Genomic DNA, 72,089 nt, shown 5'->3' on the forward strand with positions numbered 1-72,089 from the left:
CCTGAGATTACAGCACAGGGTAAAAGTGTAGTGAAGCTAAATTTTAGTTTACAGTGGAAGGCAGATCAGTGCCTAGTATATTGCTTGGCATAATCATTGATGTTAGGTGTTGACATAGTTTGTTATATACTTTTCACTCAGCATGTTTTATCATCTGTACTTTTATCCCAGCAGTAATTGCAGCTTATAAATCCATGGCACTGTAATTGTGGTAAGTTAGACTGGAGGCCTCATAGTTCCATTTGTCTTGACATCTCATCCTAGGCATTATATTTGTGACTTTTTTAGCATGTTCCTGGGAATTACCCTCCCCTATTTATTGTGTAGTTTTCTACTTCTTCCTGGTTACCCTACTTAATTGGGTGATTTAATTGTTACAGTATTTCTGTCCAGCTAGCTTAGCAAGATTGTGGTGGGAGCAAAGACCCTTGCTTACGAGTTTGCAGTGCAAAGCCATTTAAAAGACAACAGTCATCAAAATCTTATTTAATTACCATTTGAAAAGGAAGACTCACCAGTCTGACATTCACATTATTTTTTCAGAAATGTCCATAGTAAGTGCGGACATTTCCAGACCAGTTGCATTGATGTATGCATTTTATGCTTGCAAAAATGCCACACAAGAACTTACAGACCAAGCAGCTATTTAACAAAAGTCGAACATACATCTTGCAAAGACTAAGAATGTCATGGCAAGCACCTTGCATTTGATCCTTCATGTAACTGAAAGCCAGTGCAGGCTACAGAACAAGGTAATAACCTGACATTTGGAGGTCTCTGAAATTAACCATACTGCCAGGTTCTGTACCAGATAATATTGTCTGAGGCCACTATCAGGCAGCCCAAGATAATGGGCATTGCAGTAGTTAGGATGGGTGAAAATTAAGCCATTCGCAACTGTAGACAAGTCCTCTGATAGTAAGAATTGCTTTTTGGAGTGATGTTCCATTATATGAAACAAGGATGGTTACACTGAAGTGTCATCTGATCATTGAGGACCACCCCTAAATTACTCTCCTAAAATGTTTATTCCACCCTATTATCTCCATACAGTAAGAAAGAGCTAAAGCTTGGACACATGGAAGGATGCATAAGGTACTGATAAGAACTGTACTAATACAACCTTAGCACAGAAATTCAGTTAAACATTCACAAATGGCCATTAAGTACATTACAAGGTTTAAAAAATCCACAGAAACCTTCAATCAGGTTGTAATCAACAGTATAGGCCTTACTGTGCCACGCAAGGTAAAAACGCAAACTCATACAATATTTCTAATTAGATAAAAACAGTCAGATCAGCAGTATACACCATACAATATATACACTGATAGAAAACAAAGATGAAAGGAATAAAAACTCAAAAGGGTTTCTTATATGAGCTCAGCAGCTGAGGAAATCTGGAGTAAGGCTCAGTCTGCCAGGAGATCCTTCTCTTAAAATTGTACCAGTAAACTGGAAATGCCCTGACATTCCCAGCACTTCCAAGTGATTCATTCAACATACCCACAGACAGGCAATGGGAGAGACACTGAGCTTTAGTAATCTGCCAGAGAATGGTGGCAAGGCACTGCAGTTAGTGTGGTTTTTGAACATCATGCACTAACATTTTATTTTTATTTATTTTATTTATTTTACATTTGTTAACCGGGCTAGTCCAACTGGATATATTTCCATTTTCAGCAGAGGCCCAGGGAGAAAAGCTCCACAGTAATATTTAAAAAAAAATTATAATGCACACTTGTAAGAGAAAAAAATAAAAATGTAAGAAATGTAAGACAAAAATTAAATGAGAGAACAGTAGTTACAAGGTCATACTATATACATAAACACCATATTCGAAAAAAAAGAAATATTTACAGAAATATAAAAAAAAAAAACTTTGAAAAGGAAATTAGGTACTCTTACAATTAAATATATGAGGTTGTTTACAGTATGTTAACAGTTATTTCATATCATATTTGCAACAATAATTTAAAACATGTAAAACAATAAATTCGCTGCAATCAATATGCTAAAGAACACCAGCAAAGCAGCCAGATTAAATGTAGAAAATAATGAAAAATGCTGCATTAAATGTTCTATTTTGCTTTGTGGAATTGGGAATTCATCGTAGTATTTTTTGGTCTGAATAGACCTGACTTTTTGTGGCTTGCTGTGTTTCATCATTTAGCTCTTGCCTTTGAGCTATAACCTGTTGTCTGGGTCTGAATAGACGTAGAGACTGATTCTGTTGTGCCATAGATGTTGTGCCTAGTGTCAAGAACTTTTTCAATGGTATAAACACCAGCAGCATTTTTCGTTATTTTCTACAATAATTTAAAACAGTTTCTGCTACCCAGGGGTAGGTAGTGTTAAAAAAAAGTGAGGGGAGGCAGGATAAACAAAATGACAGAAGAGAATGCAGACATTTAGTCAGGGTAACAGCAAGGGCATAACCAGTGTGTTTTAAGATGTTGCTTCAGCCTTTGCTTAAAGAGTGGGAAGGAGGGAAGTACCGTTAGATCTGATGGCAACATGTTCCAATATTTTCCAGCGGTATTAGAAAACAAGGAGTCGCCTGCTAAGTTATTAGACTTAGTAGTTCTAGCCAGTAGTTTAGTAGAAGAGCGTAAGGAATTGAGGTTAGCATAGGGGGTAATAAGGTTGGAGAGTACCGGTGTGTTGTTAGGTTGGTAGAACAATGGTAAGTTGGGAAAGTATCAGTAAGTTTTTTAGTTCAAGCCAGTCAAGCTGCTTTAGGTTCAGACAGTGGTGAGTTCTGAATGGGTTCCCAGTGGCAAACCTGGTGATATTATTATAGGAATTAGTTAGTTTAGTGAGATTCTTTTTTTTTAGGTTAGTATATATAGGGGAAGCATAGAGAAGAGTGGAGATTAGATGGCAGTGGGCAATTATAGTTCTGGCTGTTGGTGTTAAGAAGTGTTTTATTCTATATAGGGAGCCCAATTTTCTATTTATGGTTTTTATAATGTTATTTATATGATTGTCAAATGAAAGCTTATTCTCAATTAAGACTCCTAATAATTTGGTGGTAGAGTCTGGGGTTATGATGGTACCATTATTTGATTTGATTGAGAAATTAATTGGGGGGGACTTACTGTTAGGTGTGAAGAGTAAGAGCTTGTTTTTTTTGGCATTCAAAAGGAGGCAACATTTTAGGAACCAAGCCTCAACTGAGTTGAATACTGTCTGAGTTAGGGACTGAAGTTTAGATGTGGAGTTAGCAGAGCATATGAGTGTGGAATCATCTGCATATTGTATACAGGTAGCTTGCGGGATTGCTAAGAAAAGGTCGTTGATGAATATTAAGAGTAGAAGTGGACCGAGAATGGAGCCCTGAGGGACTCCAAGGGAGATTGGCAGGTGGGAAGATAGCTGATTCTCCCAAAGGACTGCTTGTGGACTATTGTTAAGGTAGCACTTAAACCAGTGAATGGCCTTAGTGTCAAGAGCAAGGGATTCAAGAGTTTTTAGGAGTAGGGGTGGTTAATCATGTCAAAGGCTTTTGACAGATGAATAAAGAGTGCAGATGAGAGGAAGTTGTTACGGTTTTTTATTGATAAAGTCAGTGAAAGATAGCAGGGCTGTGGAGGTACTATGAAATGACCTGAATCCATGCTGACACTTAGCTAGTATATTATGTTGGGTTAGATAGGTTCATAGGTTCATACTAGGCTATCTGCCCTAGGGCATTTATAAGCCTAGCCAGAGTGTGTTTGGCTTTCGCTACCCATTTTAAATTAATTTTGCTATGCCCTTTTTCGAGGTTAGTATACTGTGCCTCTGTCTAACAGTGACAAAGAAGTGATACCCGGGGTAAACCTACGATCTCCCATCCACTCATCAAGATTCCTCTTGAAGAGAGTCAATGAGGGACTCTGCCTAACCTGGACTGGGATTTTATTCCAGAATGAAGGGAGCCTCTGGGTTATGAATCTGTCCCTCCAGCATGTCCTATTTATTTCAGTGCTGAGGTTCAATTTGGATTTTCTGAGGTGCAGCATGTCCATTAATTCCGGGATGGACATGGCTTTATACGTCAGGCACAGATCGCCTCTAAGCAGGTGGTATGCCACTGAGTAGAGCTGGAGTTTCTTTAACCGGGCAGCATATGGCATCTGTTTGAACCCTATGATCCTCTTGGTGAGGTACTTTTGGGGTCTTTCCAGTTGCTGCAGGTGTCTGGTAAGGTACATCCTGAAAGAGGCATTGTACTCAATTATGGGACTGATGAGGGATGAGTAAAGAGGCACGATGACCTCCCCTGATCTAGATGTGAATCCCTTCATGATTAGGTGGGCTATATAAAATGTTTTTCTAACCACTTTGGGCACGTGGTTGTCAAATGAGAGATTGCTATCAACTTGGGTCCCCAGGTCCCTAATTACTTCTTCTGTACTTAATGGATTACCACCTATGTGGTAATTTGTGGGCACTTTGTTTTTGCCAAAGGGGATGACTATACACTTTTTGACATTTAGCTTGAGGCCATGGCTCTGGCACCAGCTGTCTGTTTCTATGAGGCCCTTTTGGGGGATGCTTGTGTCGGCCGGAGAGTCGATTATGGTGCCCAGTTTGCAGTCATCTGCGAACTTAGTCAGCCACAATCCTTCTGTGTTGGCCTGTACCTCCGAGAAATATATACAGAACATGAGAGGTCCCAGGACTGAGCCTTGTGGGACACCACTTGTAACTGGTTTGGAGTCTGACATGGCTCCAGCAATTCTAACCATGTGGGTTCTGTCCTTGAGCCAGTTTGCAACCCATCTAGTGACATAGGGGTTTATATTTAAGCTGGTGAGCTTATCTATAATGCCTTAGTGGGTTATTGTATAGAAGGCTTTTGCGAGGTCCAGGTAGGCTGTGTGGACCATCTTCCCCTCGGCAATGGCCTTGGTGACTGTTTCAAAGAAATCAACCAGGTATAAGAGGCAGGATCTGCCCTTAACAAAGCTGAACTGGGTAGGATCCAGTGTCTGTAGGTCCCCAATACCTTTATTTATGAGGTCCATGATGATCCTTTCCATAGCTTTGCAGACCAAGCTAGTCAGGCTTATGGGGCAATAGTTTCCAGGATCCGTTGAGGCACCACCTTTGTGGAGAGGGACCATTGTTGCTGTACGCCATTCTTTGGGTACATATCCTGTAGTAAGTTTGAGATTGAACAGTAGTTTTATGTTTGAGTTTAGCTCTTCTTGGAGTTCATGTAGGACGCAGCCCGGGACACCGTCTGGTCCCATTGATGCTGTGTTTCCTGCTTTGGAGAGGGCAGCTCTTACCTGAGCATCTGAGGTGTCAGGGGCAGCACTCTGCTGGGATAAATATTTGCCCTTTTGGGGGGGGGGGGGAGAAGTTTGTGCTGAACCTGTCAGCTAGGATGTTGGCAATGTCTGTGGGTTCGGTGTATTTTTTGTCAATTTGGTCTAATTCTGAGCATATCTGGGAATTCCCACCCAGGTTCCTAACATAACTAAAGAAAGCCTTGTGATTATCCTTAGTGTCCTGTGCAATTTTTCTCTCGAAGCTGGCCTTAGACGATTTTATGAGTGCCCGTAGTTTTTTGCTAATACTGATCAGAGATGCCTTCCTTTTTGGGATTTTGCTCTATCATGTAGTAGCTTCCTCCTTCTATTGTATAGTTTGTTTATGGCTGGGGTCCACCAGACAGGACGTATGCCTTTGGAGGATTGGGTCTTGGTTTTATTTAGGATTGCATGATCCATGCATTCCTGAAGGTGTTCATAGAATGCATTTATAAAGGATTCTGCGGTCTGGGCCATATTTTCCACAGGCCTGGGGGCTTTGAAGGATTCCACCTTGGTTTTGAGGAGTGTGAAATTTGCTTTAGAAAAGTTTTTCACTGTGGTTTTCAGGGCAGGGGGTGGAGTCGGGATGTGAATATCCAGTGAGATTAGTTTATGGTCTGATCTTACCAGTGAGGGATACACTTCTGGTCTGAAGCATAGAGTTTCCATGTTGGTGATGATCAGGTCCAGTATGTTTTCCCCTCTTGTGGGAGTGGTAACAAGTTGTTCAATAGCATTTGAGTTTATAAATTCTAGGAACCTTTGGGCTAGGGTGTTGGAGCTAGAGTAATGCTCCCAGTCTATGTTTGGGTAGTTGAAGTCGCCCAATATAATGGTGTTTGGAGAGACCTTCATATTTTCCAGTGTTCTCAGGAAGGCCGACTGGGGTTCCTGGGTTTGGGAGGCTATATACTGGAAGGCAGTTTTACCCACTGTTAGTTGCACATGGATAGTCACTGATGAGATTGTTAATTAGTTGATGGTGAATACATTTTTTCATAACTTTTGCTCAGGGTGATAAGAGAGCTATAGGCCTGTAGTTGAAATACTCATTGGAGTTTCCACCTTTATGTAGAGGGATAATGTGGGAGATTTTCCAGATGTCTGGGATGGTATCTTCATTTATGGTTTTGTTTATAAGGATGGATACAGGATAAGCAACTGCCTTGGCTGCTTTTTGTAGATATTCAGATGGTATTTGGTCTGCAGAGGGGGTACATGGTCAATGAGGGACTCTGCCTAACCTGGACTGGGATTTTATTCCAGAATGAAGGGAGCCTCTGGGTTATGAATCTGTCCCACCAGCATGTCCTATTTATTTCAGTGCTGAGGTTCAGTTTGGATTTTCTGAGGTGCAGCATTTCCATTAATTCCGGGTTGGACATGGCTTTATATGTCAGGCACAGATCGCCTCTAAGCAGGTGGTATGCCACTGAGTATAGCTGGAGTTTCTTTAACCGGGCAGCATATGGCATCTGTTTGAACCCTGTGATCCTCTTGGTGAGGTACTTTTTGGGTCTTTCCAGTTGCTGCAGGTGTCCGGTAAGGTACATCTCGAAAGAGGCATTGTACTCAGTTATGGGCCTGATGAGGGATGAGTAAAGAGGCACGATGACCTCCCCTTATCTAGATGTGAATCCCTTCATGATTAGGTGGGCTATATAAAATGTTTTTCTAACCACTTTGGCCACGTGGTTGTCAAATGAGAGATTGCTATCAACTTGGGTCCCCAGGTCCCTAATTACTTCTTCTGTACTTAATGGATTACCACCTATGTGGTAATTTGTGGGCACTTTGTTTTTGCCAAAGGGGATGACTCTACACTTTTTGGCTTTTAGCTTGAGGCCATGGCTCTGGCACCAGTTGTCTGTTTCTATGAGGCCCTTTTGGAGGATGCTTGTGCCGGCTGGAGAGTCGATTATGGCGCCCGGTTTGCAGTCATCTGCGAACTTAGTCAGCCACAGTCCTTCCGTGTTGGCCTGTACCTCCAAGAAATATATACCGAACAAGAGAGGTCCCAGGACCGAGCCTTGTGGGTCACCACTTGTAACTGGTTTGGAGTCTGACATGGCTCCAGCAATTCTAACCATGTGGGTTCTGTCCTTGAGCCAGTTTGCAACCCATCTAGTGACATAGGGGTTTATATTTAAGCTGGTGAGCTTATCTATAATGCCCAAGTGGGGTATTGTATCGAAGGCTTTTGTGAGGTCCAGGTAGGCTGTGTGGACCACCTTCCCCTCGTCAATGGCCTTGGTGACTGTTTCAAAGAAATCAACCAGGTTTAAGAGGCAGGATCTGCCCTTAACAAAGCTGAACTGGGTAGGATCCAGTGTCTGTAGGTCCCCAATATCTTTATTTATGAGGTCCATGATGATCCTTTCCATAGCTTTGCAGACCAAGCTAGTCAGGCTTATGGGGCGATAGTTTCCAGGATCCGTTGAGGCACCACCTTTGTGGAGAGGGACCACTGTTGCTGTACGCCACTCTTTGGGTACATATCCTGTAGTAAGGCTGAGACTGAACAGTAGTTTTATGTTTGGGTTTAGCTCTTCTTGGAGTTTATGTAGGACACAGCCTGGGACACCGTCTGGTCCCATTGATGCTGTGTTTTTTGCTTTGGAGAGGGCAGCTCTTACCTGAGCATCTGAGATGTCAGGGGGGCAGCACTCTGCTCGGATAAATATTTGCCCTTTTGGTGGGGAGGGGGGGAGAGGTTTGCGCTGAACCTGTCAGCTAGGATGTTGGCAATGTCTATGGGTTTGGTGTATTTTCTGTCATTTTGGACTAATTCTGAGCATATCTGGGAATTCCCACCCAGGTTCCTAATATAACTAAAGAAAGCCTTGTGATTATCCTTAGTGTCCTGTGCAATTTTTCTCTCAAAGCTGGCCTTAGACGATTTTATGAGTGCCCGTAGTTTTTTGCTAATACTGATCAGAGATGCCTTCCTTTTTTGGGATTTTGCTCTATCGTGTAGTAGCTTCCTCCTTCTATTGTATAGTTTGTTTATGGCTGGGGTCCACCAGACAGGACGTCTGCCTTTGGAGGATTGGGTCTTGGTTTTATTTGGGATTGCATGATCCATGCATTCCTGAAGGTGTTCATAGAATGCATTTATAAAGGATTCTGCGGTCTGGGCCATATTTTCCACAGGCCTGGGGGCTTTGAAGGATTCCACCTCGGTTTTGAGGAGTGTGAAATTTGCTTTAGAGAAGTTTTTCACTGTGGTTTTCAGGGCAGGGGGTGGAGTTGGGATGTGAATATCCAGTGAGATTAGTTTATGGTCTGATCTTACCAGTGAGGGATACACTTCTGGTCTGGAGCATAGAGTTTCCATGTTGGTGATGATCAGGTCCAGTATGTTTTCCCCTCTTGTGGGAGTGGTAACAAGTTGTTCCATAGCATTTGAGTTTATAAATTCTAGGAACCTTTGGGCTAGGGTGTTGGAGCTAGAGTAATGCTCCCAGTCTATGTTTGGGTAGTTGAAGTCGCCCAATATAATGGTGTTTGGAGAGACCTTCATATTTTCCAGTGTTCTCAGGAAGGCCGAGTGGGGTTTCTGGGTTTGGGAGGGTGGTCTGTAGCAGGCTATAAACTGGAAGGCAGTTTTACCCACTGTTAGTTGCACATGGATAGTCTCTGATGAGATGGTTAATTAGTTGATGGTGAATACATTTTTTCATAACTTTTGCTAAGGGTGATAAGAGAGCTATAGGCCTGTAGTTGGAATACTCATTGGAGTTTCCACCTTTATGTAGAGGGATAATGTGGGAGATTTTCCAGATGTCTGGGATGGTATCTTCATTTATGGTTTTGTTTATAAGGATGGATACAGGATAAGCAAGTGCTTTGGCTGCTTTTTGTAGATAGTCAGATGGTATTTGATCTGCAGAGGGGGTACATGGCTTAAGTTTATGTAAAAGTTTTTGGATATACGAGGTAGCGATGGGTTTCATTTGGAAAGTTGGGTGAGTTTTAGGTAGAGATGACTGGAGATTAGAGTTGTTTGTGGACAGTTGACAGGCTAGAGATTTTATGGTGTCGGTGAAGAAGGTATTGAAGGCATTGGCAGTTTGACGGGAGGTATTTTTATCTGCCCCTAGAGGGGGTGGTGTACTGGAGTGCCCTGGGTGAAGGAGTCTATTAATGTTAGACCAGAATGTTTGTGGATTGTTATGGTGAGATTGCTGTAGTTTACAACAGTAGTTGTTTTTGTCAGTCAGTATAGCTTTTTTAGTAGTATTCCTTAGCTGTTTAAATGTTTGTTGCTCTGAGGTATTTTTGGATGCTCTCCACTTGGTCCACGATTTATTCCTAAGCAATATAAGTTGTCTAGTTTCTTTTGAAAGCCATGGGGCAGGTTTGGACTTCATTCTGATAGAACGTTTAGGAGCATACTTGTCAAGGATAGTTAAGAATTTACAGTTGAAATATTTAACTTCCTGCTCAAGAGGGAGAGTTTTTAGTGGATACCAGTTACAGGCATTAAGTTCATTTTGGAATAATACAAGGTTAAAATGTTTGTTGGTTTGAGAGATCTTGTAAGTAGGGGTGTTAGGAATGTCATTCTTTTGTCTTATAATGTAAGTTAACATATGATCACTTAAGTCATCTGGTAGAGTACCTACCTTGTAACGTTGTTGTTGCTTATTAATGAGTATCCAGTCTAAGATACTCTCTTTGTTGTTGGGTATGTTAAGTCTAGTGGTGGTGGTAATAGTTTGACTAAAGCCATGAAGATTAATGTGTGCTGAGGGATTTTCTGTGTTAATACATTTCCAATCAGTATTAAAATCACCAAGTATAATGGTTTCTTGTGGGTAAGAAGTTGATGCCCAGCTTAGAATGTCTTTTATTGCAGTGGTATTATTACCAGGGGGTAGGTAGATGCAGATAATATATAGGGCTTTGGAAGCGTTTAGTTGAAGTTGGGAGATAAGAACTTCAGCCTTACTATCCTGAGATGGGTTATAAGATATGGAGATCTGTAGGGTGGATTTATACAGTAGTGCTACTCCCCCACCCCTACGTTTTGTGCGGTCGAGTCTCAATATGTTGTAACCTGGGGGGATTATTTCATTATCTTTAGTTACAGGTTTTAGCCAGGTTTCTGTGAGGCAGAGGATATGAAAGGAATGAGTATCAAGGAGGGCATGGAGATGGGCAGTTTTATTATTTATACTGCAGATATTAGGATGACCTAAAAGTAAAGAACTTGGGAGACAGGTTTGGGTAGTTAGGGTGGAGGAACTGGTAGAAGGAGTTGTAAAAGTTGGGATGTTTGTTGGGCCTGGGTTAGGGTGGATGTCACCATCTTTTAAGGTAGGAGTTTTTAGGACAGAAAATGGATAGTTGAGGAAGCTGGTTAGGAATTTTTGTTTTTTTACAGTAGTGTTATTGAATTTAATATGAGTAAGTCGATGATACTTGGCTTGCAGCTAGCAGGGTGTGGATGTGGTGTTTATTTGAAAATGGGTAAAGGTGTAGTTGTGACTAGCTGTTTGTTTAGGAGAGTAGTTGAAGTAGTCATGATTAACTTTATTAATGGAGGTGAAGAGATAGGCAGAGGTGAGAATGGATAAAAGAGTGAGTAGTATTAAACTTTTGGTTAGGATAGGTTTAGTTGTTGAAGACATGTTTTTAAAGCGTTTCTTATATAGCTATAGTAGGAGACTTGGTGAGAAATATAAAGGAACGTGATCATAGTCATTACAGAAGAGAACTATGCCATAGTCAGTTCTAAAAGGTCCACCTTAGAACAAATTCCAGTAATGTATCCAGTCATGACTGGCCACTTGCTCAGAGCAAAGAAAAATACAGCTGAATGTCATCAATACAGCAATGGAAAAGTAAACTTGTCCCCTAAGGCAAATTACCTAGGCATGTCATATACACCATGAACAACGTCAGCACCAAACTGAACTCTGTGAAATCTCACAGCACAGAGGGTAACATATGAGAGGAATTTATCATAGACACAACCTTATGCATGCAACAAGAGAGGCAGGAGACACATCAATCAAATGCTGAAAAAGTTAATCTAGGAGAATTCTGTAAATGATCCAGCAATAAGACACAGGTGTCAAAGGTGGGATCAAAGAAGACTCAGTCTGAATACAATATCTGACCTGTCACAGCCAAGATATTGTGGAAAATGCTAAGTACTGCAATCTATGTGGTGTGTAAAGTCTTGGAAGCAGGATGGAATGGCTCATTGAGGTCATAAGACTTTTAACAAGGATTCAGTCTATACACAAACCACCTTCACAATAAGCTTAGCAGTAAATGAAAGGTTAGATGCAATGCCCAGGCTGTTAATCAAACCCACATCATTTGGGTCATAGTCAAGGATTTATCAGTCTACACTACAGATGGTAAAGAAAACATTTCTGGATTGAAGTTGATTTTAATTAGCAAGTGTGTGCAGGACACCCCCAAAAACATTTAAAATATTGCCTGGGTGGCATTCCAAACTTGTTTTATCATTCAGAATAGGACTTAATGATAACACTTTCTATCAAATATGCTATGCTAGTATTAAGAGATTCAACATTCTCTGAAAGTACAATGGAAAACACATCATATCTGCTGATGAATATGCTGAAATAAACATAAGAGGCACACACATTTAGAGGGTGGAAGCACGCATGTCTTCTTTCATGTAATATCAGAGAGGCTGCCAATCTTCTTGAGAATTAAAGGCTTGTGAGAATTTAAAATCCATTCTTCTGATTTATTGTTTACTCAGGGTCTTGGAAAAATTCTGAACACTTCTCCATAAGTGGGAACATTACCAATCACAAGATCTTAAATGTAGAAATAAATAAAAATTCATACTTTGTAAGGAAGTAAGTGACTCTCACCCTATATCTTTTGCTGCATATTACAGTGATGCCACTATTATTCAACCAAACAATACTGACTTGCTACATATAATATTTGTCTTTCTCCTTTCCATAACAACTCTGGAATTGGAAAACAGCATTAATGAAGCAGTGTACTCTCAAAATTGTGATTAAAGCACATCAGTTTCAAAAATATGCACAATACTCATATATCCAGAAGAATAAATTACCTCACAAGTAGCATATTACGCTATATGGTCTATGTAGATATGCCATGCTAATTTATATCTCTCTTTCAATGGTAGAAAGAGGAGGCACACCTATTAACTGTAAAACCTTCTATTATATATACCACAATGTCTGTCTACTCAGATTACTAGGGTGCTATACAATATAGATGGGTTATATTCATTGGGCTAATCACTATTCTGTCACTCTGTAGTCTCCCCACAGTCTTCTATCTGAGACACTTGAAACTTTGGGATTTTTTCAGTATACACATAAAGGACAATTAGCACTTGTTGGAAATCTTGACTAGGTTATGGACCTCATTTTGGATTATTCAGCTCTGTATCTGACTAGGATGTCAGCACTTAGAAAATGTTGAAAACAAATTCATACAGATGCTAGTAAGTAGATATGCAATTTATCCATAGTCCAGTGTTTGCACTTAGAATTCTTTTATTGTTTTGAATTCAACACACCTGGACTTTTTACACCTGCTTAAACCTGACCATCTTCTTTATGGTGCTTCCCCTTTTGATACATACCTTACTGTCAGCACTGATCATAGAAACCTTTTACAACCATTACTGCCAGCTCAAGGAACAACAATATTGTATCAGAAGACTCTGACAGTCTCATCACCATAAGCTTAAATGCAAGGAATTTGTGGTGGAACATACCTGGCAGATATTGTGAAATAACACCTCTTGTGGGACTTCTCTGTTGTTTTAATGGACATTTTGAATTTAGTAGTACATTTTCATGAGTAACATATGAGGCCTTATATGACTTCAGGTTATATGAAAAGGAAAATGTGTCTCTTATAAAGAAATTATATCTCACAGAAGTGCTTTTTAGTGATTTATTCCTGATGTTGTAGGTCATCTCTGTGGTTTAAATCATAATTTCATTATGTACAAGATGACAAGTCATTCTCTTTTTCCTTAAATTAAGAAATGTTTCACATCTTGATAATCTTATTTGCAGAATTAAATCTGAAATCAATTCCCAGGATTACAATCATAGTTTTACTTTCAGACTTTGTTTCACCTGATTCTAATTCACTCATCAGCACTTTCCTGGCATGCTAAATCATTAACTTTTATTTGACAGCTAGTCACAAATCCGGTTCAGAGCATCAGCACCCAAAATGGAGTTGGTGATATCCTGTTTGCAAGCTTACAAATCCCTGTCCTACATGACTACAATTAACCTATACCCTGTTACTATTATAAACATATGAAATGCAGAGGGAATGTTATATCTGTCATTTATGCTGAATGAGGACATATCTTAGAAAAGCATTATGGTAGTTATGTAGCAATCATGTTCAACAATCACCAACAAAACTGTGTCAAGGAAAATAATTAACTTCCATTTCCTCCTGTAAAATATCCTGTCTGTCATAATCTCTTAACTGCTTTGGAGACAGCTAACTTTGTGTTACTTGGCCATAATGCTTTCCACATTGTAATGCCAAACTCATTAAAACAATACTTACAAAATGGACTAAAGCATAGAACTAACATATCCTGAGTCATACATTAGTCCTTTCACTGAATTTAGCTCAGTAGAGGAGAGAATCGAGGAGGATAGCTCTAGGTGACTTGAGTCACTTATCCCAACATTTGATATTTCCCTTTGCTGTACATTGTTCAAATTTATAAGACAGCTACTCTTTCAGAATGCTGGAATGTGCCAGAAAGAAATATACAATCAAATAATGATAAAAGGAAAAACAGAATGATGCTCTTGAAGGAATGTGTGAGAGCCACTAGTCATTAACATGCTTAAAAGCATCAACTTAAATATTAATACATATCATGATTCTCATTTTTGAAAAATTGATTTTGGTATGGATATTAAAGATTTAACATCCAGTCATGAATGAACAGAAACGCCCAAATATAAACCACCCAGCAACTTGAGTCTTCATTTCTGTTACGTTTTTCAGAAAATGTGGTTACGTATATAAGCTTTTACAGCAACCCTTTTCAGAAAAATCTGTTGCTGTAAATATTCTTTCACAGCAACATGCTTATGTCAGCCTTACAGACTTTTTGTAGACACATATTTCTTCTAAATCTTGTCCAGTTCGACATCCCAATTATTAGAAAATAATACCATCTGTGTAAAGTTGAGTCGTTGTGTTTGCCAGCCATGATCAAACATCATCACTTATATTTATGCATTAGCTCATTTCCAATGTTTTTTTTTTTTACTTTGCATTCTTATATTATCTTTACTGTCTTATTTTTAATAACTTAATTCTGAATTTTCCAGCTCTCTCACTTTCTCTCAACCTGACAATAACAGGAGCAGTCTAGTTTCCTTCACACCCCTATATTCCCAAATCTATTTCAGATACATAAAAAGAAAAGGAACAGAATTTATGTTGTATAAAATTTTATTTGGCACTGTTTTACACCATATGTAAAAGCATTCCTTATGTCGTACCATGTATCTAAAAAAGTTACCAGGCCCAAATGTGCCTCTGATCTCTGACCAGTTTCTAGCCTATCAACATTAGGAAAATTAGTAGAGAAAATCAAGTACGCTCAACTACACGAATACATTTAAAAATCTGCTATACTATCCAGAAATCAATGGAGGTCTGGAGCAGTAGTAATTGTATTATCACAACACTGTGGGCTGTCACTAATGTTATTATTGGAGTATGATAAACGGTAACCTAACAGAAACTGTTTCACAGACATAGTCAAAGTACTGAACACCACAGATCATAGCTTGTTTTAGATTCCCTCCTAGCTACTGACCTTAGCTCTCATGCCTTACTTTAGTCTAAATACTTATATTTATGCATTAGTTTATTTCCAGACACTATAAAACAGACTCATTATGATAAAAATAGGAACATCTTCTTAGATTCCATCACCTGCCCCTCTAAGTGAGCAACCCAAGGCTCACTTCTTGCTACACTTCTCCCCTTTTTCAGAAACAAACTTCCTAATGGCTTAGCACCCTCAATGCCTCATAATACTTTATACAAATCACATGGTAGTTGACAAATCCAGCCAAACTCCCTCCATTATAATAAAGCATCTTGGCAGTGACTTCAAAATGATTACCACTAGGCTTCTGCTGAACCAACAAAGCCAGATCCATGATATCTGGTACCAGTCTAAAAGTTCACTTTAGTTCCCTCAGAATGTTATATTAAAGATAACCGCAGCTCCACTAAAACAACCAAATAATTCAGATTCCTAGGTCTATGGTTAAACAAAATTTTAACCTCATTATCCACACTGAGTAAATAACAGCTAAAATAAAGAAACTTATTATGGTCTTGGAAAATATTGCATTCCTTTCTACTAAAGCCAGAATGTCAACCGGCAGTGGAATTTGTCTCCCTTAGTTTGAATACAGTTCATCCTCTGCTTCCAAGGAAAGTCTAACCACTCTTCAACCCACCTCTTTCAAAATCTTTACACTTATTATGCCAGCTTCCTGGCATAAACACAACTGCTGAGTACCTGTGAAGGCAAGATACCTCCGGCTCCCAGTCCAAAAGAGATTAAACATTTTACTAAGATCACTCTTATTCAAGTTGCTTAAACTGCATTCTTTGCCATACCTGGCATGGAGATTATCACCTAGCAACTCTATATACAACCTCAAATCTCTCCCTAGTAATTTCTCAACACTTTAAAGTCCTCAAAATAAACTTCACCAGAATGACCATATTTTTCTCTACTTACTCCTAAACTATAGGCATCGCTATCATCATCACTGAAAAACTTCATGCAGTGACTTTTCCCAAGCTTTTAGAACTCACAATCTCCAAAAAGAAGTGTAACATGGATGCATCTGACAAATGGCATAACTTAGCTAGCACCTTGATTATGTACGGGTAGCCAGCACTTTGATTATGCACGGTTAGCCAGCACTTTGATTATGTACGGTTAGCTAGCACCTTGATTATGTATGGTTAGCTAGCACCTTGATTATGTACAGTTAGCTAGCACCTTGATTATGTACAGGTAGCCAGCACCTTATGTATGCTTAGCTAGCACCTTGATTATGTACGGTTAGCTAGCACCTTGATTATGTACAGTTAGCTAGCACCTTGATTATGTACGGGTAGCCAGCACCTTATGTATGGTTAGCTAGCACCTTGATTATGTACGGTTAGCTAGCACCTTGATTATGTACAGGTAGCCAGCACCTTATGTATGGTTAGCTAGCACCTTGATTATGTACAGTTAGCTAGCACCTTGATTATGTACAGTTAGCTAGCACCTTGATTATGTACAGTTAGCTAGGACCTTGATTATGTACATTTATGTAGCAGACGTAAATCACTCTCAAGTTCCCTTTTTAATTAGTTTAGCAAACTTGATAAGCTTAATATAGTTACCAAGGGATTTACATAATTGTTAAGGTTTTTACCTCACAGGTACAAGGTTTGTTTGTGTCTTTTGGCTTTTCCCGGTTAGGGATCGCCACAGAAGAACTCCGATCCGCTAATGATTGGCAGTAGATTTTTACGTGCCGAGTTGCCATCCCTGACGCACAACCTTCAACGAAGGTACACCCATTCACGCATGTCTACACACAGAAGATGCCATTGCTGAGAATCGAACAGGACAACATCTTACTGTGAGGCGACAATGCTACCGCAGCACCACCACCCCAGGGTTAAATTCTGACCTCTGGTTATTGGCAAGACTTGTAATAGTCTTCAGACTGATAGCTTAGTATTTACTTGGATAATTACAATGTCTGTTAGTCTATTACATTGTTATGTACAAACCTGTCATTGCTGTAGCTGTTATCATAAACCAAGGCTGGAAGTCATGAAGGGGTACAACTGGCAGCAAGCCCTAACATGGATGATCCTGCGGAGGTAGTCTTTTCCGATACAGAGACAGACCCTCCAGAGTGATTCTATGTTATCTGTATAATCACCACAGTGGGCTGTCTCCTCAGCCAATTCTAATAAGGCATTCTGGGGGAGTGACCTTTATTAATTAGTCATGTGCTGTCCCCTTGTAATGCCTAGATTTAGGGATTTATGCAGCCGAGTGATTTAGAGAATCACTTAGCTGTGTAAATTAGCATAGCTGGCTGTGTTAAAGAACAGAGTCAAAAAACTTTACTCCTCCATTGCAGTCAATGCGGAGACTGTAGAAAAGGTAAAATCAGGTAAGTGCCTGTAGAAAGGGAGTAGTGGGGGATGTGAGTGTGTGTATATGTATGTCTGTGGCAGCGTGTGTGTGTGTGTGTGTGTGTGTGTGTGTGTGTGTGTGTGTGTGTGCACGCACGCGTGCATGTCTGATGGGGCATGACTGAGCATGAATGAGCGTGTGTGTGTGTGTGTGTGTGTGTGTGTGTGTGTGTGTGTGTGTGTGTGTGTGTGTGTGTGTGTGTGTGTGCGTGTGTGTGTGTGTGCAGGTGTGTGTGTGGGGGGGGTAGGTGATTGGATGATTGTGGCCATGATTGTCATCAGTGACAGCAGTAACTCTTTATAAATATTACTGAAAGTCTGAAATATGGGAGGGAGGCAAGAGACACTAGGGACACTTCTTAAAGGAATTTAGTGAAAAGTTAACAGACAAGCATGTTTTCTTTCAAAAAGCACTTTCTGAACAATAAAAAATATGAAACTCTAATATTGAGCCATTACTGATTGATTGTAATCAGAAGTGATTTATGAAGGGCAAAATCAGGAGTGATCTGTAAAAACAAGGATAGTTGAGAATTGTGGAGATGTGTGTGTGTGTGTGTGTGTGTGTGTGTGTGTGTGTGTGTGTGTGTGTGTGTGTGTGTGTGTGTGTGTGTGTGTGTGAGTGGGTGTGTGGTTGACTGTGTACTTGTGTATTGGAGAGAGAATGAGGGGAACCTGTAGCACCACATGAGCTGCCAGTGATGATTATTATAGGGAAGTACTGATTACTATGACTGGTAGCATCACAACATTCAGACATCTGCAAATTTACCCGTAGTGAGGTTTTTCGTCATTGGGGCTAAAAGGTGTCTGCATCACACTTCCTGCTGTCACAGAAACTGCTATTTTTGGCCACAGCAATTTCGGCAAGCACAGGGAAATGTTTATGAATCCTGGCTTAAATCTACCGCAGCTGAATAGAATGTGTTATAAACTGTTAACTAAACATCTCAAATTCTGTATTTGGCCTAACATGTCTCACCAATTGAATGTTTGTTTCTAAGTTCAGACTGAAATTGGTCCTATTGGATCAGTGCTGTACCCCAGTTAACAAACTGAAGCATACAGATAAACACACATACAGAGAGTCAAAAATATTGCATACTCTGTAGTTAGTCATCTTCTGTACTGACTATACATTCTATAAAACAAGTTCATTCAGCGTTACAATTGTTTTTACTAGAACTACCAATTGGTCAACTGCTCTAATTGCATTTAAGTTAACTATTTCTATATTTATGGTCATGTGCTCAGATTACGGCAGAAAATAGTATATGGAATAACCAGCAAGTCATTAATGTCTGTGTGGTGTGGAATGTCACACCTCTAACGGCCACCACACATTTTGCATTCCAGAGACTTTTCTGAAAAATAAACTTAAAAAGCATAAGATAGTCAAATGTAAATATTATGTGAACAATAAATGTTATTAAAACTGTACAAATATCAGTAAGAAGTATTCTTTACTATGATAATATCTGGTGCATTCATAGTCTTTTCCATAAATACTGTAATATATTTAAATCCATACATATCTCAAAATTATATTTTTTCTAAACTTTCACAAATGTTCATATCTTGAAAGCTATACAACCTAGACATATATTGTTAGAACATTTTTGTTAACTGGACATAATCTTTCACATGACAACAAGATGTTCCTCCACAAGCTACAGAAATATGAAAGCATATGTTTAATTGTATAAATACCAATACAAATAATACTGGATAGCTCTCAAAATGTACTCCTTAACAGTGCAGATATTAAAGACTGTTTTCTTCAACAGCATCTAAGGTTTCAACTAATGTCATACAACAGTTTGTAAGTCACTTGGTTTTTGAAGTTCATAGGTTCATAGGTTCATAGGTAGGTACTAGGCTATTGGCCCAAGGGCCTACATAAGCCTAGCCAACAAGGTTCCCTGGCTTACACCACCCAAGAAAGTTATTTTCCTGTGCCACTGTCGAGCAGAGACACAGAAGTGATCCCCAGGGTATATTTCCTATTTCCCATCCACTCATCAAGATTTTTCTTGAAGAGTGCTAATGAAGAACTTCGCTTGACATAGATGGGTAGCCTGTTCCAGAGTATGGGAAGTCTCTGGGACAGGAATCTATCCTTCCAGCATGTCCTGTTTAATGTGGGGACAAGGTTTAGGTCCCTTGAGCGTTTAACTCGGAGGGAATGGAATTTCTTTAGGTGTAGCATGTCCAATAGCTCTGGGCTAGACATAGCTTTATATGTTAGGCAGAGATCATTTCAGAGTAGGTGATATGCTACGGAGTAAAGCTGGAGTTTTCTGAGACGGTCAGTGTAGGGCATTTGTTTGAGGCCAGTAATCCTCTTTGTGAGGTACTTCTGTGGCCTTTCCAGCTGCTGCAGATGTCTTGTGAGATACATTCCAAAAGGGGTGTTGTACTCTATAATGGGTCTAATGATTGTTGAGTAGAGAGGAACAATGACCTCTTTTTTCCTGGATGAGAATGCTTTTATGATGAGGTGTGCCATGTAGAAGGACTTCCTGACTACTGTGGCGTGTGACTATCAAAGGAGAGACTACTGTCCACCTGGGTCCCAAGGTCTCTTATCACACATTCGGTGTTAAGTAGATTACTGCCTATGTGGTAGTTCATTGGTACAGAGTTTTTACCAAAGGGGATGACAGTGCACATTTTGGTATTGAGCTTGAGGCCATGGCTCTGACACCAGGCATCTGTCTCAGCGAAGCCCTTCTGTAGGATGTCCACATCATTTTGGGACTTGACTATGGCGCCTAGTTTGCAGTCATCTGTGAACTTTGTTAGCCAGAGGCCTTCTGTGTTAGCCTGTACTTCACAGAAGTAGATATCAAACAGGAGAAGTCCCAGGACAGAACCCTGTGGTACTCCACTTGTCACTGCTTTGAGATCAGATTTGGAGTCTGCAACTTTTACAGTGTGGGTTCTGTCAGTGAGCCAGTTGGCAACCCATCTTGTGATGTAGGGATTTATACCTAGTTTAGTGAGTTTAGTTATAATTCCAGAATGGGGGATGGTGTCGAAAGCCTTGGGGTGGTCAAGATAGGCTGTGTGAACCACATTACCCTCATCTACGGCTTTGGTGACTGCCTTAAAGAATTCAATCAGGTTCAGGAGGCATGGACCGCCTTTTACAAACCCGAACTGAGTGGGATCCAGAGTTTGGAGGTTACCAATTTCTTTGTTTATGAGTTCCATAATGATACGTTCCATGGCCTTGCAGACCAGGATCATCAGGCTAATAGGTCGATAGTTCCCAGGATCAGTGGTGGCTCCCCCTTTGTGGAGTGGGATAACTGTTGCTGTGTGCCATTCAGTGGGCACAAAGCCTTTCGCGAGGCTATTATTGAACATGGTGCTTAAGTGGGGAGCCAGTCCATTCTGAAGTTCGTGTAAAACGTAGCCTGGGATGTTGTCCGGTCCCATGGATGCTGTGTTTTTGGCTTTAGAGAGAGCAGTTTCTACCTGCGCAGTTGTGATTACAGGGACTATGCATTCTTCCTGTATAGATATGAGCCCTTTAGGGGGTGGGGGGGTAATGTTAGCACTGACCCTATCTGCCAGGATGTTGGCAATATCAGTTGGTTCTGTACTTTCCATGCCATTGTGCTGTAACTCAGAGCAGATCTGGGTGTTGTCATCGAGATTCTTGACATAGCTATAGAATGCTTTGTGGTTGTCCTTCGAATTAGTGGTGATTTTGTTTTCATAGCTAGCTTTGGAGGATCTTATAAGGGATCTCAGCTTCTTACTGAGGCTGACCAGGGAGCTCCTCCACTCATGGGATTTTACTCTCTTTTGCAACAGTTTCTTTTTTCTGTTGTACAGTTTGTTTATGGCAGGGGACCACCAGATTGGCTTCCTTTTTTTGGAAGATAGCATCTTGGTTCTGTTTTGGATAGCATGATCCATGCACTCATGTAAGTGCTTATAGAGTGCATTTGTGTAGGATTCAGCAGTCGTAACTGTATTGTCCATCTGCATGGGTGTCATGAAGTTCACCACTTCTGTCTTAAGAAGCATGAAGTTGGCTTTGGAGAGATTTTTTACCATGGTTTCCTTAATGGGGGGTGGGGTCGGAATGTGGATATCAAGGGTGAGTAGCTTATGGTCAGATTGGACCAACGAGGAGTTGACTTCAGGTGTGGAACACCGGTCACTCATGTTGGTAATGTCTAGGTCTAAGATATTGTTGCCCCTGGTGGGGGTGTTGATAAGTTGATCCAGGGCATTGGAGTTTATGAATTCCAGAAATCGTTGAGCTAATGAGTTGGTACACGAGTAGTTTTCCCAGTTAATGGTGGGGTAGTTGAAGTCGTCCATTATTATAGTGTTTGGTTGAACCCTAATATTTTCTAGTACATCAAGAAAAGAGGAGTGGGAATCCTGGGGCAAAGTGGGGGATCTGTAGCAAACTACAATTTGGATTGCAGTTTTTCCCAGAGTTAGTTGCACTTGGATAACCTCGGATGCATTATGTTGAGCAACTAGCCTGGAGGTGTGGATATCCTTAATGAATATGGACACACCTCCGCCTTTGGTGTTTCGGTCCAGGTTACATGGCCGAAAAGTGTGGTATGAGTTATAGCCTGGTAGTGCAGGGGTGCTGTCTGGAGCCTTGAACCAGGTCTCAGTCACTACACAGATATTGATGTTCTCCATTTTAAGGAGTGCCTCGAGTGAGTGCATTTTGAGATTTAGACTTCTAGCATTGATTACATTGCCCTCAGTTTTTGCTTGCCTGTTCCTGCTATGGTGGTGAATTTGTCATTTGAACCTTGCCTAAAAAAGGCATTTCAGGGGCAGCAAGAGCCTTAGCCCGTATCCAGAATCCCAGGGGCGACAGGTGCAGGCCATCTGTGGCAAAGCATCGTGGTCTGTCGACCATGTCATCCCAACCAGATACTGGATCCCCTTAGAATGACACCAGAAGCTTAGCCAATTGTTGAAGTAATTAATTTTGTCCTTGTACTATGGTGTCATTCTGGGTGATGGCAGAATGCTACTGAGGGCTAGCGTCATACCTGCCTGGGCTACAAGATCGGAGAGCTCTTCCATGTCTCTTTTCATGTAGTCCAGGGAGGCACGTCTCAGGTCATTCACACCAACATGAACAATGACAGAGTCATATTTGTACTTGTTGTGGAGTGACCTGAGTACGTGGGTTATGTGGCAGATCCTGGCACCTGACAGGCAGCTGACAGTAACTTTCTCCTTGTTTAGCCTGGTGAGTGGGACATCAGTGTGCCTGACTATAGAGTCACCTATGACTAGTGTGTTGGGTATGTTATTTTGCCTTATTGGCTGTGGTTGAGTGGCACACTGAATTTGTGGGCTATGTGTAATTTGGGTTGTGTTGGGGGATGGAGGTTGCTTGTGTTTCTGTTTTTGTGGTCTCTGTTGCTTAGATTATCATTGAGAGCCTCTGCAAATGTTTTTGTGTTACTATGTGTGGATTTTGGTGGTGTAGATTTAGTGAGACTATGTGATGAGTGTGGTGTGGTGCAAATGTTTACCTTCTACTCATGACTGTCAAGTTCAGTCAAGTTTTATGTATATATAGAAATAGTGCTTATTTTCATAACTACTAACAAACAACTGGACATATTTCCAGTATATTGTGAAATAAACCAGCATTTTCATTGAATTGTTCTGCCTCTCACATTGGCGTTTTACACCAAACACCTCAATAAAATGTAGGTCTCTCAGTTATGAAAATATGAACATAAATACGAAAATATCAATAACAAGTGGCAAACAAAGATTAATTTCTCCACTGCAGCATATCTAGACTGACAATTTTAGTGTCATTTAGTTAATACCTCATTGCTCTTTCTAATACTGCCTATTATTAGCTGGTAGGTTACCTAGTTAAAAAATCCAAATTCCATGAAAAGTTCTGGATACCATATGAGATATGGGTGTGAACTGGAACTGGAAGTATACAAAAAAGGAATTTTAGGCTTGAATGAGTTAAGAAACAAACAAAAGATAAATAAATGCATACTCACATAAACATATACACGTACATGTGTGTGTGTGTGTGTGTGTGTGTGTGTGTGTGTGTGTGTGTGTGTGTGTGTGTGTGTGTGTGTGTGTGTGTGTGTGTGTGTGTGTGTGTGTGTGTGTGTGTGTGTGTGTGTGTGTGTGTGTGTGTGTGTGTGTGTGCACGCGCGTGCGTGTGTGTGTGTGTGTGTGTGTGTGTGTGTGTGTGTGTGTGTGTGTGTGTGTGTGTGTATACATACATACATAAGGTGATGAGTTTCCATAAAATGGAGAGACTACGTAAGGTTTTGGTGAGCATGACTACAGTCCTCCAGGAGAGATGTCTAGCTATAGAACTCTCTTAGAGTCCCAAAACAAGTGACTCCCAAGGATATCAAGCCAGCAGGATGATGAAAAGGCCTACTTGTTGGCATTTTAAAGATACACAACACAAGAGCAGTGGCCCCAAGACAAGTGGACAATGATTCTGCCATCACAGTTGAGTGAGGACTTGCTAAAGACCTATTTGGCTGTAGAAGATGTGGATGCCCAAATTACCATAAACTAACAACAGAAATATTGGCAATGGCCATAGCTTCATCTGTGACCCAGACTCATAATTGTTATAACAAGGCATTTAATGTGGACTGACCATTAAGATCACAAATGACAATGCATATTTTAAAACTGCAGTAAAATTTTATTTTTAAAACGTAAGTAAAATTTAAAAAATATAGACAGGCAGTAAATAATCTTAAAAAGGCACTCCCTACTAATTTAAGAAACTGACTATTCCAATATGACCCTAAATTTTCTTCTGAATAGCGACCTTCTTTAACAGAGCATTTATTGTTAACTGAACTCACAAATCATAAGTTAAATTTGCATGCAGAAAAGGCTAATACCAAGATTTCATCTAAGTGTACTGCTTTACCTGCAAAGAAGAAAAAAAATGTCTCCATCTAAGCTGATTTGTTTTAAATATTTTAGGATGGGGCATATAGCCAAGTGCTGCACAGTTAATAATGATATTATGCTTGCCAAAACTGCTAATGTTAGTCAAGAAAATGTACCTAAAGCACATCTATGAAAAATAACTGTATGTAATATGGTCATGATGAATTGCTTTACTACTAGAAGTGTAGAATCTCCTTTGTCCTGGTCCACTTCAATGAACACACAACACTGAATGACATTTGACGACCTTTATTAAACTTCCATAAACATGATTGTTAACCAATAATTATAAATTCCAACCAAAACATGACACAGGTGATAACATCTATGTAAGAAAACATAAAATAACCATAAGGGCAGCGTAACCACTCACCCTTGATAAGCAGCATCCCCCACTTGCTCGCTTATCTTTGCACTAACAAGGCAGCGTTCCCACTCACCTTCAATTTATTGAATTACACCACCATCTACTCTGCTTGCTTATTAACTTATCCAACAGAACTGCTCACTTTCCTTCCCAGCTTATTGAATTGCACCTCCAACACCAGAGGGGGAACAGAAGAGGGCAAGCCTGCCCCTCTTCTCTGCCTTCCCAAACAGAAATAACCACAATCCCACTAATAAAAAAGGGGAAGGGCAGAAGGACAGCAAGTTCACGCCAAAATGTGATTCCTACCTCAGTTACACTTGACAAAACCCTCTAAGCCCCACCCTACCCTTACTTCATTTCCTCCTAACATCCCTCCATCCCAATTAACCCTATCCTCCCCTTATTCTTAATTCCTGCTAATCTATGTATCTAGCCCCACTTGAAGATGTCCCAGAACAAAATGGTCTGTTCCAAACCTCATTTCTGTCACTGCGCTATTGATAAACTTGTCAATTTGGATATTGTAGTTTTGGAATAAAAAAAAACAGGGATTGCTGGACTCAGGGATCATGATTAACTTAAATCACAACTGGTTTGCAGACATAGTACTACTATAAGCAGAAAATTGAAATGATATGTATATATATGAAGACAAGAAGGAATACCTTATAACATAGGCAGAAATTAGTACTCTCAGCTAAGTTATTTTCCCTGTAGGTTTGAGTGCCTGACTTAACACATGATGTGAAAATTGGTCAAGACATCCTCCAGCTTAATGAACCATGAAAGTTATGAAGGAAATATTAACCAGATATGCTGCTAGAAATATACAGCTCCAGTTCAGAAAAGTGACTTGGCTCTGGTTGGAAGGGTTAGATAAATGTAATACTGAGTCTTGTAAAAAAATATTCTAGATGTCAAAATAATGTAGAGAATCAGTCAGAGATGGTGAGTTTTTATAAAAGATTCCTGCTGTTAAATAATAAGGGAACTTAGTGTGGAAGCATGAAAGGAAGGGCAAATAGCTGAGTACAGTAAAGGCAGAGAGTATAGAGACTGCAGAAGAAGTAAATAAATCTTAAGTTTAAGAAAATGGGAAAGGAGAACTTTAACAGAGCAATAAATTCCTCCCGTCTACACCAAATCAGACTGACAGTTAAAAACAGAAGGACTCTAATGGTAAAGAAAATATGAAAAATACTGAAGGAATGGAGGGAAACTACCACAACCCATGAAGGAAGAAAACAATGCTCATGAGTTGCCTTTTATAGGAAAGAACTAGATCAATGGATATAGCATCTATCTGTATTTGTACAAAAAGAGGTCATGGACTTCACTTCAAATCACAATACTGATAAAAGCAATACAGACCTGGCTAACCTACACATTAGTAGTGTACATTTTATCAAGACTAGTATTTATGTAGAGATAAAAGAAAATAGATGTGGAATTACTGGAAGAGAGCAGCCAACTGCATACCCCTACTTTGAATTATGGGAAAAAATGGTTTACAGGGCAATAAAAGACAAAGAACAGCTAGTTTGCCACTTGTTAGTTCTAAGACAATTTAGAAAATTTTGTAATGAAATTAACAAGGGGCCATATTTTGAGTGGTCATTTAAGGAAGTATAAGACAAATGTTGGGTTTTGGCCAGGTTTGATTGACTGGTATTACAATGAATACAGAGAATGTTTGTGTAGCCTATCCAGAGTTCTGAAAAGCAGCACTCGGCCAAGGACTTAAGAACCCTGTGATACAAAATGTTTATAGAAGAATTAAATATGCCAAGGTTAGAGGTAGACGTGACTCAATTACTAGTTAGGATAGAAGGAGATGAGATGCAAATGGTGATGTTTAACCAATCCACATGAAAGTCCCCAGGAATAGATGGCATTCCTCTAGAAGTTTGGAAACTGAGGGGAAAACTGATAAACATACGGAAGGTTTTGTTTAACAATATTTTAAGGAGAGGAGAGGAGAGGAGAAGTACCAACATCCTGGAAGAAAGTGGTGGTGATTGTAATACCTAAAGAAGGTAAAGACCCATCAGATCCAACATCATACAGGTGCATTTTAATATTAAACCATGATTATAAAATGTTTATGTCTATAATGGCAAAAGTGATGCCAGAATTGATGGATATGGATTAATGCATTTTTGTGGAGGGGAGGAAAACATTTGACATCATTAACAGAACATTGATGATCCAGATGGAAGCAGAATGTAAGAAAATTCCACTGTTGTTGGTGGGTCTTGATGCAGGCAATGCATTTGACAGAGTAAGTTGGAACTTTATGAGCAGGGCAATTGAAGCATTTGCATTCCCTGATAAAATTATAAGGTTGATTAGGGATCAGAGGCAAAAATTAAAGTGGGTGGGTTCCTCTCTGATAATTTCTACTTGAGTATAGGAACCAGGCAGGGGGTGTCCTCTTTCCCCTTTGTTATTTCCATTATATTTAGAGCCACTGGCAAAGAAAACAAAGGACTCAAAAATTCACGGATATAATTGGTATAGTAATCAAGAAAAGCTGGCTCTATTTGCAGATGATATTACTTTATACCTGATAAAACCAGAAAAGGATATTTCAGTGTTGTGAAACATTTTGAAACAGTTTCATATCTTTTTGGGATACAAAATTAATGAAGCTAAAACAAAGGCAGTAGCTGTAAATTATGTACCCACACACAAATTGGTTCAGCAATATCCATATTTATGGGGACATGATAAAATGAAATACTTAAGAGTATAGATTAAAAAAATTCCAGTGTGGCAGAAACAGATATGTGGGAACAGACTTAACAAAAAAATAATAAACAAACTGAGAGATTGAAAGCTTTGTTATATGGATATGGATGGTAAGACACAAGCAGTTAAATGTTTTTAGTCCTTTTAATCTTATACACAGGTCAGGCATACGTTTATCAACCAGAGGACAAGTTGTGGATAGTAATTAATACAGAGCCGAAGGAATTTATCTGGGAAGGGAAGATGGCAAGAGTCATGTGGGATAAGATGATTCTTCCAATAGGATAAGGCAGATTGGGATTACCTAGTTTGAAGAGGTAGTTCAGAGCTACCCAGTTAAAGCTCCTATACACAGCACAAGCAGAAACCTATAATTCAAAGTGGAAAGGGATGATGATGAAACACGAGGGGATGTTCAAGAAACAAGGAGAGACTGGGATTTTGGATGCAGATCTTTAAGGACAAAACAATAATCATGAAGAATATTATATTCATAAAGTAGCAGAAAGTATTTTAAGAACTAAGCCAACACGGGAATGGAGAAAGAAGATTCTGCTGATAGGGATGACTGCAATTAGGGATACAGACAATAGGCAAGAGGGACTAGAATTTATTGGAGAAAACTGGCAAAGGAATCAAGGTAATTAGTATCAAATAACTAGAGAGGGAAAGGTAATAGAATGGGAAGATGCAAAGAATTTATTTGGACTGCAGGTTAGAGATTGCCTTAGCTACCAGGAATTGATATCAGAATATAGACAAAGAGAAATAAATACGGGGGGGGGGTCCTAACTGAAAGACCAGCACTGGTAGAGTTTTTAGAAGAACCCAGAACAAAAGCTGCTATTAAAAAGGAATAATTAGTAGAGCATATGAAATGTTGCATGATAACTATAAAAATCAACCAGAGGTGGTTAGAAAGTATTGGGAAGAGAGAATGGACAAACAATTCACAAAGAAACAGCGGAGGGATATAAGTATGTCTTCCAAATATGCAACAAAATCTCGAAGGTTAAAGATTTTTGCTTTGAAATGTTTACATATTTATTTTTATCCCCAAAGTAGACTCCAGAGAATTTTTACTTCGGTAGACAGCAAATGTTGGAGGTGTGATGGGGAAGAAAGAGATAATAGGGAACATATTTTCTGGGATTAGAATGAGTTGATATGCTTTAAGGATTCCCTGCAGATGACTCTTTCAGAGATACTGGGTGAGCAAATTGGTGTATCGAGGGAAATCATTTTTCAGAGCTATGATACAGAATCAGAATGGCTTAGATACAGAAATGCCTTTCTGAGTCTAATTATGGTGGCTGCCAAAAAAGCAATTAATAGAAAAAGGAAATCAAAGTCTAAACCAACTGTACTAGAAATAGTGAATATAGTAACAGGGATAAAACAACTGGAATTGGGATCTTTAGAAAAAGGTGAGAAATGGCACTCAACAACAGAAAGGGAGTGTCTGGCAAGCAAGAAGCACCTCATTGCCCTAAAACACTATTTGTTTGGAAGATAATTTACACTTATTACAGACCATGCTCCTCTGTAGTGGTTTTATAGACAGAAAGACAGTAATTCCAAACTTTCTCACTGGGTATTAACCCTCCACCCATAAAATGTTAGGATTATCTACCTTAATGCAAATTATGTAAAGAAGTTCTGCAAGGTTGAACTGTATTTGATAAAGCTGTTGCAAAGAACTGAATTCTCTATTGTAAAGAGCTAGGCACTACTTTTATTGATTTATCCTGTTTGCCACAAGGAAGCAATGTTTTTGTTGCCACATGTAAATAAACCTATTCTACCTTCTGGAAATCTTTTTCAGGGATTAATTTATTATTGTGAATACCATTAAACATGCATAAAGAAATAAAGATGGGAAAGTTTGTTTTGTGTGTTTGTTTTATGATGGGGAGAACTCCATCCCCACCACCTATAAAGGGGTCCATGCCTTCTACAAACCATTACTTAATTTATAACTAACTCTGAGTTTGCAAAATGTTGAGGGAGAAGGCAAACTGTTATCACTGGAGAAGCCATAGCTTGTGAGGCAGTGCAGCACAGTCATTAATCAGCTTTTCTCCAAAAATGTTTCACACTTGGAACTATTAAATAAAAGTATGACACCTTGCAGCTGTACTTGAATTGTGCATCACCTTCCTATGTGTTCCAGTGTTGTAGTAACCCTACACAGTGTACACTGATGATCTAATGAGGTGCAATACCTTTTTGGTGTTCAAGGTAACAAACATATTTTGGTCTGATTACCTGATTTACAGGTTTCAATAATTGCTATGATATGCATTGAAGCCAGACACAGATATTTGTTAACTTCTGACAAACTAAGAAATTTCAGTGAAGTAGCAGTTATATTCAAAAGTTAAAATAATTCACAATATTTCTGAAGTTAAATGCATTTTATTTGCATATTTTGTAAAGCAGTAAATAATGTCATTTAAATTTAATATATCACCAAGACAAATAATATTTAGTGGCATTTAACTTTATTATTACATGTATTATTTTCTGATTTTTTTTCAGAAACTTTTGCTCCTCTAGGCTTGTCCCTTTTTTCTTCAGTTTTATGTTAGTATTGGAATATTTTTTTCCATAAATTTTGGTCCTCTAGGCGTGTCCTCTTTTTTTTCAGTTTTATGTTAGTATTAGTATTAGCATATTTTGCAGGAGCTGCTCTCCAAAAGGTCTAGACACAGAGTTCTGGGATGCCTGTGAAATCTTTACCAAATAGAGTACTCAACACATCTAACACATGGAAAGCTATTCCGACAAGCTAAACAAAGTGTGACAGCTGAAAGGTATTATTGATGCTGTGTTATAACTGGATCATGGCCTCTTTTATGTATGTGGCCATAATTTCCTTTTGAGTATAGGAAAAAATAAGAGGTACAGTAAGACAGCTCCTACAGGAAAGGGGAAGGGACCAAGCTCAATGTAATTATTGCCAGAACATTTCCTTTCTACAACAAACCTGTCAACTTACAATGCAGTCTTCTGAACTGCAAATCATTTATTTTGTCAAATCGCCAAAATAACGGCAGCTAATAAATTATTCAGTAGCACGGAGTTTCAGCCTTCTAAGCAGAAAACAGATGTACTCAAACAAATGTGTTATATGAGTCATTTTAAATGTTTTGTGCATTCAGTGTTTCATGTGAAAATCACTGTCATATTTGTACTCAAATCTTTTGCAAAACAACTTTATATTACACTGCATATGTATTACAGTTCACTGCATCTGTTATGCGCTCTAAAACTGTTCTTCCTGAGCCTCGACTCTGAATGGGCCAAACCTGTTTAGATACACCAGATGTAACTTAGATAGCTAGTCGTCAGGCACACAGAAAGACAGACAGACAGATAGGCAGATGAAATGTCACACGTTAAACTACACCATGACATTCTTTCCATTAGTTTTACATAATATATTAATTGCAGCATTAGTGCGGAGATTCAGAGGTCCCCAGGTGTCATTTTTGTGTGGAAGGAAATGTATAAGGCAAAATATCACATTAACTGTTAATCTTAGAAACAGGAAAAAAGAAGAGGTCTGAAAAAGTTTAATTTCAGCTACAGTTGTACAACAAGCATGTTTCCAAGTAAAATGCCTGACAAGTATATGGTTTACACTTTTAAAACTGCAAAGATGCTAAAAAGTAAATATATGTTTAATCTTTGTACTTTCTTAGCATGAAAGATCTTTATGTGGTATTTCACAAATAAACTGAAGATTAGACGTATTTTGATCATGAAAAGATCTCATTCAGTTTATAAAGAGCAAATACTTTTCAAAACATATCCAAGAAAGGTGATTGACTTTAGTAAGGATTACTATTAGAAATTTGAAAAATTTTGCTCATTCAGTTAAAGTGTACAAACTGAAACTACTGAAAGAACAGAGACACACCAGCATGGTATAATGCATGTGTGACCAGATTCCAGAAAAAAATTACACCTGGTCAGGGTGCTGCACTGAAGTTATAGACACTGCTTGCATGTGCTGAAGATGCCAAATGAAACGTTGTGGGCATTTTCTACAAACTCAGATATGCACAAGCATTCAGTGCCACTCATCATATTCTGTATAGTTCTATAACACTGTGTAGTGATTCTATGTATTTATAATACAACAGTAAAAAATGGAACAGCATGCACAGCATCACTGCTATATACATATGTAGAAAAATAAGAATGTTTCCTTATCAGGCATTACTGCTATGGAGGAACATACCAGCTGCTACTGAGTCTGCAGAAGAAGATGACCAGTCAATATACCAGCTGCTCCTGTTAAAACAGCTGTCTGGCCCATTACCAATGCATACCACTTCAAGAAGGAGGTAAACATACATTTCAACCTCTTAGCTTAAAAATCTGGACAACGCCTGACATAATGGGGGGACAAAGGCCCAAAAATAGGGACAGATTTTAAATATTACTCTTATAAACTTAGAAATCTGCTACAGTACCAACTTACCTCTCCTATCCTTCTCTAATACCATAAGCCATAACCAAAATAATAGCAAGCTTTCCTCAGCTCTCTTTTTAGATCTCTCCAAGGCCTTCAATATAGTCAACCACCAAATACTCATGCACACCCTTAAGGCATTCTTACTAAATAGCCATTTGCTTCAATGGTTCCAATCTTACCTGTGTGGTAGGCAACAGGCCATCCTATGGCAGGCAAACTATCAGCTTATCTACCTGTCACCCTAGGTGTCCCCCAGGGCTCCAAACTAGGACCCCTTATTTTCTCTCTCTTTATTAATGACCTTTCCACTGTCATCCCAAATGCTACCTGTATCCAGTATGTGGATGACTCCACCTTGATTTGTTCAGCCACCTCTCCGACATATCTAATGACATTAACACAGAATACTTTAAATATAGTTGAAAACTGGCTCTCTAACCATCAGCTGATATTAAACCCTAACAAAACAAAGTTGCTTCTTTTCTCCCCAACTTGTAAGTCTTCCTCACTACTCTTTACCATAAAATCTAATAATGCTACCATTATCTCCCCAGATGCACAAACCAAACTTTTAGATGTCACAATAGACAACACCCTCAAATTTGATATCCATGTCAATCAAACTATCAAAACCATTAACAAAAAACTTGGCTCCCTCTATAAGAGCAAACCTTTCCTTACTCCATTTGCTAGGACTGCTATTGCTTGTTCCCATCTACTCTTCACTCTTCTCTATGCCTCCCCTCTACTCACTAATTTGAACAAATTCGCTCTTAGCAAACTCTCCAGCTGTTATAACTATATTGCTAGATTTGCAACAGGCACAGCCTATAGGACCCACCACTGTCACAACCTAATCTTCTGGAGTGGCTAGAATGGCCTAACTTATTTCAGTACAACCAGCTTATAATTGCCCATACAGTTCTCAACCACCCTGATAATACGCCTGCACTTAAAAATATTATCAACCCTTATAGAAACCTGAGTTCACTTCGCTCTTTTAATAAACTACTGGTTCAAACATCCAAAATCAACAACTCTGCTGGAGACTCTCTGTTTGCTAACTCTGTTGGCAAAACGTGGAACTCTCTACCTGCTGATCTTACTCTTGAACCCTCTCTTATTCAGTTCAAAATAAGCCTCAAGCTATACTTTAAAACTCACTGGCTATGTCCTTGTTCAAAACCCAACTAGATCCTCTTCTATTGTCTGTAATCATGTTACATTGCCTATTCAATTTGTCAACACTGTTTTAAAAATGTATGATTATATTACCTGCTTGCTCAACTGGAGCCTGTAAAGTGTGTGTAACTTGTAATCATTTTGTGAATTTTACTGTATATTCTACCTTGGAGGTTTTCTCCCAGGGCCTCCCCTGAAAATGGACATTGTTTTCTGAAGGATATAAAGTCTGAAACTGAAATGTATGTAATTATTTAGTTACTTCAATCTTCAGATCGTCAAAATGATTTGGTAGAAAAGCACAAATTTTATGAGGAATAGAACAAAAATATGAGGCAAAAATCTGGACATTCTGGGAAAATTTGGACAGTTAAGAGGTATGGAGGTAATACTGACTCTCTGTGTAGTTTTTGTGTGTCACTCATGACTTCATGTAGCCAGTGTGGTGAACCAATCTGACTGGAACAACAGTTTAGAACAGTCAACCAAAAAGCTGTTCTATGAGATACTGCACCTACCTCAGGATTTGATGCCATTTCCTGCACATACAGAGACACGAGCACCCCCCCCCCATTAAGGTGGAAAAATTATGGCAAACACAGGGGTTACATTCCTTGAATGAAAGTTATCATAATTCATCTATGTAAGAATTGATATGACTGTAGAGTACTGGAATAAGCTGGAAATAACTGGAAGAAAGTGGAATGAGACTGGAATGAATGTTTGTATTTAATTACCCAAACTTGTGCTTAACAGGTGCCAGTATCTCCTATATGGGCCAAACCTTTTTGCCCCTTTCAGAATAAAGTCTGCACAAACTGTAGTTTGGTTAAGAACTCTTTTCTTTCTGTAGATTCTTGAGTTGTGCACCACAGCTCTTGCCATGTTTAGGCCTTACTTTGCATTGCCACAATCACTGCTGAGGTATTGGAAGGGCCCCCTTAAAATTTCATGTTTTTTTTTTTTTTTTTTTTTACACTTAGGCCTTTTAAATCCCCCTTTCCATCTCCTGTGTAAGTTTGGGTGGCTGATATAATACTTTTTTGATGGTATTTAAAATCAAACAGGAAATTATTTAAATGTTTAATACTGATAGCTTGTCTTTTTGTAGCAATATCTGCAAAGTAAAGCAAAACATAAAAAATAGCACTAGCAGCTTTAACAATTATAAACTGATAGCATTGCTTGTTGCCCTGATTTTATTTACATTTTGCTGCATGCAATAAATGCATACTAACAAACTTGTAAGCAAATTGATAATGTACTACATTAAAATAGACCTATGTTACTAATAAAGTCTCACAAGTCTGTAACTGAACCGATAGTGTACTAAACTGAAATGGAAAGGTTGTATCTTTATTACTAAATTCATTGGAAATCTTAGTGGCATTATGTTTCCTTGTCATAACCTCAAATGAAACTAAAGTAGCAGTTTGACACTGTATTATTATTATTTCAACATTTTATGTATTTCTATACCTTTATAAAATTAATTTTAACTGTTGAATTTTCTGCATTCACTCTGAGACCCTCAGGTCATAATTTACAAAATAAATTTTTCATTGGGCAGGTCTCTACCCACTGTTTTATACTTAGCATTCCCTGACATCATTTAACTTTTTTAGTATTACTGAATGCTGCAAGGATTTATCATTACCATCTATAGGTTCATGGGTTAGTACTAAGCTAACTGCCCTTGTGAGCCATTATAAGCTTAGCTAATTATCCCTTGTGAGACTCAAACGCTGCACCTTGTGTTTGTAAGGCAAACACTTTAACCATTAGGCCACCCTCCCTTAATAGATTAGTACTAGACTAACTGCCCTTATGAGCCATTTTTAAGCCTAGCCAATTATCCCTTGTGAGACTCAAACCCTGCATCTTGTGTTTGTAAGGCAAACATCTTAACCATTAGGCCACCCTCCCAACCCTATAGTTTCCTTTGATAAATTGCAAGAACTGTTACTGCGTAAAACTATTACTAATAATATTAAACTGATCTTTACCATACTGTTTTATGGCATAAAGTATTGTCTTTAATTTAGCTCATTGAGCTGGCCTGTAATCTGATAACTTAATTATGTAAGTCTGTGCCTCTGGTGTTCTTGGTAAACTGCAGTTTCTGCATGAAATATATATATATAGCCTTGGAAATGTTTACATATACATATTTCTTACTACAGTTGAACTGATCTGATTTTGGAACTTTACTTGTCCATCCTTTATACAAGTATGTGAAGTTTCTTCATATAACAAAATTACATTGTATTCTTTTCCTAACATAAAATTTGAACCTTTGGCTTTAATGCCACATAATATTTATATTACACTCTTTTTTGCATGGAATCTGAATTTCTGACTGTACTGTCACTTTTAAAATGTAGTATTGACTTTAAATTCTACATTATGTAAGCTAGCAAAACACCATTAATATATGTGAATGAGTTTCTGTCTCTGTCTGTATCAAGATATTATTTCTGCATTGCAACACTTTACTGCCATAATTTAATGATCTTAACAATGTCTGCTAAAGAACACAATGACAGAAAAAAAAATCATCTTTATTCTGCAAATTACCTTGACTGCCATTTCTAGTATACCATACACAGCATGTGCTTCCAGAATGGAAAATACATATACCAATTTTAAATCTAGTACTAGTCTGAAACTGTTACCTGTTTTTTTTCTTACTGACCATTTCCAGTCTGTCTTTGCTTTTCTGAGAATAAGATACTATTTCTGAAAATGTGGTAACGTGACTTCCTGCACTTCAGCTGTGGCAACTGAACCAGAATTGATTATATATTTAACCTATGAATCAGTGTGTTCTTGTCATAATCAATTCTTTAAAATCTCTACATTTGTACAATCTACTACACACACATTCTTGCAAGTATGATCTGTGTGTACTACTGTACATTCTGTAGCAGTTTTATTTTTCCATAAAATCTTGTTACTGAAGTCTAAACTTGTAACTCTGATGAGATGTCCATACATAGTACAGAACTGCTACATTTAGAACTGCTCACTGCTGTAACCTTTGACCCTTTAAATCCTGACATATCTGCACTTGTGTCCACTAGTAGAGGTGTATTTGTAACTGAAATCATTGTGTCTGCATTAATTAGTACACTATTCCATAATTTAATTTCAGTAAACAATGAAATATCTTAACCTGAAACAATAACAGATAAATAATCTGGTTTGGTGCTGAACTGCTATACCCATTATAGATAAGCTGAAAATTCTTTTTTATAGAACCAGTAAGAACACTGTCTTTAGCTATACTATCCATTTCTTCTTTAGTTTGCCCTGAAACACTTGAAATACATTGACTTGAGGTAAGTTCTGCATTTTTATCTTTATTTTGACCTAAAGTCTGTATACTATTTATGCTTGTGTTTACTTTACCAAACTGATCAAAATATGCACTCTGATCCCTCTTATCCCCCTCAGTGAAATATTTGCACTGGCTTCTGAAAACAATAAACTAGAATTTATTACATTCTGAATGTCTGTATTTGAAATAAAATGAACTTCAGACATTACCAATGTTTGCTTTATGCTTTGTCTGGAAATCTGCATGTTATGTACACTGACTGTGTTGACATCTGTAGCTGCAATACTGTGACTTAACTCTGTATCTTGAATTACATGTAAACTAGAACTTATTACATTCTGAACATCTGTATTTGAAATACTGCAGCTTAGATCTGCATTTTAAATTACATGTGCTGTCGCGTTTACACTGATTTCTGAAGAATGTAAACAAGAATTTGTGTTATTTAAGTCTGAAACCATACTGAAAGAAGCTGAATCATTCTGTGAATCATGAGAAAGTGTTACAGTCTGCTTCTGTGATTTAACCCTTTTGCATCTAGAAAGATTTAACATTTGAAAATTCTAGGTTCGACCTCCGGCTGTCTCGCCATTGTACGAACTGATATGACTAAAGAATACTGGAATGAACAGAAAATAACTGAAAAAAATGGAATGAGACTTGAATGAATGTTTTTATTGGTTAATTACCCAAACTTGTGCTTAGCAGGTGCCAGTCTCTCCTTTATGAGACAAATCTTCTTGTACCGTTAATAATAAATTCTGCACACACTGTAGTTTGGTTAAGAATGTTTTATTCTGTACAGTGGAGATAAATATCAACAATATCTGAATGTAATCTTAATGTCAACAGCTTCTGCACTCATTATACTGTCTGTAAATTCTGTACTCAGATATGTACTATCTCCATTAACAGTGTGGATAATTATGTCCTTAGTTTCTGCACTCATATTCTGATAATTATGTCTGTATCTTCTGCACTCATATTCTTTTCCTCCTGAATAATATCATTCATTTCTGGAATGGTGGATATTTGACCTGACTTCTGCTCCAATCTCAAGTGTCTGTATAAAACATCTGAGGACTGCACTACAATGGCTTTCTGCATATCAGTCCAAATGAACTAACTTAACTGTGTTTGAAGTATTCTCTAATAATACCAGAACCCTGTAAGTTTCTACATTCCTCTTTAACCTTGTTTTTCAAGCCTTCTACCATACAAACAAAATCTGTTCTTATCAGTATTCTTGACTGAAGGTTATTTTCATCGACTGAAAGTGCATTCACTAAAATAGTATGCACACTGTGAAGGCCTACTTTAACATGACAGCATTTCAACTTATGCAAAGAGAATACTGCGCTTTTGATTAAAAAATACATTTAAATGAAACCTGATCTTACAATCTGTATGGAAAAATCTGGGTTAGGCACAATAGGTACACAATTAGACTCACACCCAAAGGTCATTTTGTGTTAACTTATGCATATAAACCTATGCATTATTTTGTTATGTGCTAACATAATGTATGACCATGCTTACTACTGTGTAGTATATATTTTAAATCATGTTTCCAGTGACAGATGGTGACCCTTGGAGCAATGATAAATGATGGCAATCTGCAATGATCAAACACCTGCAGAATAGGCATACAATGAAGTAAATGTGATGAGAAGGAATTTGAGTGAGCATGTGATTTGGTCAAGTCCTGATTCAAGTATCTAGATATAAAACGGGGTATTTACATAAGCAAAAAAAAAAAAAGTTCAATGGTCATAGTGTATATAATGCTGCTCAGAATATTAACAGTAGAGCAGTGTGTCCTCTCAGTGCATTGTATCAGAGCTGTAACACAACAGCACAGACACCTAGAGGACATGTGTGGGATAATAAAAATGGCAGCATTGTGGAACAAGAGGTGAAGGACCAACAACAGTGCACAGAAGGTCAATGCATAAAATAAGCCCATGTGCTATTAGTGTGACAAACTCAAAAGTATGTGCCATGACATGTAGGATGTGCTAATATGGCACGAACATGATGTCAGCACACTTACTATTGCCATGATATTCTCAACACCAATCATGTTGATACATGTTTGTCTTGGATGCCTGTGGCATTTGACAAAAGCAGTACATATACCACATTACAATGTACACATGACCCAAGTGCCATAATATAAACAGGTGCTAGGGCACACACAGGTCAGTGATAAACAAATGCACATTGCAGGAACCATGGGCATGTACCACAAGACATAGGCTGGTAGTCAACATTTCCCAAGTTGGCCTCATTGTTTTTTGGAGTATGATCCATGTGGTGGTCTGTGCTCAGCATGTCCTATATAAATATTAGGAGTAGGTATTGTAATGCCTAATATTTGTTACAGCACAGAGGTGACTTGTTTAGGACTCATGTGATGTTGCTATGAAACTGGAGTGCATGATTCTGCTCCATATCCCCAGTACAAGAAGGGCAGTGGTATGCATAGAGTTAGTATAAGCCCACTCGGACTAGTAACCACTATACATTGTCCAGCAAAAAAGCAAACCTTGAAGATCCTTGGCAACAATCATTCACCCTTAGTTCATGTCTGTGTGTTTGGGGAGGGGCTGTGTGCATAGACCAAGCCATGAGAAAGAACATACCAGTGTCATGATCTGTTGCTTCTGAGACCTCATAACAGATTACAGTTCTGCATGTGGTCAAGTTATCACTCCACACAATTAACATGAAATCTTTTATTGCCAATGCAAATAGTTGTTAGAATGACTGGCACACCATGCAAGGTTTCAGTTAGGTATGCGTATGAGCAATGATGTACTTTTGCAAGAACTTACTGAACTGTACCAGCAGACAGACACACACACACACACACACACACACACACACACACACACACACACACACACACACACACACACACACACACACCCATATGCACACAGCCAAGAGCAGCTCATGTATGATTACCTTCACCAGGATTTTGTATACAGTAGTATGCACAGTCCATTACTTCCTTGTTGTTCCTGCTTATCTGCTGCAGCAAAGGCACAGTATTGCATAGATGCATCATTTCCATGACCTATTTTCACATGTTCCTCTCCAGTATAGACACTGGGAGCAGACTTCACCTGCCAAACTGTGCCTCCCGTGTTTCTGGGACTTGTCTTCAAACATATTAAACTGGAAACAGTAGAAAATGCAACGTTTGACAGCCAACATTATATTCTCTGTGTCAGTGGCCATGCTCTGTATACAAACTACATCATCCCACCTACCTCCAATGGCATACTGTGTACACCAGCAGAAGCATCAGCACTTGTCATGCAGACATTCTGTGGTAGTCCTACTGGTAGCAGAAGCTGGACAGCAAAGAGTATGTCCTTCAGCCACTGCTTATATAGATAACAGATGCATATGAGTTCTCATCCTAGTAGTAAGTAGTGATAGTGAAGTACAGCAGTATTAAAAACAAGATATATAAGGTACACTTACCCTGGTGACAGATGTGACATCCCAGAAGGCAATGAAAAAGCAAGTGTTCATGCAGCCACAAACAAGCACATAGAAACACACCCACACATGCACACACACACACACACACACACACACACACACACACACACACACACACACACACACACACACACACACACAGCTGGTTTCTTACATTTGCAGACTTGCACACATAGGCCCATGCATGCACATACATATACAGAGACACAGGGATAGCTCCACAATACATACTTGTAGTTGCAGTACAAGCCATAACCATTCCATGGGGTGAATAGACTGCTATCAAAAGGCAGTGCTTATTTTTTCCTCCTTGTGAAATCAGAATCAGACAACTGCATTATTTCAATGCCGACTGGCTAATTTGTATTAGTCACCCACCCCACCCTGAGTGCAGCATTTGCTTTGCAGGCACTTCACCAGTAAGACCATTGTCCACACTATGTGTAAAGTTGTAGTGGGAATTGCTCACTTACTAAAATGCAGAAACCTTCAGGGTTAAGCCTTCCACGTCATGCTAAGTTTGCCTGAATCCTAGGGAGTATTTGTAAAAGAGTATTACAATTCATCTGAGTTTTGCATCAGACACCCCCTTTAATCTCAAAGCATGTAAATGCACATACAGACACACACACACACACACACACACACACACACACACACACACACACACACACACACACACACACCACACACACACACACAGACACACACAAACACACACACACACACACACACACACATATATATATATATATATATATATATATATATATATATATATGTATGTATACCTACAATACCTGCAGTAGCTACCTACAGTCACAGTACAAGCCACAACCATTCCATGTGGGTGAATGGGTGACTGCAATCAAAAGATGGTGCTCACTTTTTTCTTATTGTGAAAATGAGTATACGTTGATTTGTTGAAGTACACAAGCATCGTCATTCAAGTGACTGATGCTGATATTTTGAAAATCAACATAATAAAAAATTACAACATTGAAAAAATTAGAAAAGGAAACAAACCTTTCTTTGTGTTCCAATCACAATTTGTCTGAATAGTGTTAGTGCTACAGAAAAGTCCCCCCACTGCCACCACCTAACTTATGGCTGCTAATCTTAACCCTAAAACTTAATTTTAGCTAAGAAAACTCCTTTCTCTAACACTTCCACTAAACAAGGCTCACAAACACACAAATAACATGCAAAACATTAAATCTGTCTTGCTAATTAGGCCGTAGCATACCTCTAACCTATATACACTCACACACTCGCATAGGTCATAGCTAAGTCCTAGGCTAGCTGCTCTTGCTACCCCAAAGGTGAAAACCAAGCCCTGTAACTGGTGTCAGTGACATAAGCATCTTAATTATGCCAACTCTCATCCCCCTGAAATTTTATAAATTAGCACATATCTTCTCTATGTACTGACTGTACAGACTTCCTTTTATATCACTATCAAAGCTGTCATCAGAAGTTTCTTTGAAAAAGCAAACTGCTATGGTGATGCAGGGGATTGAACCCAGAACCTCATTCAAGCAAAGGATGCATTCTGCCACTGAGCTACTTGCCCTCACTACATATTTATACTCTCAAGTTCAGAACCTGTTCATTCAATTCCTAACTAACATTATGTATCATGTGACAAGACAGCAATGACACCATCAATGACATTATTGCTTGAAATTTTCAGGAATATAAATGATTATGTGTAGTACTGGTGAACAGTACACATCTCCTCTATGTACCTGCTGTATGCCTTTAGCATCAATGTTAAAGCTGTCATCAGACGTTTCTGTTATAAAAGTGCAGGGGATTGAATCAAGGACCTCATCTATGCAAAGCATGCACTTTACCACTATGCTCTATTCCCTTATATAAAAATTTATTAAAATTCCCTGACTAGGAATTGAATCTGGGCCATGGTGGTGAGACTGACAAATCCTAAGCACTAGACCACCAGGGATCAGAATATTTGACAATTTCAGCATTAGTTTCTGAAATTCACAATTACCTTTTCCACATACATTTGATGTTACATTAATCCAAAATTGCCAAATTTCATTATGGCATTTCATAGTTGTCATTCACTCCATTGAATCGGCTGCTCATTGCAGAGTGAATAACAACTATGTACATATATAAGTATGTGTGCATGGAAATATACACACTACTCTATATTACTTTTTTGTATGATGTTTTATATATGCCCCAGGATTCAGTAAGCTCTGCACGGCATGCAGGAATAGTGCAAGAGCTGCTGCAGGCAATATGGCTGCCGTGCGATCCAGGAATAAGCTCCCGGGACGTGAACGAGCGCTCCTGCACTATTCCTGCACAGACACAGCCCCTGTATGCTAATTACCTCATTTGCTGGTGAAAATCATGCAAATGAGGTGAATTAGTGATCCGGGAAGCAGGCAAACATCCATGCAGGAATAGTGTAGACTGCAGAAATGTATTCAGCCAGTAGCTGAATACATTTCTGCAAACTACAAAATGGAGCTACAAAATGGACAGCTAGTACAAATGCATGTATTAGAAGGGTTAGGCATGCTAAAGGCCAAATATATGGCCATAGGCATGAAACATAATTTCAAAATGATAAAAATGTACTTTTTTTTGTTGGTCGATTTAGGCCGTTTAAGTGGAGGGCAGCGGTGCGCAAACGGGATCGGCCCGAAAATAACAAAAAAAGATGGAAATAAGCTTTTAAACTAAAATCATAATTTTGCCATAATAGTCAATGGCATGCATAACACAAGACCATGGAATAGTGGTTGCTAAGGGGGAAGGCTGAGTGTTGGATTTGTAACCATGCATTACCAGTCGATCCTATGCAAATGAGGGCAATGATACTGATTTCCCCTCAGTGCTAGCTTGCGCCCAACTGTGTAGGTGCAGTAAGACCATGGTGTAAGCCTAAGAGCTAGATTACTTCATAAGAGGGTGTGTCATTCATGCTGTAAGCTTATTGGAGCTCTGTGGCCCATGTTTGCCCTTAGCTAAGCACAACTAAGGTAGGGGGTGTATCTGAAGCTGCCTAGAATCTTTACATTCCCTAAATGGGTGTGCGCACCACTCACTGGGTTTTAAACAAAAAAAAACAGGAAATAGCAGCTCTGTTCACATCTGAGCACCACTGGGTTTGGGCGGCGGAACTCGGGGCTTAAACAGGAAGGCAATGGGGAAAGGAAAACAGCAGTAGGAAGGTAATCAAGGAGAACTAGCATAGCTGGCAGGTGAAATGTATCAGAATCAGCCAATTACACAGGCAGCAGCCCAGCCCAGCCCAAGCACACTACTATAAACTATGCAAAGACCTTTTCCTATGGTTTTTCCCACACACTCTACACCACCGATGTAAACAAACATGGAAATTTTACCTAACAAAAGCAACATCATGATAGGGGCTGCTTTTGCTCTCATAAATCAACATGTGGAAAAGGCTGAGGGTGGTGAGGATCACAATGCTGATGACCAACCCACAGTGAGGAGAAGGAAAAGTGTGTACAGACCCAGGGTAACCTACCAGATGCTACATGAGCTGGAGATAGTGGAGCACTATAGGGTGGACAGGGACCTCCTACAGCAAACTGTTGAGGTGTGCTGGCCACGCCTCACACACAGAACCAACAGAGGGGAACCAATCCCAGTGGATACCAATGTATGTGTAGGATTAAGAATACTAGCCACAGGTACCTTCCAAAGGCCAACTGGGGATATCATGGGGATCTCACAGGCATCAGCATCCGGGGTACTCCACCAGTTCCTGAATGCCATGTCAGCATATGTCGGTGAGCACATATATTTCCACAACGCCCATGAGGCGTTGACCAGCAATATGCATCTCTTCCACCAAATAGCAGAATACCCTGAGGTAGTGGGTGCTATTGACTGCATGCACATACACAACAAAGCACCACCTGGTGAGCAGGGTAGGGTCTACATAAACTGCAAGGGCTTCCCCTCCACCAACTTCCATGTCATGTGTGATGCCCAGGGGATTATAATGAATGTGTGTGCTGGCAACCCTGGAAGCTATCATGATTCCCACATCTGGCATATCACACAGCTGTAACAGAGATTTGCCACTGGGGACATCCCATATGGCCACCTAGTGGGGGATGCTGGTTACGCACTGGAGCCGTGGCTGATGACACCCATCAGAAATGCACACACACCTGAACAAGAACTCCATAATGAGGCACACTCACAGACAAGAATCATAATAGAGCATGTGTTTGGGATGCTCAAGTCATGGTTCCAAATGCCTGAACATATCTGGTGGATCCTTGTAGTACTCTCCAGCTACATGTACCCAAATTGTCATTGTATCTACCATGCTACACAATATGATCCTGCAGAAACAGTTGCAGCAGGAATAGCATGGGGCAGGGCCACACAGCCCCCCACCATTGCCAAGGCCAGCACAGGCACAGAGTGACTCAGAGGAGGAAAAACCTGAGCCTTCCTCTGTAGGCAGAAGGAGGCATGCCCAGTATGCTCAGGCTTTGGCAAAGAGGCAACACATAGCACATACACTGACACAGTAGGAACCAAGGGAATCACACCTCTCTCTGACTCGCACATACAGTAAAAGGGATACCAAAAATGACACTACCTGTGCTTAACCATGTATAGGGAGTGTACTATGTGCATCCAACATAGTCAGCCCTCTAGCACCATCCTCAATACTGGCACAGACACAAGGTAAGTCACTCTCGTTATCAGTTGCTGAATGGAGTAGTATGTTCTGCTACTTGTATCTATGGTACGGATGTGAGCATGCAATGAATCAGGTGGCTGAATGGGATGGTAGCAGATAGTAGACACCTATATGGGCAGCATGAAATCCATAACAAATACTGGTGTCAACATAGTAGGCAGTACTAGACAAGATGACAAAACCCACTGCAGGACATGTGGTGGGCCAAATCTGTGTCCATAGGACACACACATGCATGTCAGTGAGGCTCACATACCCAACAACACCCTCAGCCAACAGGACAGGTGTAGATGACCACAAAGAAAGGCTGTGCTAAGGCCTCCGATTTATGGCAATGGAGAACAGCCCCCCTACAGACCTACACAGACAGACAAGTCAGGCAGTGGGATGTTAGTTCAGAAGGGTAAAAAGTCTTAAACTGAAATATAGGTCAATAAAACCTAAGACGTGTACAACACTGATATGCCTCTAGTCTGCATGATAGGGCAGAATACAGAATTAAATGGAAGCCAACAGAGTACCTGAAATACCAGTACGGTCTTAGCAAATGTTTACAGTTGTAAGGTGTGCCCCCCCACAATCCTTTGTAGAAATATAATAACATGTACATGTGGGTATAATAACAGTGGAGCACAGATTACCTGAACTGGCCAAATTAGCAGGATAGATTGTTGCACGTGTACAATATGCAGGGCTCTGTGTGTTAGGTTGTGTGTTGTATATTGTGTGAAAGTGGTCAGCATGTAGACATGGAAGGTTGTGTCCTGGTGGCCAATGGCCAGTACTGTTCATGACAGGACCAAGTTTTCACAACTGCAGTGCCAAACACAATGCATCCCAGCAAGACCCAATCCAGCAGTAATCCATACTAATTGTTTGGATGTAATATCTGTCACCATCTGAAAGATGGACATGGCATGAATGTGGGCCCAGACATACAAACAGTACACAGGTGGAAGTACCCTAGACAGAGAGTGTCTAAAATGTTACTGTCAAATGGACACACCTTTGGATTTGTACATACAGGTTAGCAGCATGTTAGTTGTCTGTGTAGTATGGAATACTGATGTAGTCTCACCAAACACTGGCAGACCACAAAAGGCACAGTTATGAAGTACTGAGAAACTGCTGATTTCCCCACACAAGCCAGCATAAGGGGAAAGACCCATGTATATCTGTGAGTCAGCTAGCTGCAAGTAGCTTCCATAGCACACATGCACTCAGCTCACCCCACCATCAGCCACAGGTACCTCACATGTCATATCCCTGCTGATGGGAATGAGTACAGTATGATGCCCACTTCTGTATGGGAATTCCCACAAAATGCAGCATGCTGAAGAGGTGTCCCATGCAGGTGTATCCTTACCTGTAAGCAGCACCCTCTCAGCATCCACACCAATGGATTAATAAGGACAGAAACTATTGCCATTAACACCTTGCACACCCACCCTGTCACCCCACGGGAATACAGTGGCTTGCAGTCTGGGACTGTAGGAGTGACAGAATGCACTGGCTTGCTACAGATGGCCTGCATCACTACCAAATGCCCTACAGTCCTCTGTCAAAGGCCTGTGTCTCACCTGTACTGCCAATGTAGGTTATCTCATGGAGTCCCAAATAACAACATAACACAGTCTACAGAACACAAATGTAAGGCCATGTCAACAAATCCCAGTAGCATGTCCACCATGTCCTACTACATGAACTGTGGACCAGCCCCTAGAAACAGCTGGAATAAAGTGATAACTATAGGGATACTTATCAGATATTGCTTGCATAATGTTATGAAGGGGATAGAATAACAGAGGGGGGTAGAAGCATGGATGCCATGGAGTGTGTGAAGTCTGAAACTCTGATGTGTGCACATATTATCCCTGCCCGCAAACACAGGAATTGGTGGCTACAAACCTGCTCATAAACCACAATGTGAAGGGGTAATGACAGAAATATGAGCCCTGCTTCTGGGTAAACTGTGTGAATCTGTACAGCTGAGAGGTATGGTCACAGCAGGATATGGCCATTCTGTCACGTCGATGGATGTACAAGCATGGGATCCTCAGCCACCACAGTACCAAGGTGCTGGACCATTTACACAGACCCATCAGCAAGTGTCTGCATCTCCCCCTCCAGAATGACATGAGTGTACAAGAATATGTAGGCTGCAAACCAAAATACTGGATACAGCTTCATTCATCTTGTATTCCCCAGGAAATTACTGAGAGCAAATACGTATATCTGTCAGTAGTTGATGACATCATACATCACAGTGTAAAACAGTACACATGTCTGAATATCTCTGCTAACACCAAAACCATGTAGCAGAAGCAGCACAGACACAATTATTTACAGTGTCCCACTATCCTTTGCCCATTGTGACCCCATATTGTCAACCTATCTACAGATATCCTGCAGAAACAGGTTGCTGTAGGTGTAGAACACAAATGCCTGCACTGGAGTACAACCTACTTGGAATGGATTCACACATTCAGTACATAAGGTCATACTGGGCATGCTCCCACACTTCGTGAAACGAAGCCCATGTCTGGCAACAACAGTGGACTATACATACCTGTCAGTCGAAGATGTCAGTGCACATACTCCACATTGCACACAAGTCATGCTTTGCACACACATCGGATAGGAATGCACACATATATCCAAGGACAGCACACTATAATAGGTCAAACATACACAAACATAGATGTGGGGAAGAGAGAGACAGACAGTGACAAAGAGCTACCCGTCATGAGGCCTGTCCCACACAGCACACATCCAATTGGTCAATATCACATGATGTCCAAATGTCTATCATTGTAGACATTTGCTTCTGGTAACCCTCAGCACTATAGCATCTGTGGTGCTCATGATAATTGTGTAACATGACAGTACAAGTCATTATTCATCTAGCAGTTGTATACATAGTCCCGTCAAATGTAAAGGTGTGTGTGACTGAGTGTTGTGTGTGTGCTTCCCGAGGAATGGTTTATGGCCCAGTCACACACACTGCACTCCCCATTGCCCTACTTTAGCTAGCCTGCTGATGTCAGTCACCTTGAAATACCCCTTTGGACAAAGATCATCCCTATAAGCTCTGTGGCGTGTGGAATAACTGCAAAATACTATAGTGTGATGTACTAGTTAGGTAGGAGTTCTAATCCCAGACATAGCAACTGTGAAACTCTGTTTGTGTGTGTGTGTGTTTGTTTGTCTGTGTAGGAATCAATGCTTTTGAGGCCATTCACAGTCACCACACTTTCCGTTGCCCTACTTTAGCAAGCATGCTAATGTCATTCACCTTGAAATACACCTTTGGAGAAGGGCTTACTCTATATGCTCTGTGACGCATGCTATTACTGCGTAATATTATAGCATGAAGTACTAGTTAGGTAGAAGTTCTAATCTCAGACATGGCAACTGTGAAACTCCGTGTGTGTGTGTGTGTGTGTGTGTGTGTGTGTGTGTGTGTGTGTGTATGTGTGCATGTGTGTGCGTGTGTGTGTGTGTGTGTGTGTGTGTGTGTGTGTGTGTGTGTGTGTGTGTGTGTGTGTGTGCGTGTGTGTGTGTGTGTGTGTGTATAAGAATCAATGCTTTTGAGGCCATTCACAGTCACTACACTTTCCATTGCCCTACTTTAGCAAGCCTGCTAATGTCATTCACCTTGAAATACACCTTTGGAGAAGGGTTAGCCCTATAAGCTCCATGGCATGTGCAGTAACTGCGTAATGTTATAGTGTGATGTACTAGTTAGGTAGAAGTTCTAATACCACACATAGTAACTGTGAAACTCTGTGTGTGTTTGTTTGTGTGTGAAGGGAACAATGCTTTTGAGGCCAGTCACAGTCACTACACCTTCCATCGCCCTACTTTAGCAAGCCTACTGATGTCATTTACCTTGAAATACACCTTTGGAGAAGAGCTAGCCCTGTAAGCTCTGTGGTGCATGCTATAACTGTGTAATGCTATAGTGTGATGTACTAGTTAGGTAAGAGTTCTAATCTTAAACATAGCAACTGTGAAACTCCATGTGGGTTTGTTTGTATGTGTAGGGATTAATACTTTTGAGGCCATTCTCAGTCACTACAATTTCCATTGCTCTACTTTAGCAAGCCTGCTGATGTCATTCACCTTAAAATACACCTTTGGAGAAGGGTTAGCCCTATAAGTTCTGTGGAGTGTGCTATAACTGCATAATGCTGTAGTGTGATGTACTAGTTAGGTAGGAGTTCTAATCCCAGACGTGGCAACTGTGAAACTCTGTGTGTGTAGGGATCAATGCTTTTGAGGCCAGTCACAGTCACTACACTTTCCATTGCAATATTTTAGCAAGCCTGCTGATGGCATTCACATTGAAAAACAACTTTGGAGAAGGGCTAGCCCTTTAAGCTCAGTGGTACATGCTATAACTGTGTAATGCTATAATGTGATGTACTGATTAGGTAGGAGTTCTAATCCCAGATATGGCAACAGTGGAACTCTGTGTGTGTGTGTGTGTGTGTGTGTGTGTGTGTGTGTGTGTGTGTGTGTGTGTGTGTGTGGAGAGTAATGCTTTTGAGGCCATCCACAGTCATGACACCTTCCATTGCCCTACTTTACCAAGGCTGCTGATATAATCTACCCTGAAATATACCTTTGGAGAAAGGATAGCCCTATAAGCTCTGTGGTCCCTGCCATAAATGCGGAGCAATGTAGTAACAATAACTACACAGGTATGGGTTTGAATCCTATCTGTGGCAAGTGTTGGTGTGTGTACCTCAAAGTTTTTGTCCCTATTTACAGACTGTACACATCTCTCAGCTTGACTTTAACAGTCCTGCAAATATCACCCACCTTACAAGTATCTGTTGTGAAGCCTACACCATGTCAGGTCAGTGGTGCATGTCATAAATGTGTAACATAAGAGTCCCTAAAGGTTGTTAGATAGAGGCTTGAACCTCACCCCAGGCAAATGTAAATGTGTGGTTAGTGTGAAATTATTTTTGGGATCTCTCACCCACTACATCACCGGTATTTACAAGGGCTGGTGATGTTCCTCACCTTAAAAGTACCTTGGGACAACATCTATCCAATAAGCTCTGTGGCCTGTGCGATAAATGTGGTGCACTGTAGTAACAATACATAGCTAGGTAGGGGTTTGACTCTCAGTATTGGCAAGTGTGTGTGTGTTTGCCATCAATATCATGTGTGGAGGCTGCTGTGATTGTGTGATAACAGGATTCATTGTGGGGTGTGTTTTCCTAAATTCTTATATTGTGGACCTACTATATGTCACAATGTCCACCTTACAAGGACAACAGATGTCAAACAGCAGAGAGGCAGGTGTAGACAATCCATAGCCTTACATGTGACATTATGGATCAGTGAACTATATAGGCAACCCTTGTATTACCCAGAGAACACTCTCCACCCATGTCTCATACACAAACACACTTGGCTGGGCAACAACAACTATATTGGTAGTTCCCTGCATATTGCCCACAGATAGTAACCACTGTTTGATTGCAGTGGATTACAGAGGACATGGCACCCTGTTCCATCTCTACAATAGGCAAATAATCGCTTACAGTGGTCCTTTGCTATGTTCCCCACTGTACGCCTGCAACAAATGTAGTCTGCAAATGTAACCCACAAAGGGAATACCATGCCTTATACACATGCCCAGTATGGACAGATGCCACTAACTCCACTTAATACCTGTATCATGCTGTCAATGTAGGTGCAGGGATGACCTCAGTTCCATAGCCAGTTCTCATCATGAGGTCAGGAATGCCACATCAGATGATAATAATATGTCCACACAACATGCTCCAGAGATCCCAGGTACACTTCCACATGTCACAGAACATGCATGTGAGACATGTACACAACCCAGACACTGTCCATGTTATGGACTATAGAATACATACATGGTAAGCATTGCACAGTACTGGCCAGCACAATAGTAATCCAGACGAGTGGGTGGTGAATACAGTACCCACCTGTGTGGGCCAATGCAGGGGCTACACCCCCTGCCACACTGGAGACCATTGTCATGTGGCCTGATGCCAAGGTATACCCTTTGCCTAGCCTTATACAGCCTTCTGGCACAATCAACTACTACACACCTGTGAAGCAATGAACCTATGCATGTCAGTACTGGGAAATGTGTGTGCGTGTATGTGTGTGTGTGTGTGTGTGTGTGTGTGTGTGTGTGTGTGTGTGTGTGTGTGTGTGTGTGTGTGTGTGAAAAATAATGATTTTGAAGCCATTCAAACTCACTACACCTCCCATTGCCCTACTGTAGCATGCCTTCTGATGTCAGTCACCTTGAAATACCCTTTGGCCATATATCAGCCCGATAAGCTCTATGGCACATGTGATATCTGCGTAATACTGTAGTGTAGCAAACTAGTTAGTTAGGAGTTTTAATCCTGATCCTGCTAACTGTGATAATGTCTGTGAGTCCCTGAAAGAGTGTGGTTGTGCCTTCCTTGGCACATGCTTTTGTGGACAGCCGCACATACTACCCTTATCTTATCCCTCCTTTATCACTGTTGCTGATGTCACTCACCTTCAGAGATACCTTTGGAGAGCTCTCCAATATGTAAGCTCCATGGCGCATGCAATAACTGCATAACAATGTAATAACAATACATAGTCAGGTAGGGGTTTAAAACCCAGTGCTGGTAACTGTGTGTTTGTGTGTATTATCAGTGTCCTGTTGGGGGTGGTTGTGTACTGACAGGGTCCTTTGCAGTGTGGGTTTTGCCACATCATCATATTGAGGAGGTACATGTACCATTGTCAACATTACAAGGCCAACATTTTCCAAACATTGTAGAGATTCTAGTTGAGAATCCTCAGCCATAAATGTGTACAGCCATGTGCAATTACCATGTGACAGTATGGATTAGTACACAATGTAGGCAACCGTCACAATGCCCAGATACCACTCTCCACCCATGGATCATACACAAACATGCTTAGCTCTTACTCTCCTACCCCCTTCCTTCCTTACTTTGTCTCTCTCTGTCTCTCTCCTGCCCTCTCTGGTGTATGTGGAAAAGTACACCTGCTTTGCTTAGGCAACAGCTTGAGTTTTGTAAGTAATGCTCATGATCAGCTGATGGCCTGTGCACAAATTGCATTCCCCCACTAGCTGATTGCATGTGGAACAGCTGTGGTATCATTCCTATAGCCAATTGCATGGAAACACACTCCTATAACTAAGAACATCACGTGGGTGTTGGCCCTTTTCATTCACTGTGAGCAGGACTTCATGTGGCGGTTTGACAAACAGCATCACAGAGGGTAGTTGGATATACCTCATACAACATACACTGTGCAGACAGGCCAACAAACAGGAGGGGGATGTTCCAGACATGAGGACAGAATGTAAGTATTGTTCTTCTACATTTGAAGTATTGTTGGTTTAACAGGGTTTGTGTGGATATGGCTGGTCTACATGATTTAAAGCCTTGGCATGACAGTGTTATGTGGTTGGGGAAACTCTCACCTGTAGGGCTATCTGCAGACTGGCCAGAGTTTGTAGTCTTACATGCGGTGTGCTACTTACACATTTCTATCTTTAGAAATGCAGTAGCATACTCTGAGGATTGCAGTCAGTACATGGTGACAGCCATGTGAGTTACTGACTTCATATCCCTCAGTAGACATACCTCACAACAAACTCTGTTATACCAGTAAACATATGGGTTTATCACAGCAACATGTCAATATTGGCCCTGTGTTAGTGCCTCCAGCCACAACTCTGTCAACCTTTGTACATATGTCATGCAGTAAGAGGTGCATATGTTCAGTACATCATTATTTACCAACATCATACCTGATAACAAGACAGTGAGATATCAGACTGCTAGACATGTTATGTATAGTAGGCCTTAGATTTGAGGACAAAACCTGGACATTCTGTTGTAGTGTGTACAGTAGTGAGGTCTGTGTACATATGGTGATTGTTGACAAAGTGTGTACTGTGAATATGTTACTTGGCCTGTGTCCAGGCTGTGGTAGATGTCATAGTTCTTGGTTCTGTACTATCTGACATTGCATTCTGCTCCAGTTTATGGTACCCTATCAGCGTACATGTTTGTAGGGCCAGACTGACACATGTCCCATACCACAGTCAGGCATTAGACTACACTGTGTACTGGCCCAGTATATGTAGGGTTAGTGTGTGAGTGGCACATATAAGGATGGTTTTGTTCACACAGTCCATATACTGTACTATTAATTAGGCTTACCATAATGTGACTGTGACTGTGTTGAGATTGGTTGTGGGTATGCACTTTCACACTGGTGTCTGTTACTCCATGCTGTTACATGCCTGTAGTGCCTGCTATGTTTGCAAGTACATGTGTATTCCCCCTTAGGAAACTTGGGTCAGTGTTGTGGCAGTCTGCCTGCAGTTGGCACACTGCTTTGTGACATGCCTAGCAGATAAGTGTATTTACCTAGTGTGATGTTATGTCCAGATATTTGTCAGATGTATTGTTGCCTGGCCACCATAAGTGTTGTGTATTTCTGAAAAAGCAGTAGGATGCTGTGAAGATGTATGTCATGCACTAGTGGGAAATATGTGGGCTTGGGACCTCTGCTCCTCCAGTTTATATGTGTTAGGACAGACAGGAGTGCGTGAATGCATCAACTGTGTGAGTTTATCTATTCCAGTATTTTTGTGATATCCCCATTTACATGGCTGTAAACATCCACTTTGTCAGGCTTGGTCCATATGTCTTGCACTAAGGAGTTCTGTGTATACCTCTGGACTGACCAGATTGTGTTAGACTGTCCACGTTTATTGGTCATATCTCTGCTGTATTCCACAGGATCATTACTGTGAGTTGTGTGGTACTTCACTATGATGATCTTATGATGTCTGTCAGTAACTGATGGTGTACATGTCAGTATCATAAGTGACTTCCCACACAAAATGTCTGATGGCACAACCCTGTTACTGTAACAACATTCCACATTAATACCTGCAATACTTACATTACATCCCCTTGCACTAAGAGGTTGTGACTATTGGTGCTGAGGTATGACTCCACTACATGTTATGGGCATATGTCATACATATATATATATATATATATATATATATATATATATATATATATATATATATACACACACACACACACACACACACACACACACACACACACACATATATATATATATATATATATATATATATATATATATAAATATATAGTAGTTTAAAAACCACGTTTGCACGGTTTTGTGCGCCGGGGAGCACCGGTTAAATTATTCCTGGCTCCACTAAGTCTCCTCTTCAGTTTTTCACTTGAAACGAGTCTAACTCTCAACCTAAGTACTCAAAAAGCATCCTACAGTCCAGCACTTGCTCAGACCTAATAGTAAGCACTAATATACCCCGACACTTGACTGCTCAGCAGGGCAAGGCTCTTTATCCACCCCTCACCAACCAAGCGACTAAGCAGCTCACCCTACTATTCAGGCATGACCAAAGGGCAACTTCAGGTGTACACTCCAGTCCAGCTGGTGAATCTGGGTATCCTGAGGCAATGTTACAACTGCCTCATGTACACAGACAGCCCTCTCATTCAAAAATATTTTTATTAGTTTTAAAACTTTTACAAAAAAGAAATGAAAATAAATACAAGATAAGGAACTTCTAAGGTACATCAAAACAAGAAAAAGAAAGTAAAGTACATTCGAAAGTAATACAAACAGTTAACAAGTTTTGATTTATAGACAAGCAGTTATTGTAACAAGTACCTTACTCCTGAACGGGTAAAACATTCACTAGGGTACCCCAGAAAAACATAATACAAATAGAAATCAAGCTTCCCAAGAGGAGGATAACTTTAATCAGATAACATACTATTATATAAAGTATAAACTATTAACTATGTTGGGGGTACACCACCTAAAGTAAACTATACATGTCCTAAAAACCTATTTACACCATATTTACAATATATTTACATCATGGATGCCAGAGGACCTCTCCGAATAAAATGACATAAGACAATTAGTAAAGTGTAATGTTTACATTATCAAATAATTTTGGACTGTACTTAGTACAAAAAGGATCCAGCTTGGAATGCAAATATATAAGAAAAAATTATTGCTGGATTTTACTTATTCCGGATTAGATCAAAGAGATTTTCCCAATATTTTTTAAAATAATTCTTTTTCTTTTTGCTATTCGTGCACATTTTGTGTGCTGATATATATTTTATTGCCATATCCTTAAAGTTTTCCCATGAAATTGCTGAGGGGTTGATCCAATCTTTAGTAATGAAATATTTAAGGAGAGCACAAACTGAGACAAGAACATGACGGCAAATACCTTTGATTTGAATAGGAACAATATTAAGGATCATAGTTTGCCAAGAAAATGTAGTTTCCTCATGCCCCATTTTTTCTAATTGAATTCTGAGGGAGCACCAGAGTTTATAGATGATCTTACAACTCCAGAACATGTGTATTATGTCAACATGAGGGAGAGTGCAGAAAGGACATGTTAAGTTTTTATTACATCCAATTTTTTGTAAAACAGCTGGGGTGTAGTAAGAGTTATTATTTAACATTAGCTGTGTGTAAATTAGATTTTCTGATTGCTTCATACTTAGATTCACTAGAGATTTCATCGTGTATTGAATCCCAGTATTTGGAAAATAAAAGTGAATGACTATGTATAATGGACAACACAAGTTTATAAGTATGTGAGATCATTTTGTTTTTTAGGGAGAGCGAATTGATGATTGATTGTGTTAATTGAATATCTTGTTTCATAACTCTGTATTTAAGGAATTTTTGTTTTATAAGTGAGCTGAGTTGTCTTAAAATGCAGTCATATTTATTAGGAGCCCCAAATAAAGTTTTAACCTCTGCTGCATTTTTTGTACTATAAAACTGCCAGACTGTAGCCTTCTTGATAATAGGAAAGTTAGATAGGTCAATCATTTTATTAAAATTTGGATTCAGATGTATGGGTTGAAGAATAGGGATTGTATTTTGCAAATTAAGGGATTTCATCAGATCATGAAAAATAAGAATTTTGTTTTTTAGAAGAGGCAAAAACTTAATGTTAAATTCACCAACAGGTGTGAGAAAGGGGATAGATTGAGGATTAATTTTGAATGAACGTACATAGTTACACCAGGTCTTGACCCATATTGGAGACCAAGATTCGTCATACGGATAATAACTGGCTATTTTTATTAACCGACTTGCGGAAATTATTTGATAATAAAGACTGAAATCTGGAAGACTTAATCCACAATTAGCTTTTGGGATAGTTAATTTCCTATATGCTACTCTGTTTGATTTAGGGAACCATAAACATTTAGAAATTGTAGTCTCCATTTTACGAAATAAGTTTTTTGGAATATTAAGAAAAACAGAGTTTAAATGGAAAACATTTCTAGGTAGAATATTCATCTTGATAATAGCAGATTTTGATAACAGTGAAAGGTTAATATTTTTCCATCTGGTTAGATCATTGTTTATTTGATCCCAAACTTTATAAAGATTAGTTTTCATAAGTTCGTGATGAGAGTGACCTATCATCATATCCCAAAAATCTATAACATCGAAATAAAGTACTCGGCGTTTGCAGATGACCTTAACATTTACTTTGAGCTTCCTAACACAGACCTCCAGAATATTCTAAACTCTATTGATCTCTTTTCTAAAGTTGCTAACTATAAGCTTAACCCCACCACATCATCCTGTTTTCCGTTGAATCCTAAGAAGCATATAGAATACTACTTCCCCCTTTCTGACATACCTCTTAAAGATTCAATAAAGTATCTGGGTATAAACAGACAGCCCTCTCCTCCTACCACAAAACACTAACATATGCGAGAGATGCAATTATACAGCCTAACTGGAGGCTAAGGTCTCTCCACCCAAGATTGGAACAGACAGTCATGAGGAGAAGGTTAACACTTGCACCACACCTCTAGACTCACATAGACCTACTAAACCAGCACTGGCAAAAAATACACATAAATAAACAAAATTATACTTGGAGGCTCTAAACAAAAACCTGCAAAAGCATCAGAGAGCTCCAAAGCAGACACCCACAAAACCTGCACCTCCCGTCACAAACCAGACAACACATAAAACACAAAATCAATGTGCTGCACAATCACAGCCCTTAAGGCGAAATAACATACCTAACACACTAGTTATAGGTGACTCAATAGTCAGGAACACTGATGCCCCACTCACTAGGCTGGACAAAGAGAAGGTTACTGTTAGCTGCCTATCAGGAGCCAGAATCCGCACATAACACAAGCACTCAGATCACTCCAGAACAAGTACAAATATGACTCTGTCATTGTTCATGTTGGTGTGAATGACCTGAGTTGTACCTCCCTGGACTACATAAAAAGAGACATGGAAGAGCTCTCTAATCATGTAGCCCAGGCGGGTATGACCCTGACCCTGAGTAGCATCCTGCTCCCACCAAGAATGATACCTCAGTATAAAGAAAAAAAAGATCAATTTCAACAATTGGCTAAGCTTCTGGTGTCATTCAAAGGGAATCAAGTGTCTGTCAGCCTGGGATGACATGCTCGACAAGCTGCGTTGCTTCGCAAGAGACAGCTTGCACCTGTCACCCCTTGGCTTTCGAATACTGGCCAAGGCTCTTGCTGCCCCCATAGTGCATTTTTTAGGCAAGGCTCAAAATTCAAACCCACCACTGTAAACGGCACAAGTAAAAAATGAGGATTATGCTACTTAATGCCAGTTGTTTAAATCTCAAAATGCATACGCTCGAAGCACTCCTAAGTATGGAGAACATTGATATCTGTGCAGTAACTGAAACCTGGTTCAAGGCTCCAGGGACCACTCCAGCACTACCGGGCTACAACTCATACCACAAATTTTGGCCACAGAACATGGACCGAAACACAAAAGGAGGGGGTGTATCCATATTCATCAAGGATACTCACACCTCCAGGCTAGTGGCGCAGCATGATACCTCTGAGATCATCCATGTGCAACTAACATCGGGCAAATCTGCAATGCAAATTGTGGCCTGCTACAGATCACCCTCCATGACCCAGGACCACCACTCCGCCTTTCTGGAGACACTGGAAAACATGAAGGTCCTACCGAACACCCTGATATTGGGCGATTTTAATTACCCTACCATTAACTGGGAAAACTACTTGAGTACAAACTCCCAGGCTCAGCGCTTCCTGTAATTTATCAACTCAAATGCCCTGGATCAGCTGGTAAACTCCTCTACCAGAACATATTGGACCTGGTCATCACCAACATGGGCGACAGGTGTTCCGTACCATAGGTCAACCCGTCACTGGTTAGATCAGACCATAAACTAATCACCCTGAATGCCCACACCCCAGCACCACCCTCTACCAAGGAAACCACAGTGAAAAACTTTTCTAAAGCAAACTTCACCTTACTTAAGGCAGAGGTGGTGAGTTTCACAGCCCCCATGCTAAAGGATAACACTGCCTATGATGCAGAATCCTTTACAATTGCACTTTATGAGCACCTACAAGGATTCGTGGATCATGCCATCCCTAACAAGACCAAGACTCACTCCCCTAAGAGAAGGAAACCAGTCTGGTGGACCCCTGCCACAAACAGGCTATACAACAGAAGGAGGAAACTAGTTCAGAAAAAAAGCAAATCCCAAGAAGGAAAGACATCCCTGATCAGTATCAGTAAGAAACTAAGGTCCCTCAAAAAATCATCCAAGGCTAACTTTGAAAGAAAAATAGCCAAGGATTCAAAAGATAACCACAAAGCCTTCTTTAGCTATGTCAAGAATCTAAGTGGCAACTTGCAGATATGCTCTGAGCTAGTGCAAAATAGCACAAAATATACTGAACCTAGTGATATTGACAACATCCTGGCAGATAGATTCAGTGCAAACTTCACCTCCCTCTCACCTTCAAAAGGGCCCACAACAATACCAGAAAAGTGTAGTGTCCCGGAAATCACAGAAGCACAGGTGAAAGCAGCTCTTTCAAAAGCCAAAAACACAGCGTCAGTGGGGCCAGATGGCGTCCCAGGCTTTGACTTGCACAAACTACAGAACGAACTAACCCCCCTACCTAAACATGCTGTTCAACCTCAGCCTCTCCACAGGCTACATGCCCATAGAATGGCACACAGCAATGGTTATTCCGCTCCACAAAGGAGGGGCCACAACTGACCCTGGTAACTATCACCCCATAAGCCTGACTAGTCTGGTCTGCAAGGCTATGGAGCACATCATGATGGAACTCATTAAAAAAGACATTGGGAACCTCCAAACACTTGACCCAACCTAGTTCAGCTTTAAGGGCAGATCATGCCTACTAAACCTGGTTGACTTCTTCGAGGCAGTCACCAAGGCCATAGATGAGGGAAAGGTGGATCACACAAACTACCTTGATCTTGCCAAGGCGTTCAACACCATTCCTCATCGGGTATTATAGAGAAACTCACCAGCCTGAACATAAACCCCTATGTCACAAGATGGGTTGCCAACTGTCTTAAAGAAAGAACTCACATGGTAAGAATAGTAGGCTCCAGGTCTGACTCTAAACTAGTCACAAATGGTGTCCCACAAGGCTCAGTTCTGGGACCCCTACTGTTCGGCATATATTTCTCAGAAGTACAGGCAAACACAGGAGGACTAAGGCTAACCAAGTTTGCCGATGACTGCAAACTGGGAGCCATAATTGACTCTCTGGCTGACATGGACATCCTTCAAAACGGCCTTACTGAGACAAACCCCTGGTGTCAAAGTCATGGCCTCAAGCTAAATGCCAAAAAATGCATAGTCATCCTGTTTGGGAAAAACAAAACACCCATGAATTACCACATAGGTGGCAGCCCCCTTAATACAGAAGAGGTAATAAGAGATCTGGGGACCCAGGTAGATAGTAATCTCTCCTTTGACAATCATATTGCCAAAGTAGTTAGGAAATCCTTCTATGTGGCCCATCTAATTACTAAGGGGTTTGCATCTAGAAATAAAGGAGTTATAGTGCCCCTCTACTCATCACTCATCAGACCCATCATAGAGTACAATGCCCCATTTGGGATGTACCTCACAAGACACTTCCAACAGCTGGAAAGACCACAAAGGCACCTCACCAAGAGGATTACTGGCCTCAAACATATGTCCTATGCAGCCCGACTGAAAAAACTCTGGTTGTACTCAGGGCATATCGCTTACTCAGAGGTGATCTCTGCCTGACTTACAAAGCCATGTCCAACTCAGAATTGATGGACATGGTCCACCTAAAGAAATCCAAGTCACTGTGAGCCATGCGCTCTAGTGAGCTAAACCTCACCACAACAATAAATAGAACATGCTGGAGGGATAGATTCTTGTCACAGAGACTCCCCATGCTTTGGAACAAAATTCCTAACTACATTAGGCAGAGCCCCTCACTAACACTCTTCAAGAGAAGCCCTGACGAGTGGATGGGTAACAGAAAATACACCCCTGGGATGATTTCATTGGCTCTTCTTGACAGAGGCTCAGTTAATTAATCAGTGAGGCGGCGAAAGCCAACACACTCTGGCTAGGCTTATAAATGCCCTCGGGCAGATAGCCTAGTACCTACATATGAACCTATGAACATATATACACACACACACACACACACACAGATATATATATATATATATATATATATATATATATATATATATATATATATATATATATATATATATATATATATATATATATATATATATATATATATATATATATATATATATATATATATATATATATATATATATATATATATATATATATACATATACATGGTTTACTATTGAAATGTTGCTGTGCACTTGCACAGCTATGAAGTATTCGAACTACAGATGGTCGAACACTTCATATGTGTGCAGGTTACATGAGCAAATGTTATATTTGCGAATGGACTGTGCATTCGCAAATATAATGTTCAGTTAAGTGCAGGGATCACGGTACAGTGTGGTAAGGGAAATACATCCCTTTCCTCACTGTAGTGGGATCTTGGAGTTGAAATATTAAGTTGGGGGGTGTGCAGGAGGGCTTGCCCCCCTTATAAATGGGATGTTAGGTGTAGGGATTAGGGAGTTATGGCAAGTGTGACATTGTTGTTAATGCCGTAAAATGTCGTTGTCGACATTTTCGGCATTATCAGCTGTTTTTCGACAATAGGTTATTTGTACTTTTGGTGAAACAATTTGCTGTTTTGTACCTTTTTTTATTTATTTTTTTTTTATTTTTGATATTTCGATAGTAAACCTGTATAAATATATATATATATATATATATATATATATATATATATATATATACACATACAAATATATATGTGTGTATGTATATGTATGCATATATCTATATATGCATATATATATATATATATATATATATATATATATATGTATATATATATATATATATATATATATATATATATATATATATATATATATACACACACATACATATCCTTGCTATGTGTAAACATGATTGTTGTATATACCTTCCCAGATGTATCCCACCATATTTATCTGATATGTCTATATTTAGATATAACAACATACTGATTCTACACTATTTTCACTAACAAGTACTGAATTGTAGAAGTCAAAGCAGTTGTTCACTACTAATCAGTATGTGAACTGAAAGATATATTTGAAAAAAACAACAAATATCTTCACATCTCTGATGGCTTAGTGATTAACTGCTTTGACTATAGTATATAGGGACCTGGGTTCAAGACCTGCAAGGGCTGTTTATTTTGTTGATAGTCAGAACGAGAACTGTTGGATACAGAGTGGTTAAGGCAGTTTTGAGAAACTTTAAGTTGGTTTGCATGGGTTTACGTGATGGTAAGCGGTGCTAACCTACAGTTAAACAAAAAGGTGCTTACACCATGAAGGCTTCGCTTACCAGTGCACAAATGTGCTTAGCATTTATATTTAAGCAATGCTTATACTTGCTAAGCATAGCTCAGCCCTAGTAACCAATGATCACATTCCAGTCTGATGAAATAGCAGGGTTCATAGGTTTATAGGTTCATAGGTAGATACTAGGCTATCTGCCCTAGGGCATTTATAAGCTTAGCCAGAGTGTGTTTGGCTTTCGCCTCCCTTTTAGATTGGTTAACTGTGCCTCTGTATAGTAGGTCACAGATGATAGCCCTTTAAGGTTTGTTTACTGTGCCTCTGTCTAGCAGGGACACAGAAGAGATCTCAGGGGTAAACTTACGATCTCCCATCCACTCGTCAAGATTTCTCTTGAAGAGGGTCAGTGAGGGACTTTGCCTAACATGAATTGGGATTCTGTTCCAGAGTGAGGGGAGCCTCTGGGATATGAATCTGTCCCTCCAGCATGTCCTGTTTATTGCTGTGCTGAGGTTTATGTCCCTGGAGTGTGTAGCTCTAAGGGATTTGGATTTCCTGAGGTGGAGCATGTCCATTAATTCTGGGTAAGACATGGCTTTGTACGTCAGGCACAGATTGTCTCTGAGTAGGTGGTAAGCAACTGAGTAGAGCTGGAGTTTCTTTAGGCAAACTGTATAGGGCATCTGTTTGAAGCCCGTGATCCTCTTGGTGAGGTACTTTTGAGGTCTCTCCAGTTGCTGCAGGTGTCGGGTAAGGTACATCCCAAATGGGGCATTGTATTCAATTATGGGCCTGATGAGTGATGAGTAGAGGGGCACAATGACCTCTCTAGATCTAGAAGTGAACCCTTTCATGATAAGGTGGGCTATATAGAAGGTCTTTCTAACCACTTTGGCAAAGTGATTGTCAAAGGAGAGATCACTATCTACTTGGGTCCCCAAATCCCTAATTACTTCTTCTGTACTTAATGGATTACCTCCTATGCGGTAATTTGTGGGCACTTTGTTTTTCCCAAAGGGGATGACTATGCACTTTTTTGCATTTAGCTTGAGGCCATGGCGCTGGCACCAAGTATCCGTCTCTGTGAGGCCCTTTTGGAGGATGCTTGTGTCAGCTAGAGAGAAGATTATGGCTCCCAGTTTGCAGTCATCTGCGAACCTGGTCAGCCATAGTCATCCCGTGTTAGCCTGCACCTCAGAGAAGTATATACCGAACAAGAGAGGTCCCATGACTGAGCCTTGTGGGACGCCAATTGTAACTGGTTTAGAGTCGGACATGGCACCTGCAATGTTGACCATGTGGGATCTATCCCTGAGCCAGTTTGCAACCCATCTTGTGACATAGGGGTTGATATTTAAGCTGGTAAGCTTATTTATGATGCCTGAGTGGGGTATTGTGTCAAAGGCTTTTGCAAGATCCAGGTAGGCTGTGTGGACTACCTTCCTCTCATCTATGGCCTTGGTAACTGTTTCAAAGAAGTCAACCAGGTTTAAGAGGCAAGACCTGCCCTTAACAAAGCCGAATTGGGCAGGGTCCAGTGTCAGGAGGTTCCCAATGTATTTGCTTATGAGTTCCATGATGATACACTCCATAACTTTGCAGACCAAACTAGTCAGGCTTATAGGGCGATAGTTCCCGGGGTCCGTTGTGGCACCACCTTTGTGGAGCGAGACCACTGTTGCTGTACACCATTCTTTGGGTACATATCCTGTAGTAAGGCTGAGTTTGAACAGTGACTTTATGTGAGGGTTCAGTTCTTCTTGGAGCTCGTGTAAGACACAGCCAGGGACACCGTCCGGTCCCATTGATGCTGTGTTTTTTGCTTTGGAGAGGGCAGCCTTCACCTGTGCATCTGTGATGTCTGGGAGGCTACATTCTGTTGGGATAGACATTTTCTCTTTTGGGGGGGAAAGGGGGAGAAGTTTGCACTGAACCTGTCTGCCAGGATGTTGGCAATGTCTGTGGGTTCAGTGTATTTTTTGCCATTATGTACTAACTCAGAGCATATCTGGGAGTTGCCACCCAGATTCCTGACATAACTAAAGAAGGCCTTGTGATTATCCTTAGCGTCCTGGGCAATTTGTCTTTCGAAGCTGGCCTTTGATGATTTTATGAGGGATCATAGTTTCTTGCTAGTACTGATCAGAGATGTCTTCCGTTTTTGGGATTTTGCTCTATCATGTAGTAGCTTCCTCCTTCTCTTATATAGTTTATTTATGGCCGGGGTCCACCAGACAGGTCTCCTGCTTTTGGAGGAGTGAGTCTTGGTTTTATTTGGGATAGCACAATCCATGCATTCCTGTAGGTGCTCATAGAATGCGTTTGAAAAGGATTCTGTGGTTCAGGCAGTATTTTCCACTGGCCCTGGGGCTTTGAAGGATTCCACCTCAGTTTTGAGAAGTGTGAAGTTTGCTTTTGAGAAATTTTCACAGTAGTTTCCTTTGCTGGGGGTGGGGACGGGATATGGATGTCCAGTGAGATTAATTTATGGTTTGATCTTACCAATGAGGGGTTTACCTCTGGTGTGGAACATAGAGTCTCCATGTTGGTGATGACCAGGTCCAATATATTGTCCTCTCTTGTGGGAGTGGTGACCAGTTGTTCCATAGCGTTTGAGTTTATAAATTCTAGGAACCGTTGGGCAAGGGTGTCTGGGCTTGAGTAGTTTTCCCAATCAATGTTTGGGTAGTTGAAGTCACCCAATATTATGGTGTTTGGAGAGACCTTCATATTCTCCAATGTTCTCAGGAAAGCCAAACGAGGTTCCTGAGATTGGGAGGGAGATCTGTAGCAGGCTACAAACTGAAAGGCAGTTTTGCCCACTGTTAGTTGCACATGGATGGTCTCCAATGTTTCGTGCAGTGCCACTAACCTGGAGGTGTGGGTATCTTTGATGAATATGGATACTCCCCCTCCTTTTGTGTTTCGGTCCGAGTTTTGGGGCCGAAAAGCATGATATGAGTTATAACCTGGTAGTGCTGGGGTGCTCTCGGGAGCCTTGAACCAGGTTTCTGTTACTGCACAGATATCGATATTCTCCATACTGAGGAGAGCCTCGAGTGCATGCATCTTGAAATTTAGACTTCTGGCATTGAGTAGCATTACCCTTAGTTTTTTTCTCTTTGTGTTTTCTATGGAGGTGGGTTTGTCTTTTGAGCCTTGCTTAAAAAAAGGCACTATGGGGGTGGCAAGAGCCTTAGCCAGTATTCGAAAGCCCAGGGGTGACAGGTGCAAGCCGTCCCTAGCGAAGCAACGTGGCTTGTTGAGCATGTCATCCCAGGCTGACAGACACTGGATCCCCTTTGAATGACACCAATACTTTAGCCAATTGTTAAAATTGATCATTTTGTCTTTATACTGTGGCATCATTCTTGGTGAAGGCAAGATGCTACTCAAGGTCAGTGTCATACCAGCCTGGGCTACATGATCAGAGAGCTCCTCTATGTTTCTTTTTATGTAGTCCAGGGAGGTACGTCTCAGATCATTCACACCAGCATGGACAATGACGGAGTCATATTTGTACTTGCTTTGAAGTGACCTGAGTGCTTGTATTATGTGGCAGATCCTGGCACCCGACAGGCAGATTACAGTGACCTTCTCCTTGTTCAGTCTGGTGAGTGGGACGTCAGTGTGTCTGACAATAGAGTCATCTATTACAAGTGTATTTAGTGTGTTGTTTAGCCTTAAGGGCTGTGACTGTGTGGCACACTGACTTTGTGAAGTATGTGCTACGTGGGTATTGTTGTGGGGTAGTGGATGCTTGGATGTCTGCTTTGGAGGTCTGTGCTGCTTTGGCAGATTTTTATTTAGAGCCTCCGAGTATGTTTTTTTGTGTTTATGTGTTTGGTTTGCTGATGCGATAGGTCTATGTGAGACTGGATTTGTGGTGTGAGTCGTTACCTTCTCCTCCTGACTGACTGTGCCAGTCTTGGGTTGAGAGAGCTCAGCCTCCAGTTTGACATCCAGTTTGACATCTTTAATGTGTATTTAATTCCATGTACATAATATGCTTCTGTGTGCTGTCATTATAATAGCAAGGGGTGTGAGTACACTGTATAGGACCCCTGAGTATATATGGCTAGTACAACAATCTTTTCTCTTGGTATATGTTTACATGGATAGTATCCCAGGTTATATGCAGTCACACTTGCATGTATTGTATCATTATGTTACTACTGTCAACAGTACTTTCCCAGGTAAGAGTAGATTGCAGATTGTAGTACTGGAGCCATACACCCCTGCATGCAAAGCTGGACTCTGAGTACTGACTATCATGTTCTTGGTGTGTGAGCTGTGTATTATTAAGTATTTGCTACTGGATATTTATCTGATATGTGGATATTAACTGTAGACTACTATGTGTACAGGACATGTCATTGAGGGCTGCTGTCATGTAGTAATGGCATACCTATTAGAGTCAGACATCTATCTGTCAAAACATTCATCCTAATGCATAACCTGTTGTCTAGATGATTTCTGTATGTCCTCTGTACAGATGTGCAGATGTCAGGTATCCATCTTGGCTACTTACAGGCAATCTATGCCTGACTGACACTGACATGTCTGCCCAGCTGTGCTATGAATGCCACAGCTAGGAAACCCCACCGTGTATGCACCATATGTCATGGATACCTCAACAAGACTACCACAGTCAAAAGAACATGCTTGGGTACAGGTCTCTAACCCAGGCACTGGCCATGCTATGTAATATATGTTGCATACATGTTAATTGGAGCACTTCACTGGCCCTCTGCAAAAGAAAACCAGATGACTGGATGTTGCATTTAACTGTCACCCTGGGGATCACTCAAGTGGCATCAGTTGATAGATGGCCTGCTGACAAATGTCAGGTGGCATGATACCAGTGTACCCACATCCCCTACTCTTCTCATCTCTCCATGGACATTCGCTTGGTACACACCTAGGAACACCTGCACCTATGGACCCCAGTACTGACAAATCTGTCAGTGTGCATTTCAGAGAACAACAGTGTCTGTGTGTTTGTAAACTTGTAGTTGATAATACCCTGAGGGCCTTCTCAACCACTACACCACTACACCACTGACATAGTTAGAAATAGCTGCTGCTGTAATGGACGTTAAATGTACCTTGTTACACTCTTTACCCTATGGGCTACCTGGAGCTTGCAGTACCAACATAACAATGTTGTACAAATGGGTAGATAGGCATGGGTTACCCTCTGAGTCATGGCAAGTATGTGTATGTGTGCAAGTGTGTATATTTGTACGATACAGCATTCTGAGGCCACATTCTCCAAATACAATATGCATTGCCATACATTGTAAGGGATAGTGATGTTGCTGACATTAGGAGAGCCATGGCAAACCCTCGCCTTACTATCCCTGTGGCATGTGCAATAAATGCTTATCCTTGTAGTAGCACTGATTAGATAGACAAGGGGTTGTATTGCAGTCCTGGTCAATGTGTGATTGTGGGTATGTCAGAGCTCTATCATGGGTTTCAGTGAGTAAAATATCCAATGTGGGGTGTGGGTGCTGGGTATACTGTCTTTACACCATATTACTCCCAGTACATGTCCCAAGGTCCAGTATATGAGGACCACTGTTACCATAAACCATACAGGTAACTGATTACACTATCCAGCCCAATGATGCATGTGCTGTATGAAAATTCTCTGTAACAGAATGGACTCAGTGACAAGTTAGTTACCACTGATAAACCCAGGTCTCTCAGATGTGTCTGGGTATATATTACAAAACAGAAAGAGCAGAACAGCGAACACCTAAAGAGCAAAAAAAAGGAACCTCCAAGTGCTGTTTGTCAGATCGCCATACAGTGAAGATTGGAATGTTTGCCCTTTCCTCACTATAGTGTGATCTCGGAATTGGAATATATATTTAGTGAGGGGGATGTGGGGGTGCAGCCCCCACAATAGCAAGTTCGAGGTTCCGTTTCTTTCGTTTTTTTGGCGTTCGTGGTTTTAATTTATCAGTCTTTTAATATAGACCCGATGTGTCTATGACTATTATGTGTTGGTCAATGTGTATATGACAGTATGTCATACTATATATTGTTCATTAACACCCAGTAGATCCCCCATTACCATACTGTACAAGGCCTGGTGATGTTCTTCACTTAACAATAAACTTGGGTCACACCTCATCCTAAAAGCTGTGTGGTGTGTGCAATTAAGGCCAAACACATTAGTAGCAATAAGTACCTAGGTAGGGTTTCTACTCTCAGTGTTGCCAAGTAAGTGTGTGTGTATGTGAGGGATATACTTCAGTTTGCAGAAAATACATATCCCAGGAGGTCATTTGTCATGAGAACTGACTGACAAACACTAACATTTCAAAGGAATCATCTTGTGGAAATTCATTCCATCAAAACTGGTAGTAGATGTGTAGATGCCCTCTTCCCCACTGTACAGCTGTACAGCAACACTGGAGTTGGTATATATAGTTGGGTGTGGATGTTGTGGGCACAGCCACCCTCACTGGGGTTATTGTTGTGTGTATCCCCCGCTTAGTCTGCTGAAATATTGTACAGTTTATGTTAACAGGTTAAGTAGTTGTCAATCACACTATGTGTGGTTCTACATCACCCCACACCCTCCACAGTGGAGGGCTGTGCCACTCCCACCAGCACACCTATGTTTACCAACTCCATGAATGCACTACATTGGGGAAGAGGACATATACCCTGCCAGTACCATTGTCAATGACATTAAACTGGCAGACTGATTATTTACTGATGTGATGTTTTGCCTATTTTGTCTTGGTGGAATTACATATGCTAAAATGAGTTCACTGCAAAATTAAGTACATCCATGTGTACAGTATTCTCTGTGTAATGAATCAACATCAAATCCTGTGTGTGTGTGTGTGTGTGTGTGTGTGTGTGTGTGTGTGTGTGTGTGTGTGTGTGTGTGTGTGTGTGTGTGCGTTATTCACAAACATTTGGTGTGTGCCACCCAGTACACTTACCATTGTCCACTCTAGAAGAGCATCTGACATCAGCCACCATGCTCTCACCTGTATACACCCCTCAGACCTATCAGCCATGTGGCACATGCAATAACTGTTATACAGACCTGTTACTTGTGTTCAGCTGTTCTCAGAATATGACATAGTCAATGTGTCACTACAGTGCTATACCCCTTGTAGGAAACAACAGCAGACCAACATCCTGCTGACACATAGACACCTACAACACAAACTGAAAATATTATGGAGACCACAGTGTTAATGCATCATAGCTGGACAGCTACACATCCTGACATGTAAGCATTAAACTTTCCAGCTGAAAACATATTACACAGCATTACATTACTAAACCATAGTGCATTCACCCTGTGCATCAGAAGCATATTAGCATGTCCCTGCATCGATGGTCTGGATGACAGGGATGTGGCACAGGTATCATCATATGCACAGGGTGTGTTGTGGGTGTGCCAGAGACCTAGGCTGGGCTGTTTGGTTTACATCATGTGTGTGTAGTAGGGGGTTTCATTATCAACTGGGTTGTGCAGATGTGGTGTGTGTAGGTATTGAGGGGCCCTAGCTGTGTTGGTGATGTGTGTGTGTATGTATGCACACAGTTTAGCCATGTGGCTGCCCTATACAGGGGTTTGTTAAATAGCTGCAGACCGTACATGGCAGGTTGTGCAGTTCACCATGTCTGGCAAAAGACACGAGAACTGTGTCTGGCAGGGGTTCCACGGACACTACCAGGTACAAACCCAGATATGGTACTCTCCCCTGATGATGACAAGTGTCTGCTGGATCCGGGTCCCTGCTGGGACAAGCCAGGACACCATGCATGTGGCCTGCTGTGTTGTGGTGTGGACAGCACCTCCCTGCAGTGCTGGTGCTGATACTGCCACTATGAGAGTGGCTGTGACTTGTTGAATGTCCACATAGACCTCCATCTGTTGGTGTTGCTGACCAACGTCCATGTGGCTGTCACTCTACTACCACCATATGCTCTAACACAGACATTTCACAGTCGAGGATTCCCACCATCTCACCCAACCATCTATCCAGGACCTCTGCAAAATAACAGTGAGCACCCGCAAGATCATGGATGTTGTCAAGTAAGGCAGAATGAATAGCCCTCTGGAGCCTCAGACTCTGTCTGGTATAATGTTCCATATGTGCCTGTGCCTCCATGATAGACCGAAACATGCATCTGGTGACACTTGCTGTGGCACTTCTGCCAGGGGCATGATGGATAGCAGCCCACCTATGAGCACCCCTGTACATCTGCCTGTGTGGTACCTCGCCGGTCATCCGGCTATGGCTGCTGTGTACAGATACACTTGCCATAGTCACCAGACTGTCCTGTCCCATGCCACCGCCTGCCAATTGTCCCACATATATGACCACTGGTGATGGGTATGTATAGGCATTGTGACTGTGTGCGCGGATGTGGTGGACAAAAGTGGGATGTCAACCAATGCCACAGCTTCAACCCCTGACAACTCTGCCTGTGCCTCACCATACCTATCATCATTGTCAAAGGGTATGGACACTAACATCAGTTTGCCTGCAGGAGGGACCCTGACCCACATCACCACCTGTGAGGGGAAAACAAAAAATGTAATTTAAGACCTGTACATCATTGCTTACCTCTACACACACTCGCGTGCACACACACGCACATACACACACACACACACACACACACACACACACACACACACACACACACACACACACACAGACACACACTTACAAGTGAGGTAGCACAAAGATATTACACAGACCTCTCATTACCCAACAGTCAACATGTATGATATATGGCACTCAACAGCATGCCTGCAGCTATACTCAGTCCTTGTTAGTAACATCTCTGCGATACATGAATTGTGTTAGTAGGTGATGCCCCTTCCCCTGGAACACACTGCACCCATGTACATAGTATTTCTGTGCATTTCTTCAGCACCCTGGCATGTACTGTGCACCATACCTCACGAGTGTACACACCATTGCTGAATGTGTATATGTGTGGCAGTTATGTTTGCTCTGTTGCTCACAGCCCCTATGTGTTTGTCTGACACATACCTGGGATGATATGAGGACAGATGTCAATAGTGAATGCCTTATCTCTGATTTGGAGATCTCATCATCAGCAGTGCATGTATGAGCAATAAAATCCAATTGCACAGACAACCTTCAAAGCTTACTGTGGCTATGAGGAGTGTACACACCCTTATTGACATGCCAGCCTCTTACATGATATGCAATGGGGCCACAATACTCCATTTATTAACACTACACACACCTGACATGTAACATATGACCTGTGCAATCAAATGCAGTATCAAACAAATGTATTAGTTGTGCAGATGTTGATTGAGATGAATACAATATGTGGGTTGCATAAGTGTGCACACCCTTAACACGATGGTTTGTTGCAGCACCTGTTAAGTGAACTACAGCAGTCACTATTCCTAGAAGGGGTATACTAGCATGGCCCATCTTCACTTACCATTATTTGATCACTCTGCCCTACAAATGTCCCTCAACTCTGCCAGATTGCAAGGTCCAGCTCGTGTGTTAAGCCCTTGGAGGTCACACTGTGCCTTCACTATTGCTGTGGAGTCAAAATTATGTCTGGCACAATTCATGACCTTGACTGTGTTCAGATCCAGCCATTCTTGGTGAGCTTTGGATGTATGCTTCAATTCACTGCTATGTTTCAGGATGACACCCCTCCCCATCCTTAGCCTTATTGCAGATGCTTGACAACTATGGGCTGCACATGAGTGTCATTTTGCAGTGTTCCAAATTCAGCCATGTCTACTGACCTAGTTCCTGCTAATGAACAGCAAACCTAAAGGTGTACACTGGTGCCAGCATGGTACCGATGGGGAGGGTAAGCCTGAGGTGGAGTAAGATGTTGCTTGTGCACCACATGTATCTTTATTAATACTGTTTGTAGGTTTCAGCCTTGGTCTCAGTATACCATTACACATTGCAACACATGCCTTTGGGAGACCTGATGTTATGCATATGCTACCTGTAGAGAGCCCTGGATGATGTTTCCTGTGGAACAACTCTTCCATCTGATTACTGTAACCCATAGGCCACACTTATGCAGAGTCCAGGTGATTGTCGACACAGGTACTGCACAGGCAGTACTTGCTAGACATTCCTGCAAGTCCTTCAGTGTTGCTGCATGTTTCTGGGCAGCCTCCATGTCCAGTTTGAAACATGTGTTGTCATCTGTCTTGGATGGGCATCTATTTATTTTCTACATTAATGTTGTCCCATACTTCATATTCACATACATGACTGCACTATTTGCCATAGCAATTAGAAAGT

Source organism: Protopterus annectens, chromosome 2.part0 (assembly GCF_019279795.1).
Source record: "Protopterus annectens isolate FY-2018-M chromosome 2.part0, PAN1.0, whole genome shotgun sequence".
NCBI classification, from domain to species: domain Eukaryota; kingdom Metazoa; phylum Chordata; order Ceratodontiformes; family Protopteridae; genus Protopterus; species Protopterus annectens.